Source organism: Cornus florida, unplaced genomic scaffold (genome assembly GCF_030987335.1).
Source record: "Cornus florida cultivar Cherokee Brave unplaced genomic scaffold, ASM3098733v1 CherokeeBrave_3.0.0_Hap2_Chr06, whole genome shotgun sequence".
Taxonomy (NCBI): Eukaryota; Viridiplantae; Streptophyta; class Magnoliopsida; order Cornales; family Cornaceae; genus Cornus; species Cornus florida.
Window position 1 is genome coordinate 48842547 of NW_026775576.1, and position 72089 is coordinate 48914635.

The following is a 72089-nucleotide window of genomic DNA, read 5'->3' on the forward strand; positions in this document are numbered from 1 at the left end:
TCATAAAACCATCAAACTTCTTGTACCACTGCCTCAAGACTTGTTTTAAACCATACAAGCTTTTCTTCAACTTGCACACTAGTTTTTCTTTCCCTTTGACTGAGAAAACCTTCGGTTGTTGTATGTAAATCTCCTCCTCAAGGTCACCATGGAAGAAAGCAGTTTTGACATCTAACTGCTCAAGGTGAAACCCCTCTGCTGCAACAATGCTAAGAACTGAGCGAATGGTACTCAATTTCACAACGGGGAAAAAATGTATGTGTAGTTAATGCCTTGCTTTTGCTGAAAACCTTTGACCACCATTCTCGCCTTGTATCTCTTGGAACCATCGTGTTCCTCTTTCACCCTGTACACCCATTTGTTGTGAAGAGTTTTCTTCCCCATGGGCAACTTGACTAGTTCCCATGTTTTGTTGGAGATAAGGGACTTCATCTCATCTTCCATTGCAAGCTCCCACTTGCTACCATCTTCAACCTGACATGCTTTATCATATCATTCAGGCTCACTATCATCTGTGAGCAACATATAATCCAAATATTTTTGATTCGATATAAGAGGTCGCGTGGACCTTTTGGGTGCAGGCTTAGGAGTTAGAACCCGCGGTGAGCTATGCTCTGTGAATTGGCAAAGAACCCTCATCTGTCTGCTCCGCGTCAATGCTCTCTGGATCATCATCCAACTTAACAAACTCAGGCTTAATCTGTACAGGACTAGTTGACTGTGCTGCATCTCTATCCTTGTACATCACCTTCTCATTGAAAATCACATCTCTACTTCTGATGATTTTCTTGTTTTGATTATCCTAGAGTTGATAACCAAACTCATCTCCGTCATACCCAACGAATATGCATTTTAGTGATTTGGGGTTGAGCTTTCCCCTAATATGGTCACTAATATGCGCATATGCAATACAATAAAAAACTTTCAACCATGAAAGATTTATCTCTTTGTCACTCCATACCTCTTCTAATATTCGATGCTCCAAAGGCACCGATGGTCTACGATTAATTAGGTAGGTTGCCGTATTGACTACTTCTGCCCAAACTATTTGGGTAGACCCGAATGTATGCGCATGCTTTTGGCTCTCTCTGTCAATGTTCGGTTCATCCGTTATGCCACCCCATTCTGCTGTGGGGTTCCTAGCACAATCCTCTCTAATCTGATCCCATTATCAAAATAGAATTTCTTGAACCCAGTGTTTCATACTCACCATCATTGTCTGACCTCAACCTCTTGATCTTCAAACCTGTCTCATTCTCCACCATGACCTTCCACTTCTTGAACACATCAAATACCTCAGATTTGTGCTTCAAAAAATAAACCCATACCTTCCTCGTGTGATCATCAATGAAAGTCATGAAGTAGGATTTTTCGCTAATGGATGAAATAGTGGCTGGCCCCCAAACATCTGTGTGAACTAGCTCAAGTTTCTCATTTCTGAGATCTCTGTCACTCTTCTTGAAACTGACCTTCTTCTGCTTGCCCATCACACAACTCTCACAGGAGTTAATATCAATTGCTCGTATGCCTGGTAGTTTCTCCCTTGAGTGCATAATCTTGAGCTCCCTTTCACTCATGTGACCTAATCTCTGGTGCCAAAGGTTGTGATCTTCTCTATTTTCTGCAACTGCTATAGACCCATAAGCACTAGTAGTTATGTAGAGAGTGCCAAATTTCTTACCACGTCCAATGGTCATAGCGCCTCTGGAAACTTTCCATGAGTCTCTGTTGAAGGTTGTAACAAACCTTCCTCTGACAATTGTTTCACCGAAATTAGATTCTTCCTCAAGTCAGGGATGTGTCTCACATCCTTCAACTGCCAAACTGATCCATTCAACTTGATTTTCACTTTACCCTTGCTAACGACGCTGCAAGGCTGATCATCACCAAGATACACCTTGCCAAAGTTACCCGATTCATAGCTATTAAATAGCTTTTTGCTTGAGGTGCCACGAAACGATGCGCCGGAATCTAAAACCCATGACCCTACCTTGCTCTCCAAAGAGCATATCAATGCATCATCTGATTCTTCTAAGACAACGTTGGCTTTAGTTTTTCTTTCGTTTCCTTTCTTGGGAAGTCTACAATCAATACGGTAATGTCCATTCTTTCCACAATTCCAACACACAACATAACTGAGATATGTGGAATTCCTGAAATTTTAAGACTATGTTCTTCCATTCCTTGACTTGGATCTACCTCTGTTTCTATTATCGTTGCCCTTTCTTTTGTTTAAAACCTTGCCTTTACTTTCAACATTCAATACCAAACCATTGGTGGAAACCCCTGCTGTTTGCTTTCTGATTTCTTCAGTCAGAATCATGCTCACAACTTCATCAAACTTCAACTTGGTCTTCTCTGCAAAGCTACTGATCACTGTAATTGTGGCACTCCAACTCTCGAGTAACTGCCCTAGAATTAGTAGTGCTCGAATCTCGTATTTGAAGTCGATATCAATAGACTCTAATTGCCCAACTATCTCGTTGAATGCATTTAGATGTTCGTTGAACTTACCACCTTCGACCATCTTCATGTTGAATAACTTCTTGATCAAGTGCACCTTGTTCGCTGCAGAAGGCTGTTCATACATACTAGAAAGGGTTGCCATGAGAAACATCGTCGTCTTTTCTTTCTTGATGTTGAAGGCGACTGACTTTGACAATGTCAATCTGACGGTGCCAAGAGCCTTCCTATCAAGTAATTCCCAATCTGCATCCTTTATTTCCTCTGGCTTCTCTCCTAAAGGTTGATACAGATTTTTCTAAAATAAGAGGTCTTTTATTTGCATCTTCCAGAAACCAAAGTTTGTGCCATCGAATTTCTTGATCATGGATGTGGATGTCTTATCTTATGATGCCATTACTCCCACTCGCACAGACATATCTGATTAAAAGACTTTCAGAATTTCGTCAAACACCTTTTGTGCCTTAGGTTTTCAACCAAAGACTTTGATACCAATTATTGGAGTTGCTCTGCACAATCAACCGGATTTGATACTAGTTGTTATGGCGGAAACGCAAATAACAACGTTTTTCAAGGAATAATCACAAACAATCACAAAGAAAAATCGCACACAAGAACACAAGATATACACGGTTCACCCAAATCTTAGGGCTACGCCCATGGAGCACACCGAATAAATTCACTATGAAGAAGATGTAGAATTACAATGGTAACGTTCTTTCTTGTGTTGGCACAAATTAATCATACAACACATATGATTTCTCTCTAATTCTCACACTTTTCTACACACCCTAAAAAACTAATTAGGGTTGATATTTATAGCCCCATACAATGGAACCCAACTTGTCCCACAAGAATTGCCTTTTGTAAAGTTCAATTCCAATAAGGAAAGTAAATCACATAGCTTCCCAGAAGTGTTGAACCGGTTCAGCCTTTCTGGAACCGGTTCAACTTGTTGCCCAAAAACTTCTGCAACATTCTACCACTCTTGAATCAGTATAAAGAATTGGCTACCGGTTCTCACTGGACAGTGACTGATCTCAACGTTTCCTTGATTTGGCTTTCCAGTAACCAAAATATTAAAATTGTTAATTTCCCAAAAAAGTTCACGTTATCAACACGTGATCACTCCAGGTTTTTGGGTCTCTCCTGTTACTGTTCTTCTCCCTTGGTGCATGGTTTCCGTTCTTGAGCTTTTGGCTCTTGTTCTCAACAAATTTGGAGTTTTTTTTCTTTTTTTTTTTTTTTTTTTTTTTTTTTTTTTTTTTTGAAACTCTTCAATGACAATTTTTAACTAACCATTATATTTTTCAGATTTGCAATATTTTGTTACCAAATATGTTTTAATGTTTTTTTCTTTCAAAAATCTTGCAACAAATGAATGTAAAAACAAAATGTGTACCAAACGGATCATAATCACACAACTAATCATCGTGAATAGAAGAAATGAACCTTTAAATAAATTACACTGTTAAAAGAAATAGAAAAAAAGAAATTACAAAAAACAAAAAAATAATTAAAAAAATTCTCAATCCTCTCACCATCTCTTCTTTGGAATGCTCCTCTTAGGATCTTACAGAGAGAGAGATCCGAAAAAAATGTGCAGGATTCATAAAGTATTGATATTTTTCTTACTTATTGAAGCAAAAAAAGTATTGACATTTTCCTGATAATATATATACATAGACAATGCATTTTAATTGATAGAAGGACATGATCCAAACAATCATTTTATTTCAGCTTATTTTTTAAATATTATTTTATTATATTGATATAAGGTCATTTTAGTCTTCTTGAATGGATAGGTATTTAAGCACTTTTACTCCAAAGGGGGTATATACTCACTATTTCCTTTGTACACTTTGCCCTTAAATAAATTTAGGTCCAATGACTCCTTTATAAAAGTAATTCTTAAAAAATAATTAAAAAAACTATAATAAGGATTATGTCAACAAGGACAATAAACTTTATTAATCATAAGATTGAGATTAATTTTGTTTCTATATCCACAAATCTCAGTAGATATCCTTTTCAATAGTCAATAATTAGTTCCAGTACAACAGCCCAAAAGCCATAAAATACGAGGCCCAAATGGTTAAAAGAACCCAGGAGAGAAACAACCCAACAATCAACAAAATAGACACCATTCGAAATTAATGGTTAAAGGATCTTATGAGACGAGCTATAAATTCGGATGTCTTGAGTTTGACTCTCATATGGATTAGGTTTTTTTTTTTTTTTTTTTTTTGTAAACCAATCATGCTGACTCATGCTGTAATGCATTAATGTAATTTAAAGTATATTTATTAAAAAAAGTAATTTAAAAGTGAAACGGAGAGAGTCAAAAACGTTAATGATAAAATATTAAAAAAACAATTCAAAACCTTAGCTCTCCCTTATCACTGTGCCTCCAACGCCATCACTCTCCCTCCTGGTCATTGTTCATTCATGAAGTTGAAATATTTAGTTTTAGGATAAATTGTAATGACATCTCTCATGTTTGTCTAAAAAATGAGTAGATATAACTTAAGCTATTTTTGGACAGTGACACCCCCCAGGTTTGCTAAACCGAATAAAGACATCCTAAACGTGATAAAAGTACATGTTTAACCTTTGACTTCAAAGTTGACTAAATTAACTTTATAATTTCCTATGAATTGACCAAAATAATCCTCAACTCTATGTTTGGATCACTTCACAACTATCACACCCAAACACCACCACCACTACCACCACCACCACCATCGTCCATAACCAGGAGCCCAACCACCCCTAAATTTAGCCTTATCCCCTTTCTTACACCCAAACCCTACCACCCCATCACACCCACAACCAAATTCAACCCACCACTACTATCCACAACCACCCCTATAACCAATTTCAACCCATCAGTCACCACCAACGTCAACAATCACCCCCCAATGAACCAGAGATCCATCTTCGCCCATTATCTGTTCACCGTCGCAAGCCGAGCTCCACCTCTCTCGCCGGATTTGTCTCACTGGTGCACATCCACAATTCACCCACAGCTATTGGCCAAGCTTGCCGTCGCTCTCACCAGTCACAGATCATCCACAACCGAGTTTTCCTTGCCCGCTGGTACCGCACCGCAAGGACACTGTCCTCATCATCGCAGTGGACATTATCAAAGCCAAGAGTCCCTCCTCGCTCACCGCCGCATTTAGCAAGCCCGTCTCCACCGGCTCTATCGAGTCGTTATAGCTAGTGCGTCACTGCCTTGCCCGCAGTTCATCCACAATCGAGCTCTCTGTAATACCCCGATATTTTAAAGGATTTATTATATGAAATTAATTACTTTTATTTTTTTTAAAAAATGATATATTTGGATTGAATTGCTTTTATTGTTATTTTTAAATGATTTGTTTTATTTAATTGAGTGCTAGGTTAATTGTCTCATTTTAATTAAGTTATATTTCATGATTATGTATGTTGATTGATTGTTTGTGTACTTAATTATTGATTGGATTGCTGGTGTGTTGATTTTATTGGTATGTTGTGACTTGGTTGTAATTTCTTATTTTATTTATGTGCTTCATGTAATTAGTTTTTTATTTATTTAAGTATTTATTTAATTATTTGATTTATTTAAATTAATTGGATTTGAATTTAAGAGAAGTTGGACCAAAAGATGTGGTCTTGGGCTTGTATGAAGCCTTATTGGGTTAATTAATAAAGGTCCATGGTTATTTGATTATTTAAATGATCATTTTGTATTAATTATAAATATATAAAATTATATATAAATATAATTAATAAATAATTGTTGGGGAAAGATATATATAGAGATATATATTTATGGATATATATAGGTTTATATGATTTAATTAATGAATGGTTAATTATGGAAGATAAATATATATATGTGTGTAATATAATATATGTTTATATATATATATTATATTATTTAAAGATTATTATCTTATTAGATAGTCCTAGTGGGAATATGATTTAGGTTTTAATGTGTATAAATATACACATAAGGTTTAGGGTTAAAAGGTTGATACGTTAGAAAAATAAGAGAGATAGAGAGAGAAGAAGTAAGGAAAGCTGACAAGGAGTAGGCCGGATCTGAGAAAGAGGATGCCGGAATTTGAAAAGATAATCAAAGATTGAAGCGTCGGTTTCATTTCGAAACCTTCAGGCAAGTTATTTTCTAACTCTCCTCTTAGGACCCATAAGTTTATCACCTTGAGTATCAGAATTTTAAATTAAATTTACTGATTAAATCATAATTAAATCAGAATGATTAAAAATATAAATTATTATATCTATTTGTGGATTTATGGGATTTTAATGGTGTACGTAGGTGTTGTTTATATTTTTAAAAATCAAAGTATAGGTGAATTGGTGACCCAAGAGGATTAATTAGGGTTTTTCATATTTTATGGTATTTTTCTGAAATTTTCTGGTATTTTTTTTATATTTTCCTGGAATTAATTAGATTCATTTTTATATTTAATTGTGTAAAATTTTACATTATATATATATATATATATATATATATATATAATATAGTATATACGGTTTATATATACGTTGGGGAAATCGGTGCTCCAATAAGGGGTGCGCTACAGTGCGGTGCGGCGTACAGTGCTACTGTGCGCTCAAAATCAGGACCTTAGGATGGTCCTGATAATAAAAAAAGGATTCAGTGTGGCGCGGCATATGGTACCAGGGTGAGTGTGTGTGTGTCTAGGCCGTTGGATGGAGTTAATGGGTGTAGGATAATCCAGTGCGGGCATGTTCCCTTGCATGTGGATTTATAACCGTGGGATGCGGCTTAATGAAGGCAAGGGATTCAGTGTGGGTGGCTACGTGGTGGACCACTGAATGCAGCCAATGGTTGCATGCCAGTATGTGCTGAGGGAGGCTGCAGGCACGTGGACGCGCCTGCTAGTAAAGGGAAGCGCGTGGAAGCGCGTGTGGGTATTCTAGGAACATGTGGCAGCGCGTGGAGATGAGTGTGAGGTCTCAGAAAGCTTCTGTGGGGTTCGGTGATGTCCCAGAATTGATTTCACACTTGTTAATGTTGAAATTAATCACTAGATGATCTATTTTAGATATTTGAGTGCTATAGGATGCTACTACAATATTTAGTTGCATTTAGTTGGCGTAGTTTTAATTAATTAATATATTAGTTATGGAAAGAAGTGTACATATATATTTTTTTATGTTATATATTTATATATATGAATTAACTAATATGTGATTGGTTTGGAGGGAAGTATACATACATACATATATATATATATATATATATATATATATATATATATATATATATGTATTGATATATAGGTATATGTTTTAAATAATTAAGAATTATTATGGAATATGTATTGATATATAGGTATATGTTTTAAATAATTAAGAATTATTATGGAATGTAATATATATATATATATATATATATATATACACATATCATTTAAGATGATTAATATTATCATTCTTATTTGGTATGTCTTGATAGGTTAATTATTAAATTAATGATATGCGTACAATATGCATGAGATGGCTATGTATGATTTAGCGTATGGTTAAATTTAAAATTGGTTCATGGTTAAGGTGTAGGTATGGATGAATTGCCAAAGGGTTAAATATTTTACCTAAATATTTGTTTGAATATAATACATACATGGGAAGCATAGATGAGTTACTAATTAAAAGTATAACTAAATATACTTGTGGAGGCATGGTTGAATTGTCAATGTATAAATAAACATACTTAGGAGGCATGGTTGAGTTGCCGATATATAAATAAATATATTTATAATGGCATGGCTGATTTGCCAAAGTGTAATTATATTGTTGTGTGTTAGATGATTAAAATATATCATCTATGGTTACAGTTTGTGTAAGTTGGATTAGGTTTAGATATTCTTAAAGTAGAATAGTCTAGTACTTACAGGTTAGTGTATTATTTTATACATATTAATAAAATAATACTGGTAGTGACATGGATGATTTGTCAAGGTCTAGATATTGACTGTGTGATTTAAATACTTAAAATCATTATTGGTTTTGGGAATTAAATAAAATGTTCTTTTAATTATATTTTATGGTTTAAGTTATTAAATTGCTGTCTAGGATGGAGTTAGGGTTAGAGGAGTTTCTTTAAAAGAAATTGTGGATTGGACTAGATTTGATTATTAATTAATCATTGATAATGGTTTTGGAATTAATGAGCTTGGTAATAGTTGTGATAGTTATATTGTATATAATTATGTACATTAAAGATAAAGACTTTATTAGTTTTGGTTTTGATCAGAGATGATCTATTTATTGGTTTTCAGAGGTCTGGTAGAGAGAATTTGCTCGTAGGGTTTAACCCGCGATTTATTTTTTAGGTTATTAGAAGTTCAAGTTTCAAGGTTGAGGATCCGCAGCTGGAGGACTTATTCATTCTTTCTTCTTATTTCAATGTAGGATATTTTCTTATTGTTAGATAATGGATTTTATTTAGAGACCATTGGATTATTGGATTATGTTATCAGGGATCCTTGATTTACAGGATTTTCGCATTGTAACTTTTAGGAGAATTATTAATGAAATTTTTATTTAATAGATTTTCCTTCAGCGAATTATTTATTCTTTTTATTTCTTTTTATACTCGGTGCTTGTTTAAATACTTTAATTGTTTTGATATCCCTTAATTTTGTGCTCGGATTTGATCAACCCGTGTTCCGAAATTAGAGGGTATTACACTTTCCACCTTGCTCGCAAGCTCGCCGCCAAGTTACCGGACGACCCCGTCCTCACCATTCTGAGCACACTGCCATCTGTGTTCAGAGCCACCGCTGTGCCAGTCCATCCCCACCGACTAGCTCCATTTGCAGCCACAACCCGACTTTGGTGAACCTATTTCATCCACGACCTTAACCGCCACCACCCAACCATTGCATCTTCACCCACGACCTTTGCCGCCACCACCCAACCACCGCATCTTTACTCACAACCTTCGTCCCCACCACTGAGATGAAAAGGTTGAAAGAGAGAGACGAGAATCTGGGTTTGACAAAAATATGATCGGAAAAGAGAAAGATAAAGAGAGGGTAGTTTGGTCATTTTATGAGAGAATTAAAATATATCTTAGGGCATATTAGACATTTCATGTCAATTAAGGCTTTGTTTGGCTCCTCTTTTATAGAATGGGGTGTAATTGTTCAAGTTTGCAAACCTGGGGGTGTCATTGTTCAAAAATAGCTTAAGTTATATCTATCTGTCTTTTAAACAAACCTAGAAGGGTGTCACAGCAATTTACCCAAATTATTAAGTCTCTTAAGGTGCTATGTTTGATCCGTTTTTGAAGGGCGGTGTAAGTACTTATGTTTTTCTTCATTTATGCGATTACCGTGTCTTACTATACCATATGCTCAAAATAACAAAAGAACCAATTAAGCACATAACTAATCATCCTGAATAGAGGAAAATGAACCTTTAAATACAATAGACTGTTAAAAAAATCTCAATCTCTCACCATCTCTTATTTGGAATGGCTTCTCTTATAATCCTATCAGGAATAAAATTGCACGATTTATAAAGTGTTGATATTTTTCTTGTTTATTGAAGCAAAAAAGTATTGACATTTTCTAAGAAGACAGTGAGAGATAGTGCATTCTCATTGATACAACATGTTTCAAACTGTTAATGATATACTTTTTTTTTTTATATATTTTATAAAATGTGTATAAGGGCATTTTAGTCAAATTTTATCTTAAATGCGTAAGTAGAATGTATTTTCACAAATGTTATGCTTTATGAGTGTTTGTTTGCAAATGAGGGGTATGATACGCATTGTAAACATACTGTAGGGGTAATTTTTGCACTTTGCCCTATTAATATAAGGTTATTTGAATATTTTAATTGGATATTTTCTTATTTAAACACCTTTATAACGTATAGGGTGTTTTTTTACCACACAAGGGGTATACACACTGCATATCTCCATTATCGTAAGGGTGTTTTGTGCACTTTTCCTATAAATAAATTGAGGTCAATGGCTCCTTTATAAAAGTAATTCTTTAAAAAGATGGAAAAAAAAAATCAAAATTACTTAAAAATGGGTAAAGTGCAAAAACCCTTGAACTATTACCCTTTTCCAAACAACCCTCCTAAATTAAAAACTGCCTCTGCAATTATGGACAAACCCATCACAAAAGACTATTTTACCCTTTCTCATTAAAATTTTCATTTCTTATTAATTATTTTTATTATCTTTTCTCTTATCTAAATATTAATTATACTATTGACCTTAATTTTATTATTAGTATCAATTTATCATAAAAAAATTTTAACTACTATTTTCTTTAATGATTAACTTATTATTAAAATTTTATTATTTATAATAAAACTTATTATAATCAGTTTAAACTTTTTACCGTAGAAAAATATCTTCTTTTTCATATAATTTATTGATGAAAAATTAATAAATTACTTAAAAAAATAACTTCTTTTCATTTATATATTCATTAAAAAATTTAAAACTAATTAAAAAATTTCTACTAATTTTTTTTATTTAAACAATTATTTTTGGAAATTAAAAGTTAAATTTATGCAATTTTAATGGAGAATATGTCATCAAATTAATATGAATTTTTTCATAATTTATTTAAATAAGAAAATTAGATTTAGTATAATTCAATAAGAAGGGGCATTATGGCCATTTAATAAAATAAAGTATAGGCATTGGGATATTTTACAACAAAATATGACACTTTAGGGGATATTATGCACAAAATATAATTCAAGGGGATTATTTGCAAATTCAAATATAGTTCTGTTATTATTATTATTATTATTATTATTTTTGTACACTTTACCTCTTTAAAAATAATGAAATAACTATAATAAGGATTATGTCAACAAGGACCATGAACTTTATTCCTATTTTTTTTCATTTGAAAGAAAGAAGAAATAAATTCCATTTTCTCTCCTATTTACTACGACGAAGAATCAAATTATCACTATATTTATTCCTTTTTCTACTTCTTTTTCCAAGTGCAAGATAACCCCAAAGGGTTATGGGTTTTTTCCTACCAACTGGGGCCCTCCCTTCACCACCCCCATGGGGATGGTTTATAGGGTTTATAACTACTCATTTTACTACAGGACGCTTACCTAGCCAACGTTTAGATCCAGCTCTACCCAAACTTTTCTGATTCACCCCAATATTTTCCACTTGTCCGACTGTTGTTGAGCAGTTTTTGGATATCAAACGGACCTCCCCAGAAGGTAATTTTAATGTGGCTGATTTTGTGAGATATATTTTATAATTGACTAATTTCGTTGTCAAAACAAGTACGATCAAGTTGTAATTTTTCGGTTCAAAATTTCAAAGATTGAAGATCGGATGTGGATTTAAAGAAGTTCAAGTGTTCATGGTTTACTACACTCAGGGATGATGAGAACAATGCTTTAGGAAAGTATATAAGTAAGTGAGAACACTTTTGGGAGTGTAGAAGGTTGAAGGAAACAGAGATTTCACTTCTGTCTATTGGGAACCGATAGGAGGATTCTTGAACCGGTACCAAACCATGGTTCACAGCAAAATTCTTCACTGCCCTTCTTGAACTGGTAACACAGTTGGGAACCAGTAGCCAAAGTGCATTGAAAAGGCTTCTGACCTTCTTGAACCGATACCAATATCTGGGAACCAGTTCCAGAAGTTCTGCCAGTATTAGAACTTTCAGTTTCTTTTTCTGATTATTTTCTTTTTGATCCCAACTTCATTCCAAGTCCTATGTACGAATTTTTTTATATTTTCATAGGGATTAGGACATTTTAAATTCTATATAAACCTTGTTAGGCTTCTAGGTTTATTCATGTCTTTAAGGAACATCAATTCTGTATTTTAAAAAAGACTTTTAAAGAAAGAAAATTTAAAAAATCAAATCTAATTATTTTGAATGAATTTTTGAGAGCACACATACATTCATAAGTGATTTAGTAGTATTGTTCTCTATCTCATCGGAATTGGAGCTATATTGAAGATTCAGAGATTTCGAAAGAAAAACAGGATTTAATTCTTCTACATCGAGTTCAGATCTTGAAGAATAGAAGTAAAGTCTACCTGCGATCACACTTTGAAAGGGTTGGAGTATTCGAGGAGTGTTGTCTAATCTACCTGCTACACTTCTACAAATATCATGTATAAGCCTGAGGTTAAGTTGTTGTTGGACGGGGAGTCGCAAAGCCAGGGGATTGTCAGCAATTGGTGTTTGGTAGAACGATAGAGTGTGAACCAAAGTCAAAGTTCAGTGTACTTTGTTCCAAATATAGTGGATCGATTTACTTTGAACTGAACAGTCCACGAGATTTTTTCCATGCAAACAGTTGACGTATTTCATCAACTGGGTTTCCTCGCTAAAAATCCTGGTGCAATCTCTCTAACTTTAACTTGATTTACTTTTAAGTATTTATATTTATGATTGTGGATGTTTAAATTGATCATATAATTTAATCAATCATAAATTGAGCAAGTTGACCTAATAATCAGATTTAGGTTATTAAAGGAGTGAATCACAATTAAAATCAACTAATAGCTTCCGCACCCCGCATTAACACTGTTTTCACATATTTCCCCTAATCATAAGATTGAGATTAATTTTGTTTTTATTTTCACAAATCTTGATAGACATCCATCTCAATCGTCAATAATTAGTTCTAGTGCTATGTATAGCCCAAAGGCCATAAAAAACGAGGCCCAATGGTCAAAAGAGCCCAGGAGAAATACAACACACTAATCAACAAAAGAGACCACATTTGAAAATTACTCCCCCTACTTTAAAATAGGTATCATCTTGAAAACTGTCGCACACAATTTAGACTATCATGAGGTGAGTTAGACTATCATGGGGCGAGTTTAGACGCTCTGAGTTTGACTCATAGAATGCAAAAACACCTTGCGCATGATTACATTGCAACCTCATGGACCAAGGTGACCAGGTTGAAAGAGTTTTCCGTTTCTAAAAAAGACATGTAAGGAAGTCTGCTGGAGCCATTACTACTGAATGTGCATATACATGCCACAAATGCCAGGATAAGAAGAAGTGCATCAAGATTAATACCAAGAAGGAAAAATTGCAGTTACAGAAAATTAAGAAATCCTCCACAGTCGATCCGCACATACAAGTAACCCGAAGCAATTCATGCTTATAGGGGTATGGGATCAATGAACACATGTGATCTTTCAATATGATTTCTGGATGAGTGAATCCGTCGTTGCACTTGTAAATGATTTCTAAGAAGCGCGTATAGTTGAGAACTCGCATGAGAAGATGCATCGAGACGGGGTTTGGCTTGATGAGGAATGCCTCGTTGACATCCTTCCATCCATTTTCAATCTTTTTGTTGAACTCGTCAATTACCTCTTCTTTTGAAACTCCATGCTGCTTCATGTAACACTCAATCCCCGTTGCGACGCGTCCCCTCTTTTCTTCTACCTTTAGAGGTTAAAGATTCATCAATATATATATATATATGATTGTATAATATAAGTTGTGTTTCATCAATGTGTGTAATTAGTTATGTAACTTAATTATGATCATATATATACCTCGAGGGTCACTCTGTCGTCTTTGAGCCGCCCGATTGTATCTGCAGCAACAATAATTTTGGCTTTGGCTTTTAGCCAATCAAATGCCTCAATGGCAGCAATTTCTCCCATGCCCATCAAAGCCCATCAAAGATGATGTTAGGAGCAAGTAGGAAGAGCCAGTGATTAATGCATGGCCCATATATTCGTCAAATAATGGCACATATCTTTCATTGAACCACTTGGCCTCAATGTAATAACTCCTTGCTACTTCTTTAAACTGTGAAGGGTTAAAAAATAAAAAATAAAAAATGCAAGAATTACTATTAGAATAATAGAATTTATGAGATATAATGGAATTGTTTGGTTTTTTTTCTTTCTGAGAATTGTTTTTTATTTTCTGAGAACGACAAATTAGAAAAGACTTTTATAGTTCTTTGAAAGCAGTTTTTTGATTTATAATTACTTTTTAGGAAAAAAAAAAAAAAAAAGTAAAAGTGAACCAAACGGGCTGATTTCCTTCTCACGCGGGGAAATTGAAGGGAAAAAAAAGAAAGAAAGAAAAGTATAGAAATGGCAGAAAAAACTTAGGTACATACGGCATCTTTTAAATAATGCACACTATAAGATCTTACTTGCTTTGTCATTTCCTTTTGTAATTCTTCATGAAACCTAATAGTGCACTGTAGAATATCTTCATGTATTCTGGAAGCTGATCCATGGCATTGATATCCCACCTAGAAATTATCAAGTTATTCAACACCAATATATATGTATTGTTCTTTAACTATATATATATGTGTGTGTGTGTGTGTGTGTGTGTGTGTGTATTGTTTATCAACAAAAATAGCAAATCGATCAATATTATTCACTTTTCTTCTTTTTTATTACAATAAGAGGAGACAACATAAGAAGAAGAAAAATGTGAATTCTTGAATATTGTTGCTACTAACTAGATTTTGAAGGGATTTATGAATTAAGAATCTAGTTTAGTTTTCTTGCTAATTATGCAATAATCTTCAATATGAAACTCTAATAAAAAATAAAAAATAAAAATATAGCAAGCTAGAATTGCATAAATTATACCTTTGTATTGCATCCGTAAAAGGTTTGAGTTCTTCAAGTGTACCATATGCATCATATGTATCATCCATATTTGTTTGCATAGCGAGAGCTTTTGTGAATATGATCCGCCCAAGGGAATAACTAGGTTCAAATTGTATTACCATAGCCCAAAAATAGGTCTCAACGATTCTGTTTCTTGTATAAGAAAGTTTTGATTCAAAGTCCAAGTCTTTCCACCACCTATTAACAATACAACGCAATTGAATTAGGCCAAATATTGTGCCTCTTTCTCCCTGTGTGTTTATGTGTTTTTATTGTCAATAAAATAAAATAATATTAGATATTAATTTGAGAAGATCCACAAAACATGAAACACTTGGTAAGAATTTCCTACATGATTTCATTTCCAATATAAATATATCTATTGATGTCTACATTACCTTGAGATTTACCGTTCAGAAAAGAAAAAAAAAAAAAAATACATTACCTTGAGATTTGACATAATTCTTGCTTATACATCATCTGTAATAGATTGAAGTCCAGCTTTGCAAGCTTCAGCAACAATTCATTCTTAGAAACTTCTTCATCGTAAATGGAGATGTAATATCTTGCTTCTACTCTTGGGATGCCCTTGTGGAGTGGTTGGTTTAGGGCATGCATAACTTGTTTTGCAAGAAAAGGGCTTAAATGGGTTACCATGGATTCAAGGTGTGTGGTTGTGAAAGCAAGAGCCTCATCAAGAATATCTTCTCCATGAATCCTTAAATGTGCAGCTTCATACAGGTTTAGCATACCCATTACATCCCTAGTAAGGTTTTCCTTGAATTTACCATTATCCTTGTCTTTAAATTTGTTGAAGATATCTGATTCAGAAACCATCATATCATATCAGCACTCACTATGCACAAGAAGTGATGTGAACGAGTGTTATATGAAACTTCAGCTTTTATCATTTTATGTGACATTTTCTAATTTGTATATGACCACGATTGTGCACGCGATGTGACAGACTCGGGTGAGTAACTTCATGGAATCGGTTATCCAGGTTGTGAATATTTTCAACCTCACACATAAACTTAAAAATGCATTGATATACACTACATTTTAAAACTTAATTCAATAAAAATGAGTTTTTACCAAGTTGAAAAGAAAAAAAAAGAGTTCTTACGGAATTTTTTAACACCATTAATTAAAACAAGTAGTGACCATTTTCAGTACAGAACCAGCCAGTTCTTTGAAGAACTTGAATTGTTAGACTCGGTAATGGAACCTCTAAAATACATTAATTGCAAGTTTGCTATATAGGCTATGGTATGTATATGTATGTATATATGTATATATTTGGTGAGGCACTTACCGCAGGACATGTTATAACCGTGTTGTTGGAATACTCGAAAGCTCATAGCAGCTGTGCACAAATCATTATAATCTTCCAAATCCACATGGGAATAAAAGATTTGCTCCAACAGTTCTTCAATCTCTTTCTCAAAGTGATAGGAGATACCAAGGCTTCGATTGTGTTGATCAAATTTATTTTGTGCCGCCACTAGAATACTTCTCACTTCCTCTTTCAACACTTCAATCTCCTTACCATACATTTCAAATACCTGCATAACCACATATATGCGTGAACGCAACTAATTATTCTGACGCAAATATATTTAAATAACCATATATATATATATAGAGAGAGAGAGAATTGTTCACTTGCACCATGGTGTGCAGGAAAATGTATACACACCTCAAGTATTAACCGTTAGATTCTATATATATATATATATATATGGCTATCATTATAATTTATAACCCAGATTGCATTGTCACATAGAGACACTAAGGACAGAGATGTTACCTGGTTATCTAAAGAGAATGAGAGGAAACTATCACCCCATATACTAGGGGGAAGTTTGCTAGTGGCCGAGATATCTCCGGCGGACAGTTTACAGGATTGCTATCTTCAAAAGAGGCCATTTAAGATGATACTGAGGATAGAACATATAGACTTTCATATTACACAAGCATGTGTATATATAGAGAGCGAGAGAGACGAAGCCTTACACTTTACACGCACGAAGCCAACAAGGGCATAGTGGGAATTTTATTTATTTTTATTTTAGTCCTAAACTTTTTGTTGACCGTAAAGGAGGTAGAAAATGCTTTGAGATGATGCGGCCTTCAACAAGAAGTGATATTTTCATGCTTTATATATCATAATAAATTATAAACGAACTTTACTAATAAGTACTATTTTCATTGAAATGTGTTGAACTTCCATTAGATTAATTTGTTTAAGAAATACTTTCATTTCAATAAGATAACATATTAGAACTTTTCAGTTCAATAATTGTTAAGATAACATATTAAAAGTTTTCATTTCAATAATTGTTAAGATAACATATTAAAAGCAATTCAAGTTGAAGGAATTCTAGCAAGATTCATGTATATTCTTAGCTTTTCTACTTTAGAATGATATATATAATTGTGAACTTATAAATTTGAAATTTGATACGATTAATCATATAAAATCTAAAACTAATTGATTAGAGAATCAATAAACAAGTTTAGACAAAGATTAAACAAACTACAATTCCTAATATACTCCATATACATACTGAAGATGCAAGGGATTCATTTCCATTTTCTCTCTCTAGAATTCTTACACTTCAACAGAATCATCAATTTCTCTATCCATTACTTCTTATATGGCAGTATTTCTCTATCGGCTGGACCCAGCTACTCGGACCGGATGCCATGTTCGCGGGTCATATCCGGCCCATGTCACTTCTGGCCTCCTCAACTGCCCCCATAATTACTCCCTATTTAATAAGGGGGTAATTATCAAAGGTGTCTCATCATGACATTGACGGCTCGAGAAACTCTTATGGGGGAATGGGCGGTCGGATCCGGAATCAATGTTCCGGGATTCGATAAACTTCTCGCCTCCCTGACGCTTCGGCCCTCGGGTCCACTTCGTCTTTATAAGGCTCTAGAATGCCACTTCATGCCTTTTTTCCGTCTCCATCTCTCTCCATCATCAGTCAAATCTCTCGCTCATCTTTTTAGAACAGTGCTAAATTTCATCCGGTGAAATTCTTCAAGAGTCATTCTTCCAGCGATCTTGCAGTGCTCTTTGTTGCTTTCTACCCCAGAGGTTAGTCTTGTTCCTTTTTACTTTTGATAGACTTCTTTTTACTCTTTTAGATCCTTCATTCGCTTTCACTATGGTTATAGATCTAGATGTTCTCCGTATGAGACTTAGACTTCCTGACAACATCCAAGTTAGGGTTTGCCCTAGAGATGTTAATATTATGACCGGTGCCGGCCTTCTTCCCGGCGAGGTTTTATTTACTAACCTTCAACTGAATGTCGTTAGGTTCCCTCTGCATCCCTTCTTTAACTACGTTTTCAACAGACTGGGAATATCCCCTCTGTAGGTAAACCCAAATTTCCTTAGAATCATATCCGTTATGTTACTACTGATTCGTGACAGAGGTCTGGATCTTGACCTCATAGATCTTCTTCTTTGCTATAAGGTCAGTAAGATCCGAACTGAAGAGCCATTCTACCACCTTTACCCGTTCGACAAGATGTCCATATGTACGGATACAATCAAATCTGAAAAGGGTTGGAGGGATAACATTGTGGGTGTTAGTGGGGCCTGGTCTTCGCCGGCTGCAGAGGATTACCCAATCCCGAGCGCCTTTGGCGTCTGTTCTGTCTCCTCGTATAAGAAATTCAAATCCCATAAAAACGATTGTCCCTGCGAAACATGTGTTCCTCACTTTTGTACTTTCTTATGTCGCTCCTTAGGCATACCTTGTGATGACTTGAGCTACAGTGTTTGCAGGGATAGGAGTAATTACTTGAAGAAATACGTTTTGAACGATATTCCTTCTTGCTCAGACCTCTTCACTTCAGACAACCTTCTAGCGCTCTCATCCCTCGGCTATACAATGAGCAGGCTTCAGATTCCTTCCTTTGGTAGGAGGAAAAATCCTCCCCCAGCCACTACTACTGCTGGAGCAACCTCCTCTCCCGCATCAGCCTTTTCTTCAGCCACCATCTTTGACACTATCCCGAGTGTGGTGGCTATTGATCCTGTTGTTAGCACCCCTGCTACCAACCCGAGCACATCTCCACAGATCACTACTACCCCTGCTGCTGCTGGGGGTGTTCGGGACAAAGAGCGAGGCAAAAGACCTCATCCTGACGGTGGAATCAACCTCGAGGAGGAATCTCTTACAAAGAGGACTCGAGTTTCTGGGCCGAGCGCTCTGTTGCATCGCCCAGTCAGAGCTCCTGCCCCCTCCGGGCCTGTTGCAGCTGCTGCCTCTGCTTCTACTCCTGTTTTACCACCATGGGCTCCTCGATACACCCGAACGGATGGGACGTTCGTGAAGCCGAACGAGACCATGTTCAAGGATGGCCAGACCGCCATGGCGTACTATAGGAGCATGTGGACTCCAAAAGACCTTGAGGCAGCGAAGGGTCTGTCACAAAAGGATGTGTTCAGTCGCTTTCCCCAATCTGCCATGGAGGTGACTTTTATTTTTTAACTCATGAATCTTCTCATAATATTTGTTCTTGCCTTCATCTGACCAGGCGATCGGTTTAACCAGTATTCATGCATATCTATGCAGACTTTGTTCGGTATGATGGCTATGCAGAAACAGGTGGAAATAGGGAATGCCAGGGCCCGTAAATTCTCTGATAGCCTGGATGTGGCTAATAAGGAAAACGATATTCTTGCCAACAAAAACACCGAGATATTGGCTCGGCTTGAAAAAGCTGAAAAAGAGAGAGATGCTCTGAAGAAGGAAACCGACTCTCTCCAGGATGAAAAAGATGCCCTTCAGCTTGAGAAGAGTGTCTGGCAGACTGAGCGCGATTCAGTCAGAAATGAAAAGGCAGAGCTCCAGCGCCTTCTGGCTGACGAGCAGTCTGCTCGGATGGCATTTGAGAAAAGAGCTTTGGACGAGCGCAACGCTCTGATTGACACCATTAGCAGAGTGAATGGTGGCATGTTGGCTCTTCATGCTCGGTTTTTAAGAGTTGGAGCTCTTAGATATGCTCAGGGATTCCGAGATGGTTTCTCCGACCGAGTTCCGGCTGAGGGCCAGACTAGTTTAACTCCGGATGAAATTGATAAGGATCTAGGGATTGACCCTCTGGGGGTCTATGTTGACCCAGAATCCACCGAAGCCAAGCACATATTTGATGAGTGTCAGGAGATTGCTTCCTCCAGGATCACTACAGCTCCTTCTACCGTTCAACCTCTAATCGTTCTTCCTTCGTCAACTGTGGTATCTCCCATAGTCACTGCTGACGTTGGGCCCCAACAGAACAACTCTGTTATTCATCTCGATTCCCCACCTCGTGAGGGTGAGATGGCTAACGGGAACGAGGAGGTGGGTCAGCACAACCAGGAGGCTGTCGGTACTGAGGCAGCTAGTTAGGGTTCTTCCAGATACCTCGATTTCATACTCTTTTGTAGTTATGTGATTTGAATGCTTCACTTTTTGTAACCTCGAAGCTTATTATCAATGAGATGATAAAACTCTTTTTTTTTTTTTTTTTTTTTTTTTTTTTTTTTTTTTTTTTGTGCTATGCTCTGTTCAAACCCACTTTCAATATTTTTTTCATATTGACTTTGTCGTGTGCGTGAGTGCCTGGTGTTCGGCTTGAATGCCACTTGCCACTTGGCTTTTCTTTAGCAAGTGTCTAGCGTTCGGCTTATGGTGCCAGCTGCCACTTATCTTGCTTAAGTGTCTGGCGCTCGGCTAGAATGCCACTTGCCACTTGGCTTTTCATTTTTTAGCAAGTGTCTGGCGTTCGGCTTATGGTGCCAGCTGCCACTTATCTTGCTTAAGTACCTGGCGCTCGGCTAGAATACCACTTGCCACTTGGCTTTTCATTTTTTAACAAGTGTCTGGCGTTCGGCTTATGGTACCAGCTGCCACTTATCTTGCTTAAGTGCCTGGCGCTCGGCTAGAATGCCACTTGCCACTTGGCTTTTCATTTTTTTAGCAAGTGTCTGGCGTTCGGCTTATAGTGCCAGTTGCCACTTATCTTGCTTAAGTGCCTGGCGCTCGGCTAGAATGCCACTTGCCACTTGGCTTTTCATTTTTTAGCAAGTGTCTGGCGTTCGGCTTATGGTACCAGCTGCCACTTATCTTGCTTAAGTGCCTGGCGCTCGGCTAGAATGCCACTTGCCACTTGGCTTTTCATTTTTTAGCAAGTGTCTGGCGTTCGGCTTATAGTGCCAGCTGCCACTTATCTTGCTTAAGTGCCTTGCGCTCGGCTAGAATGCCACTTGCCACTTGGCTTTTCATTTTTTCATCCATTATTTTTTTTAACCCCTTGAAAAGGAAAGCTATTTTTATAAATCTCAGGAATTTGCACGTTCATACGTACTTGATTGAAAACAAACAACATCCGATAAAACTGAAACTTAGCTTTTATTGATAGTACCTCTTCAGAGGCGTAGCATTCCAGGGCTTGTTGACCAACCTTCCTGCCATGGTTTCTAATGTATATGCCCCCTTCCCTATGACTTATGCAATTCTGTATAGGCCTTCCCAGGGTGGCATCATTTTTTTGACTATCCCCACCTTTCTTTTTAGAACCAGATCGCCAGGGGCAAAATCTCTGTGTTTCACTCTTTTGTTGTGACTATTCCCCAATACTTGCTGGTATGATGCAAGCCTTATTGCTGCAGCGTCCCTCTTTTCATCTATCATATCGAGGTTCAATCTTAACATTCTGTCGTTCTGACTTTGACTCCATGTTAAGCTTCTGATAGTTGGGACCAAGTGCTCAACCGGTATAACCGCCTCGATACCATACGCCATTGCAAACGGGCTCTCCCCAGTCGGCCGCCTTGGGGTGGTTCTATAAGCCCATAGGACTTTCGGGAGTTCATCCAACCACTTCCCTTTATGGTCCTCCAGCTTCTTCTTAATGCAGGCGAAAATTGTTCTGTTTGTAATTTCTGCTTGTCCATTGGCCTGGGGATTACTTACTGCAGCCAACTTCTGATTAATTCCATACTCCTCCAACAGCTCTCTTACTTGCTTGCTGTCGAGGTTCGTGCCATTATCCATGACTATTAACCTTGGAACGCCGAAACGGCAGATAATATGGCTTCAGATAAATCGTCTCACATGAGTCTGAGTCACGCTTGGATATGGTTCTGCTTCCACCCACTTAGTAAAGTAATCCGTGGCCAGTAGCACATACTTGTTCTGAGCTTTTGCAGTTGGCAGAGGACCGACCACATCCATCCCCCATTACGCGAAAGGCCATGGTGAGCCCATTACGTGCAATTCCTCAGGTGGTTGGTGGATCAATGGTCCATACCGTTGGCATTTATCGCACCTTCGAGAGAACTCCTCCGCATCTCTTGACATGTTCGGCCAGAAATACCCTTGTGTCATTGCTTTGTGCGCTAACGATCTTCCCCCAGAATGATTTCCACATACGCCTTCATGAATAGCTTGCAACAGCTGCTGAGCCTCTGTGGGGGTGACATACTTCAAGTATGGGCCAGAGTAGGACCTTCTGTACAGCTGGTTATACACTATGGCGTACTTTGCAGCATTCTTTTTGATTTTCCTAGCTTCGTCCCTTTGCATAGGCAGAACGTCATCTCGAATAAAAGTGATAATGGGGTCAATCCAACTCGGTTCATACGGTATGACATTGACTTGCCAAGGTTCAGAGTCTAAAGGTTCTTCAAAAATAGATGGCTGGGTCAGTATTCCTATTGGAATCACCCTCGCCAATGTCTCGCCAGAGCTCGAAGCACTACATGCTAACCGATCTGCATCTGCGTTATGTTCTCTCGGTAACTGTATGAATTCAATCTTTGTAAAGTCCTTGGCTTTATGCAGAACGGCAGAACGATATGCCTCCATCGTGTCATCCTTGGTCGCGTACTCACCATTTACCTGCCGAACAATCAACTGTGAGTCACTATAAACAGTCAAACTTCTGACCTGTAGCTCTCTGGCCAACTTTAACCTATTCAGCAACGCCTCGTATTCCGCTTCATTATTGGTGGCTCGGAACTCAAGTCTGAGTGCTTGACTCAATGAAGTACCCTCTGGGGTTTGCAGTTTAACCCCAATTCCTGCCCCCATCTGATTAGAGGAGCCATCCACATAAAGTTTCCAAGAGCCGCATCTAAGGTCTTCTTCCGTATCTTCAGAGTCACATTCTAGCAGGAAATCGGCTACTGCTTGTCCTTTGACAGCCGTTCTCGGCTCGTACGTTATGTCAAATGAGCTTAACTCTATGGCCCATTTTGTCATTCTGCCCGAGAATTTTGGCTTGTGCATAAGCACTCTGATTGGAAAAGTTGTTAGGACAGCTATAGGGTGGGATTCGAAATAATGCCTCAACTTTCTTTTTGCGTTTACGAGTGAAAGTATCACCCGTTCGGCCTTCGAGTACCTTCGTTCTGCCTCGGTCATTGTCTTACTGACATAAAACACCGGGTGTTGCACCCCTTCTTTGCAACGAATCAGAACGGCACTTGTCGCAACACTAGATACTCCAAGATATAGATATAATTTCTCTTCTGGATCAGGGGCTGACAGGACTGGTGGATTCTGCATATATTCCTTCAAATGGGTCAATGCTTGTCGTTGTTTATCCCCCCAGACCTGTCTTCCATGACTCCGGATCGTGTCAAAGAACGGCTTGCAGCGGTCTGACAACTTAGAAATGAATCGACTTAATGCAGCTATTCGTCCTGTGAGGGCTTGCACTTCTTTAATCGTCTTTGGCTCGGCATTCTTAATCAAAGCCTCTGCTTGAGCAGGGCTAGCTTCGATGCCTCTGCGATTGACCACGTGTCCCAAAAATTGACCGGAACTCACACCGAACGAGCATTTGGTTGGATTGAGCCTCATCCCATATCGCCTCAGCACATCAAATACATCTTGCAGATGTTTCAGATGATCATCCTTCTTCCTACTCTTTACCACCATATCATCAATATAGGCTTCCACAATCTTTCCTATTTGATCCTTGAAAATTTTGCTAACAAGCCTTTGATAAGTTGCTCCCGCGTTTTTCAGTCCAAAAGGTATAACTTTGTAACAGTATGTCCCTCGCTCGGTAACAAAAGAAGTTTTTTCTTCATCTGCCGAGTCCATAGGGATCTGATTATAACCTGAATAAGCGTCCAGAAAGGTTAAACACTCATACCCGGTGGTGGCATCCACCATTTGATCAATCTTAGGCAGCGGGAAGCTATCATTCGGACAGGCTTTGTTCAAATTGGTGAAATCAATGCATACTCGCCATTTCCCATTCTTCTTCTGCACGACAACGACGTTGGACAACCAATCAGGATAGTGCACTTCTCTGATGAATCCCGCATCGAGCAGCCTATCAACCTCCTTGGCTATGATCTGGTTACGTTCTGGAGCAAACTTTCGTTGTTTCTGCTTTACTGGTTTGAAATTGGGATTGACATTCAAGGAATGACAGGATACGGAGGGGTTAATTCCAAGCATGTCTAGGTGACTCCATGCAAATACATCGGCATTGTGAGACAAGAAGTCAATTAGCTCCTGCTGCTCTTCCCTGGTCAGTCTTACTCCTACTCTGGTAGTTTGCTCTGGCTTGGACTGATCGATCTGCACATCCAGAAGGGGGTCTTCGGTCAAGTCAACTGGCTCCTCCACCCTATCCTGCTTGGGTGGAGGTTCCTGTAATTGCTATCTTGGGCTCGCCGAATGGATGGGCGCCTTCCCTTTCCCAGCATATTTTAGTGTGACGGAATAACACTCTTTGGCTGCAACCTGATCCCCATGAATGTCTATCACCTGATTTCCATCGGGTCTGAGGCACCTCATAACCTGATGCAGAGTTGAGGGCACACCTTGGACTCTGTGAATCCATCCTCTTCCCATCAGGAGATTGTACGAGGGGTGAATCTCCACAACCACAAAAGTTTCCATAAGAGCTCGTTCTGCAGCTTGAACTTCTACTTCCACCATACCGATGGACTCCACCCTCTTACCATCAAATCCTAACAGGGGATTTCCAGTGGGCTTGAGCCTCTCTGGCTTAATCTCGAGCCGATCAAATGTGTCCCTCGGCATGACATTCGCACTACTTCCGGGATCGATCAGAACTCTGCGCACCAGGCAGTCCGCCACTGTCAAGCTGACCACCAACGAATCTTCATGGGGGATTTGAACACGCAGCCGGTCTATCCTGTCGAACTTTATCTGTATCGATGTGATCTGTTGGTGCAGAGTATTCACACTGCCGACCCTTTTTTTCATCTGCGCCTGCCGTAGGCGCGTTCGGAGTAGCTCATCTGAGTCTTCGCTAGGCTCGGGTCGACCGTGAATAGCATTGATTATACGAACTGGTTGCGAATTGTGGGAGCTTTACTTCTGACTCCTTTTTACTTGCTCCATCGGTCGATTCTGCTCTATCGCCGAGCCTTGAACAAAACTCACGAACTCCCCTTTAGCTATCAACATCTCCACTTGCCTTCTCAAATTCCTGTATTCGTTAGTCTGATGACCGAAATCGGAATGGAAAGCACAATGTTTAGTCTGATCCCTCTGTTCGAGGGGTTGCCTAATTGGCAGTGGTGGATGAAACTTATCTTTGTTCTCCTGATATAGCCTCGCCAGAGTGACCTTCAACGGAGTGATTAGCTCTTCCTCCCTGGACCTCTTTTCTGCCTTTCAGGAGGTCTGACGTTGCGGCTGAGCCTGCTTCTGCCTGATCTTTGCCTTGGACTTTCCTCGGTCGACACGACCGACGCTGTCCGAGCATTGGCTGCCTCCTCTTCTTCTAGGCGCACAAAGCCATCGGCTCTTTCATTGAGTTCATCCATAGTCGTCGGCGTGTTCACTACCAGACTGGTATGGAATGGAGTGCCACGTGTCATGGCCAACTTGAAGGCTTGAACCGCTGTAGAAGGGTGGCATTCAATCACCATACTCTTAGTGAGGTTAAACCTGGTGAGAAAAGCCTGGAGACGTTCATCTTTGTGCTGTTTCATTGTGAATAGGCTCGAAATGTCCTTCGGCGGACGCTTGTTCCCATAGTACTGGCTTATGAACCGATCGCACAGGTTCCGGAAGCTATCAATGGAGCCCTTAGGCAAGTTCTTGAACCAGCTAAGCGCCGGTCCGGCTAGACTTGTAGGGAAACATTTGCACATTAAAGAGTCGTTCTCCGTATTCAGAGCCATCTTCAACTGGATATGGTACACATGATCGATCGGATCGGTTGTTCCGTCAAACAGAATAAAGACTGGCATGGCAAACTTCCTTGGATGCGGAGCATTCAGGATCTCATCAGTGAATGGTGAATCAACCATCCGAGCCGCAGATCGGAGTGCTTCATTCTCTCTCTGGAGCCCAGCGGTAGCTCTATGAGCTACAGATCTGCTCTCCAAACCGCGATGAGTGAGTGTAGCCATGGAGGGCCGGTAAGACGGATCGAAAGACCGTTCCTCAATGAGCTCTCTTTGCCAAGGCGATACAACTCGGCGGTGATCAACCTCTATCACTTCCTCTCGATTGAACCTTTCCTGATGCGGATCGAAGGTCATGGCTTAGTTCTGTCTGATCTGCTCATGTCGCGGATCAACGTGAGTCGATCCTTCGTGATCCTCAACTCGACGAACATTTGGCGGCAAGTCGTCGATCCTCCTTTCATCACGGTGGAGAGCTGACTGATTATTCTCATCCTCCTCGCCTTGATATGCGATATTAGATTGAATACCTCCTTCACCGGCCGGAAGTGGACGCGGAACCGCGGGCATTTGCTGATGCTGCATTCCAGCTTTCAATTCTGCATTCTCTTTTTTGAGAGCTTCGATCAAGTTCATCAACTCCTTAAGCTTCGTTTGCTGGATAGCCTCCATCGGATTGGAGCTTTCACCTATCATTATTCCTGAACGGAGTAAAGGCATTAAACTCAAGTTCTTGAGTAGATCTGAGCTTCGTGAGCGCGAATTTTTCAGATCTGGACTCGAATTCTCCGAATTATGCTTACGGTTGACGAGATCTGAATTCTCCGAATTCTAAATCCGTCAGATCCGGTCACAATCGAACAACTCGTTGTTGCGTAGATCTGAAGCCACTTCCGTCAAAGCAACAGGAACTAAAATTCCTCCAGAATAGGTCACAATCGTTCAAATCTGGATCCAATTCCCAAAGATCGAGTTTCGTCTTCACGAATTGGTCTGAATCCACGCGATATTGATCAATGATCAATCAATCTTCAACGATTCCCACAGACGGCGCCAATTGAAGATGCAAAGGATTCATTTCCATTTTCTCTCTCTAGAATTCTTACACTTCAACAGAATCATCCCTTTCTCTATCCATTACTTCTCATATTTATAGATACTTACAAACACTAATGGACTGCTAGATCTGGGCCCGTTCCTCTGTGGGTTTTGGTCATCTTTGATGGGCTATTCGCGTTCGGCCCATATGGCAGTATTTCTCTATCGGCTGGACCCAGCTACTCGGACCGGATGCCATGTTCGCGGGTCATATCCGGCCCATGTCACTTTTGGCCTCCTCACATACATACATACATACATACATACATATATATATATAGGGGCGGAGCTAGGATTTCATTTTAGAGGGGGCGTAGTGTATTTGACGGGAAAAAAAAAAAACCATAGCAAAATCACAAAATTCTCTTTTGATTCTGTTGCAGACGATGGAGTTTAGAAGAATCATAACCAAATTCGTGAGCAGCAATGCCTTTTTCAGGGTGTAATGTAAAGACAGTAAAGTGGAATTGCTTTCCCAGTTTCCCCCAAACAAAAAGAACGAGATGGTCGATGCCGATCTCTTATGCTTCAAAATGATATTGAATGAGTGGAATGACTGAATCACCCCTCAATGTATGTGTGAATTTTTTTTTTTTTGAGGGGGGGGGGGGGGGGGCAAATTTGAATTGTTTTTTAAAATAAATATATACAATAATATTTAATTTTTTTTTTTTCACAATTTCAGGGGACGCCCCCTGGCACTAGGCCTCTTCGCCCCTGTATGTTGAGAGTTTGTGCGCAGCGGAATGGTTGTGGAATATAATAAGGATAGATAATTTAGAGGATGGTAAATATATTTAACTTGCTCTTTTATCTAATTTTTTCTTATTTTAATTTTACCGAAATAAAACTAAAATCAAACCACAAAGCAAAAATTAAGTGCAAGTAAAGTAAATAGAGTTTGAGAGATGACACTAGGATTTTATTGAGGAAACCCCAATTGATATAATAGACCAATTGTAATAGGAAAAACCTCGTTGGACTCCGCAGTCCTGAGATAAATGATCTACTATGTTTGAAGCAAAGTATACCGAATTTTGATTCAGTCTCACACCCTATCGTTCTACCAAAAACCAATTGCTGACAATCCCTGACTTTGTGACTCCCCCGTCCAACAGCTCTCGACCTCAGGCTTACTCTCGATCTCTGTAAAAGAGTTGCAGGTAGATCAGACAACACTCCACGAATGCACTGACTCCTTTAAAGTGTGATCACTTCACCCCTTTTCTTCTAGATCTGAATTTGATGAAGAATGAATGAATTCTGCTTTTCCCGGAATTTCTGAATCTTCAATTATGCTTCAATTCCGATGAGATAGAGAACAACACTCCTAAATCACTCTTGTGTTTATGTGTGTGCTCTTAAAAATAAAATCAGAAAAATAAAATTGATTTTCTGAATAAAAATATCTCCCAAAGACGGCTCTCTAATAGATCTGAATTTTGTATGCAAAAGCCATGAATAAACCTAGATGACTATCAAGGTTTATATAGAGTTTAGAAAGTCCTCATCCTTCAGAAAATATGATAAAATTCGTACATAAGACTTGGAACAATTCTAGACCAACTAGGAGAGAAATTTGAAACAGGAAACTAAACTTTCCATAGGCTATCAGGACTGTAATGACCCACTCCACCACATGGTATGATATTGTCCGCTTTGGGCCTGAGCCCGCACGGTTTTGCTCTTAGGCTTCACCCCAAAAGGCCTCATACCAATTGGAGGTGACACAGTTACATATAAGTACTTCACCTTTCCTCTACCCAGGCGATGTGGGACTGTGCACCCGTAGCTCACTAGTGTGGTAGCTTGTCAGTGTCTCTCGCACCCGCCCACGGCACACCCGCCCACAAGGTCATCACAATCCACCCCCCTTGGAGGCCCGACGTCCCCGTCGGCACACTTCCGGCTGGGGCAGGCTCTGATACCATTTGTAACGACCCACTCCACCACATGGTATGATATTGTCCGCTTTGGGCCTGAGCCCGCACGGTTTTGCTCTTAGGCTTCACCCCAAAAGGCCTCATACCAATTGGAGGTGACACACTTACATATAAGTACTTCACCTTTCCTCTACCCAGGCGATGTGGGACTGTGCACCCGTAGCTCACCAGTGTGGTAGCCTGTCAGTGTCTCTCGCACCCGCCCACGGCACACCCGCCCACAAGGTCATCACAAGGACTCTTGAACCTATTCAAAGAATTGGGGACCGGTTCAAGGATGGCAAAATGTGTTTCGAGGCCAATGTTGAAGACTTGAACCTGTTCAAAGAATTGGGAACAGGTTCAAGGATGACTGAATAATTTCTAGGCCAAATTCAAATGGCTTGAACTTATTCCAAGAATCATGAACAGGTTCAAGTCTGTTAGACTTGATTCCTAAGGTTCTAGGCACTGTTTTTGGCATATTCTAAAACTTACCAAATATGGAGTGTGTCATAACCTTTTTGGATTTCTTCCTTACATGTTGTTTTTCCTTTCTGTGATGATATCAGTTATAGCATCTTTGAACAACCTTCCAATTCCACAGTCGCTGTTGATCCCGATATAGTAACGTGAAATTACAACTCAATTAGGACTTGTTTTGACATCGAAAGTTGCCAATTACAATATATATATTTTTTACATTCTTCCCAAAATATATATATCTCACAATCTCCCCCTTTGGCAATTTCGTGACAAAACCCTTGCAATTTCGTGACAAAACCCTAAAAACAACATATCAGCTACCCAAGCAGAAAAAGCAAATTACAATGATTGTCAAAGAAATAAAACGGAACTCTTCTTGAACATCATGAAGCTTCAACACATGTAGCAACCTGTAATCTGAATATTAGCTCAACAAAACTACCCGAGAAGTTTAATCAAGAAAGATAAACAATCAACATATATTAATATGTGAAAATCACTATATATATATATATCTCCCCCTCAATTCTAGAAACTCTTCCCCTCAAATATCACACTTCTCCCCCTTTTTGTTACAAATTGACAAATAAAGCTCAATCAAAGAAGGAAAAGAAATAATGTGAGAGAATTAAAAGAAAAGAGATCAAAACACAAAAAACATGATGATATATAGTAGCAATGGAACCAAAGACAACTATCCAAGATAACACATGTTTCATCCACTAGATAAATAGAACCAATCAAGTTCAAAATCACACACTTGATATCTCCATCCAATTAAAAACAAAAATTCCTAATAAAAACTAAAAGGAAAATCTTTTTGGATTTTTTTTTTTTCATTTTTCAATATTTTTCAATTTTCTGATTTTTTAACAAAAAATATGAGATAGCAATTTTCATAAATTTCAAGCATATATGAGATTCAAAAATTTCTAAAGAATTCAAGAGAATTTTAAAACACAATTTTTAGACCCCACAGATTATTCAATCAGATCAATTCTCAAGCATGCAATCACAACATGAAATTCAACTTGCAATTTTTATAAACATTTAGAAATTTGCCTAGCAAGTTCACATGTGTGTGTGTGCAATCCAATCTTATCAATTTCAATCAAATCACATTGATCAACTGTCCAAACCATATTGATCGAAAAGCATCAAGATAAGATTGTTTTGAGCAAACTTTTCTAAGTAAGGCGGCTTTCACTCTAAAGAGTAGACAGCAATTCCCTATTTTGACTTGTCTTCTCCTTTCTTTTTACTCAAACAGCTCCTCTTCAATCCTTTGTAGTTTATTTTAGAGACTGCACAAATAACTAGGGTATAACATTTACATACAATTATAATGAATGAGTATCATATACATGATTTTTAGCATAATTTGAACTTCAAAGATACAATGAAAGATCAGGTCCACAGTTTATAAGATATTGAAAAAAATAATAGAATAATTTTTAAAGCTAAAATAAAGAAGACAGAAATAAAAGATAACTCACATTTGATAATTTAAGTTGTTCTTGTTGCTGAGTCAATTATAGTGTGTTGGATATTACGCTAGAGTGGATACTTTTTTTCCGCATGTAGGTCTTATTGATGACAATACTGACTCGGCCAAGACACAATTCAACTTGTTTATTGTCCGCTTGTCCATCGAAAAACAAAATTGTCCTCTTGTCCATGCAGGGTGGCCTAAAATCACGTGGACATGTCATTGCTCGTAAAGGTATATAAATATAATATAAATTATAAAATTGAATTAGGTTTTTATTAGAATATTCTCAACAAAAAATATCTAGAAAGTACAACTACAAACACATAATACGGATATGATACGATACGAACATAGCGATACGATAAATTTTAAAAAAATAGGACACAAATATAGCATAAATACGTCAAAATTTAATAATATAATATTTTATTATATATAAAAAAACAATCATTTTTTTTCATTTTATCTACATAATCATGAATGGGAGCACTAATTTGAATCAAAAAATAATTTTTTTTAAATTTTAGGACACTTCTAACCTTATCTGATACGTATTCGAGCCGTATCCGCATGTCCATCCGAGTATCTAACACTGCCACGACACCCCTAGGTGAGTGTCGGTGCTTCTCAGGATAACACTCTTATGTTGTGTCCGGTGTGTAGGAATAGAATGGAATAGAATGCCCATTCCAACCATTTATTTGTTTGGTATGCAATTTAAAGTGGGAATGGTCATTCCATTAAAATGAAAATCCATTCTTGGGAATAAAATTCGTTCCACAACTAAACCAATGCAATGGCCATTCCATTCCTAAGTAATTTTTTTATAAAAAAATTCAACTTCCCAAAAAACACTCATGTTCTAAGTCCAAAAACCACCACTATTTTCCACCACAACCACTTCTTCCTTCCACCACTACCACCATTGACTTCCACCACTACCACCACCTTCTACCACCACCACCGCCTTTCACCACAACCACCGCCATCGCCTTTCACCACAGCCACACCACCTTCACCACTTCTACCACTGTCACCACCACCACCGTCACTACTGCTACCGCATTCCACCGCTACCACCTTCTATCACTACCACCGCCACCGCCTTCCACTACCACCACCACTATTACCTCCTTCCACCACCACTTTCCACTACCACTACCTCCACTGCCTTCCACCACCACCGTCATCGCCTTCCACCACCTCTATTATCTTCTACCACCACCATAGTCACATTCATTGGCTTCCACCACCGTCACTTACACCACTATCTCCTTCCACCACCACCACCACACTACTGCCACCGCTTTCCACCAACTTCACTGCCGCCTTCCACCACCGCCACCGCCGCCGCCTTCCAACACCACCACTTACACCACTATTGCTTTCCACCTCCACCACCATCCACCACCACCATTCCCACCATTTATTTGTTTAAAAATTATAGAAGAATGTCATTTTGTTAATTTAATTTATTTATTACTAAGATGGATATTTTGAAGAACTCAATTTGAAATTTATTCCATTCTAAATTTTAAACCGGTCCAACCAAACACTAGAATGGTTATTATCATTCCATTCCTACACATTTCATATTTACAATCAAATAATAGAATGAGAATGGCCATTGCATTCCATTCACATTCTCATTCCATTATCACTTGCATTCCATTCCATTTCCGCACATCAAATGCAGCATTAGTGTAGCTTTAATGTTAGCCATGGCATTATCATAATAGACCTCCCTCAGGGGCGAAGTCAGGATTTGAATTCGGGGGGCATAATGAGAAATTTTAAAAAATAATAATAATAATAAGAAGAAGAAGAAGAAGAAGAAGAAGAAGAAAAAGGAAAAGAAAAATGAATTTTGAAGGAAACAAATTAAAGCATGATTAAATAAGAAAAATTTGACCTTTTTAAAAAGGTAATTAAAGAAATTTAAAGAGTAAAAGGGAAATTTTTTTTCAAAAAAAGTATAAAAAAAAAAAATTAAAAACTAATAATTTTAAGGTGGCATGTATATATAAAAATTGGTTTATATATATATAAACCAAATATACATATATAGGGTGGGCCAGGCCAGTGAGCTAAGCATTATCAGTCAATTTTAACTCACTCGACAACACCAAGTGAAATGACTTTTGAAAGGGACCTGCTAAATAATTGGAATAAGTCTATGGCATTGGTTACAGATTAACCAACAAGGAAGCTTACTATTTCGTGAAATGTGTCTTTTTTATAAGGGTTAATTTCATTCAGACCCCCTGAGGTTAGGTCATATTTCACCTAGATAAAGATTTGGTTTTTAGTTTGCACTCATATTTGAATTAGTGACTTAACATTTCACTTACACGTCAATTTTTTATGGGGTCATAGTATTTTGAGTTGTTAAATGACTATGTTGCCCTTTGACCTCATATTGACTATTTTTGTGACTAAACTACCCTCAACACACCTTTCCTCTTTTTCCTCCTTTCAGAGAACCATCCCAATTTAACCCATACCAAGCTGTCCCCGAGTTCTTTGACTCGTAAGGACTCCATCTTCGACGGCGACCGAAGAACGGCATCGTCGTGGAGGGATTTTGAGAGAGAGGGTTGGGAGGTGAATCGAAGAGATCGGGTGTTGGGTCTTGAGGTCGTCGTCGGTTGGGAGGCAAATCGGAGAGGGTAGGGAGGTTGGCGGTTGAGAGGTTTCTGAGATCAGACGGCTGATGAATTAGGGCCGATGAGGAAACATAGTGATGAATTGGGGCCAATGAACTGTCGCCGCTCCATCACTGAGAAGAAGCACAGTGCCGGAAAGACCCATCCAGAATCTTCGCCGAAGAATTCATCGTTGCCACAACAAAGCAATTTCAGGTCAGAATTTTAGAATTGCCTTGTCTTCACCGCTGATGTTGCGTCGCCGCGGAGTCCATCGCCATCATGACTCGGCGGCCAGCAAAGAAGCAGAGAAACCGTATGGATCACAATTTGCAGAGAGTTGTGCGAGTCTCTGTCACTGATCCTGACGCCACGGACTCCTCTTGAGATCGACGTCGTCTTAGTTGGTGGTTGAGAGGGTTGGAAGATCGGGTGTTGGTGTCGCCACCGCTTACACCTCTTGAGATCAACGTCGGCTGAGTTGGTGTCGCTGCCTCATCATCGATCCGGCCAACCTTGTTGGCTACCCAGCTTTGTTTTGTATGTGTGTATATATCTATATACATATTTGTGTGTAATTTTCTGTGTATATCTATACATATATAAACTATTTCTTGTGTTGTTGATTGTGTGTATATCTATACATATATAAACTGATACAAGTTGTCTGCAAATAGATTGTTAGTAAATGATTTTTAATTTTTTTTCTCAAAACAACTGTATTAACATTGTTACACTTGTTAGAACAGTAGAGAAAATGAGAGAATAGAAAAATAGAGTAACTAAATAATAAGCACAGAACAAAGCTCAAGTGAAACAGTGATCAAAACAGCTTGGAATGGCAGTGAGGTAAAGAACTGTGTGCCTTATTGGGTATAATTGCAGAGGTTGAAGAGAATGAAGGCTTGCATGAGTGGGATGAGGCAATGGTGGGTGTTTGTGCGTATGATGTCATTTGCTGGGTGTGAGATGTAGAGGGGTAGTTTTGTTTTTTAGAATTATATATATTTTTGTATTAAATTATATTTAAAAAATTAAGGGTAAAAGAGTCAATTCACATATGTCAGAGTCCAAAAAGCAAATTGGGGTGTAAGTGAAAGTTAAAAACCAAATCTTCATCTAGGTGAAATATGACCTAACCTCAGGGGGTCTGAGTGAAATTAACCCCTTTTATAATGCATCACTTACCGGATCAAAGCGAATCACTGTTTAACTAAAAAGGATCCGGGTCCGGTATCCGGTATATCTTTAGCACCGCATCTAATATGAAGTAATGATTCTCTAACTATAAATAAAATTACGAGTATTTATAGACGAAAAATGATAGACTCTCACGAAGTAATTTTTACGATTTTATCACTAATGAGAAGTGACGTAATTAATTTTCTTATTTAGTGTCAGAGAGAAACCCTCACTCAATTTCCTTTTGAGAGTTAATTTTCTTTTTTCTTGAATCATTCTTAATTTTCTTTCTGCAAATTGCCAGTAGCAACCACATAGCTTAGTTCTAGATTTTTACTTGAACACTGTGTGTGTGTGTGTGTATATATATATATATATATATATTTGTATATTGAAGCTATGTATAATTAGCCATAAAGAGAAAGATATGTAATATATATTTGTATATTGAAGCTATGTGTAATATATATTTGTATATTGAAGAATTCTTATGTATTGGTCTGAAACTATAATCTCAAAATTTAGGATTATGTTTATATCTCTTCTACATACTCAAAAATATTTAAGACGCCTATAAACGAAATAAGTCACAAACAATTAATGTCGACGTTTGTGATGATTATGGTGGAGGAAGAATATGGATCTTTATACTTTTGGAAAGAGAATGAAAGAGAGTAACTAGCCAAAAAAAGGGAAGAGTAACTTTGATGGAGAAATACGATATCATATTTACCATTTATATTTAAACACGCCCCCCTCACATGTGAGGGTGAGGTTTGAATTTGAGACATTTGGCTCTAATACCATGTTAACTACCCATCTACTAAAAAGCTTAAACTATTAGAAAAGGTACAACTTTTATATTTATATCTTTAAATTGGGGAATATGGCCTAATGTTATATTTGGAAGCACTAATTCATCGGTGCTTTGGATTTAGAATTCGAAGAAGTTTAGTTCAAAATTTATACTAAATTTTTTCCAATCCTAAATCTAAGGTGCCGATTCGATACTGCCAAACATAGCATAAGAGTTTATATTAATTAATCTGGTGATGCAAAATGCTTTTTATTATAGTGGTTTGGGGTGAATCAGAATACTTAATGTCACGACCCGTCCAAATGTGCAAAGCGAACAATATTTATATGGTGCAAAAGTGGATCTAGGTAAATAATATCATAATCAATCCTCAATAAAAAAATAATGGAGAGCGTGTGCAAGCCCATAAAGATCAAATACCAGTGAGAACGCTTGATCCCAACTGAAGCGATTGTTGTGATGTCTCACATCCCCCAAAAGAAAAACTGTTGAAACGTATGTGTGTAAACTCCTCTTAGACGCATTTTAAAAATAAAATTATAAGTATGAAGATGAGAACATATAAAGCGGACAAAAACCTCTGAAACATGTAGGCAATTATGTAGGCAAGCGGATGGCATCTTGAAAAATACAGAAGTAGTGATTTCATTTGGATACACATTATATCTGCTGATTCGTAGCTATCCAAATGAAATAATTCGTTTGGATGAGTGCTTTATGTAAACACTTAATTCAATGGATCACCAAACAACTTGTGTTGCTTTTGGCTTGTGCTTTATGTAGACAAAAGTAGTGATTTCACTTGGATGATATTATATCTGTGCAAAATCACAATCAGTAGCCATCCAAAAGAAATGACTCGTTTTATCTCCTACAAATCAGCATATATAAATTTTATACAGATTATAATAGGTGGACACTTGCCTTTTATTTCTAATTGTAGTACCATTTCTTAAGAGAATAATAGCAATTAAAAAACTTTAAACAACATTCTCCTGAGCTTCCAGAAAGATTGATAAAAAAATGTTCAACCAACATATATAATTTTATCAAATGGGCAATAACTCAGCAGATATAAACCCCACTTTGGAGAGGTAGGGGCTTTAAACCTAAGTGAAGGTAAGTGTGTGAGATTTCTTAACCTTCCAAAAAAAAAAAAAACATATATATATTTTCTTCTTTATAAAATAACATATAGTAAACAATTTATTAGTGAAACAAGTCTGATACCATACTATATACTTTTTTTTGGGATGAAACACTTTGGACTTGTCCCTTTTACCACTAGAAACACCGCCACACTTCAAATCTGATCCTATATATACATAATACACAACAATCTGATTATTTACTATCAAACACACATTCTTAGCAATCTTTAACTTTTATTTTATCATATGGTGGGAAATAAAAATAAAAAAATAAAATTCTAGTGATTCTAAATCATTTTCCTATATACATATATATATATATTTAAGATGTTGAGGCGCAATTGTCATGTCAAAGCTACCGCTCTAATCTCTCCTCAACCACTATTTTCATACGTCTCCTGAGCATTCTTTTCCATTAAGAATAATAATTAGACACCAAGCTATACATGTAGAAGGTTGCTAAAGTTCAGCTTTTAATTTCTTTTTCTACATTACCAGTCTATATTCCATCAACCAGTGTGAAGTGTTAATCATGTGAGTTTATTCAACGGAAGATAATTGTGGAAAGTTTAAGTTTTTAAAATGGAAAAAATAAAATTTGTCTTTCTATTTTAATTAGCTTTACTTAAATTAGTAATTAATTAATTAATCGCATGCAAGATAAAAGTAAAGTCACACCACAATTTTTAGCGAGGAAACTCCAATTGGTATAATACACCAATTGTTGTAGAAAAAACCTCGTGAACTCCACTATGTTTGAAACAAAGTACAATGGACTTTGACTCAAGCTCACACCATATCGTTCTACCAAAAACCACTTACTGACAATCTTCTAACTTTGCGACATCCCGTCCAATAGCTCTTGATTCCAGGCTTACTCTTGATCTCTGTAGAAGGATTGCTGGTGATCAAATAACACTCCTCGAATGCTTTGACCCTTCTAAAGTGTCAAACAACACTCATCGCTTCACCCCTTTTCTTCAAGATTTGAATTTGATGTAGAAGAAATAGATCTGTTTTCTATGATCGTTGTAGATGCAATTTCAATAAACTTTGAACATGATCAGAAATTGAAAAACACCGTAAAATCACTCGTGTTTATGTGTGTGTTCAAGAAATTAAAACAGAAAAATCAGATTTGATTTCTGCAAAATATCTCTCAAATAGGCTTTTAAAGAATCAAAAGTTGTAATGCAAAAACTGTATTAACCTAGATGTAAAATAAGGTTTATATAGACTTTCAAAGACCTAGATATGCATAGGAAAGAAGTAAATTTTGTGCATAGGTCTTTTGAAAAGAAATCTATACCAAATAGGAAATTTAGACAAAAAAGGAAACTAATACCTAATCTGAATAAGCCTTTTGAACCGGTAGCCACTTCTGGAACCAATTCAGAGTGTCTAGAGTAAAAAGGATTCGAAACTATAGTTCTTGAACCGGTAGGACAAGTTGGTACCGGTTCCCAAATGACAATTTTAAATGGGATGGACAAAACATTTGGAAAAATCCTATTTTGGAAAATCTGAAAAACATACCATGTATGTCAAGTGTCATAACCTTTAACTCAATTACGTAAAGTGTTGTTCATATCTTTTTCGTAGCCCAGCTAATATAAACCCACCTCTTCAAAGGGGAGGTACACCTCTGCAAAAGGGAGGTAGGGGTTCAAGCGAGGCATGAATGTGCAAATTTGCTTAACCTTCCAAAATATATATATATATAATTTATTCTCTATATAATATATAGTAAACAATTTATTTGTGAAACAAGTCTGATACTATACACATAATACAAAACATGGAAGCTATTTGAACATATTTACACGCACGCAGCATATCTGCTCTACTCCTTGGCAATGGCTGCTAATGTCTTCCATTCGGTGCAAATATTTCACTCTCAAAGCAGCTTCCCTGACATTATTAGCAGTAGCAATGAAGCTGCGAGTGGACCATGAAATTGTGGGGGACAAAAATGTTTTTTTTTTTTTTTTTTTTTGAGTTGTAGTCATGCTCTGAATTTAAGCATAGGAATAGTTGTTCCTGTATTTTAATTTAGGGGCTTCACAATATGAACTTTGCACTATTTTAAACAATCTGATTTTGTACTAAGTCACAATCAAACACACATTCTTAGCAATCTTAATTTATTTTATCAAATGGTGCGAAATAAATAAAAAATAAAAAATTCTAGTGATTCTAAATCATTTTTCCTATACATATAAAAGATGTTGAGACGCAATGGTCATGTTTCATACACTTCAATGGATCGCCAAACAACTTGTATTGCTTTTGGCTTAGTCTGAGTGCTTTATGTAGACAAAAGTAGTTATTTCACTTGGTTTTATATGTGCAAAATGACAAACAGTAGCCATCCAAATGAAATGACTCGTTTGGATGAGTGCTTTACGTTGACAGAAGTAGTGATTTCACTTGTCTTCTATTTTAAAAACTTAAATTATTGAATAGGGTTATATACACCTTCATATATATACTAGATGAATAGACGTGCGCACATAATGTAATATAAATTATCTATAATTACTTTTATTTTTCTAAAATTAATTTTATGTAAAGTGTATACTTTAACTTTAGAAATATTATTACATAACTTTTTTTATTTCCAAATCGTCCTTTTTAGACTATGCCCTCGTAAAAGGCCTTGTCAACAATCTCGGCACCATCATCCGAGAAGTCTAAGGCTTACCAAATTTGGATCCTCGAGCTCAGCCTCACGTAATAGATCCCTATTCTATTCTATTTTAGGCATAGGTATGTAGGGTCGCCCTAAGATTGAAAAAATCTTTAGAGGCCCTAGGCAAATTTTAAATGTGAGGCCCTCTATACATAAGTTTCACACGCGCAAAAAATAAAAAAATAAAAAAAATTTAAAAGTACGAATTTTTCATTAAAGTAAATGTGATAGTATTACATTTTGAGCTACAAAATTATCAATTAAAGTGCTTAAATCAACTTTCTCCAACACATTTTTTTCAATAGATAAGATAGCCAATCCATTCAATCTCTCGTGTCATTGTCGACCGCAGGTAAGATTTGATTAACTTTAACTTTGAAAAGCTTCTCTTAGTAGATGTAATTGTAAATAGGATAGTCAATAATTTAGGGAAAAAAAACTGGAATAGTCAATAATACTCTATATGCAATCCAAGCATTTGAAAAACAATAACCTATCCTTTTTATAAAATCCAATACTTCAATTGCCTTTTTTGTTTCTTTTGGTAAAGCTTCTCTTATAACTTGTAGCTCTAAAGATAATTCAGTCACATCAATATCAGAAACCATGTCATGTTTTAGAATATTTTCAAGGTTATGACAAGAACACTTCAAACTATCATTATTTACAGACTTTAACCTCTCCAAATTAAACAAAAATCCAAAAGAGTCATCATATTGTTAAAATTGTTTAAATCTACTCTTTAGTGAAGAAAAAGCTTGATCAACTATGTATATAAAGTAATTAACTTTAAATGATTCTTCAGCCGATTGTGTCAGATCTTCATTGGCACTTTCGTCAAATTGGTTTTTTCTACGAATGACACATCTTTCATGGAATAATGGTTCAACTTCCATTTCAGTTGTGATTTCTTTTGCATCAATCATATAGCAGATTTAAATCCATTTTCTCTATAAGTTTTTAAAAAAGAAATGAGTCCTTTTAAGAGATCTATAGCAATATCAATTTGCATGTCCTCTGTTTATATGATTTTGCTTACTTTGTTAATAGCATTCAATATATCAAACCAAATAACCATGCCAAGTAAGAACTCAAAATTCTCAATTTCATATATAGCTAAGCACTCAGCATCACTCTTTGTCTTGGGATCTTCACTAGTACTTGCTAAGTGAATTAAAGCATTTCTTATATCTGGAGCTCGAAATCTTATTGCTTTAACACTTTCTAGTTGACCTTCTCAATGTGTTTGTGATGGTGGCTTAAGTGTAAAACATTTAACATTGTCTATGAGAACTTTCCATCTCCTTGTGGAAGATGAAAACAATGAATACATGCGTTGCACAACTCCAAAAAAAGATGATGCTTTAGAACAAGAGTTTGCCATATCACAGAGTGTAAGATTAAGACTATGACAACCACATAGTGTGTAGAATGCTTTAGGATTTATATCTAGTAATCTTTTTTGTACACCTTTGTGTTTCCCTTTCATATTAGAACCGTTATTATACCCTTGTCCTCTTACATCGCTAATATCAAGTTCAACACCTTTCAAAGCATCTACAAGTTCATCAAAAAGCCTTTACCCTGATGCATCATCACCTTCAGAAATCCTAAATCCTAAAAAGAACTCTTCTACATTTATTGGACTTGCTGAAACATTCACACATCTTAATATAAGTGACATTTGCTCTTCATGACTTGTATCCGGAGTACAATCGAGAATAACTTAAAAGTATTTTGCTTCTTTAACCCTTTTAATGATTACACATTTGATTTCATTCGATATCTGAAGAATAAATTCATTTTGAATTTTGTGACTAAGATAATGATGGTAATAAATTTGTCTATCTTGAATTCAATGAATGTGCTCTGTCATTATTGGGTCAAATTCAACAATTATTTCAATTATGCTAAAAAAGTTTCCATTATTTTCTTCATAAAGCTTCTCATTATCCCCACAGAATGCCAAACTATTTTTAGCAAGAGTTTTCAAAACATAAATTATTCTCAATAATACTTGCCTCCAATGTTCTCTATCTTTGTTGATTTTTTCTTCCACACTTTTATCGATTATTGCATTTTTTTGTAATCTGATTTCTAATTCAATCCAATTCCCTATGTTAACAATGTGTTCACCACTAGTCTTGTGACTTTTAAGTTTGTTACAAAGATTTTTCCAATCACTAACTCCTTCTTTTGCCAAACGAGTTTTTTGTTCATCACATTTAAATAACTTACAACAAAAGCAATAAACTCTGTCCAAAGAACTCGAATAGATTAACCATCTCCTATCATATTTTTCACCATTTGACAAGTGTCAAATGTAATATGTAGAAGAGAAATGTCTATTTTTTGAATTTTTGGAAAAAATTTCAAGTTTAGCATCTCTTAGAGGACCTTTTTTAACTAATAAATCTCTCATTTTTTTTTTTATCAATATCATTCCAATTTCCTGGATCATTAATGTTCAAAGAAAGATTATCATTCTCATTCATATATTCTTTGATGAGCCCTGAAAAGTGCGCATTTAAACCCCTTAAACTTGGGTATTCTAGTACCTTATCCTATCTTATTTTCCCGTTTTAGTCTAATTTCATGTTATTTCCCTTCTTAGGCACTTATCCCCAAAATAAGTTAATCCAGCTAAATTAGAGTATAAAAGATGCAATTTCAAGCTTAGTGGAAGAAAGGAGCAAAGTGGAAGCAAAGTGGTGAAAAACGGGAATTTTCAATCGATCAGACCAAGCTCAAATCGATCTCACAGTGATCGTTCCAACCATACCAAGATAGATCAAGCCTCTTGTCCTTATTCTTAGGAAATTCCCATCTTCGATTGATCCAACATTACTTCGATCAATCGGACTTCTTTGATCTTATCCCCACCTACCACTTTTGTCCTTTTTTCCAAAATATCCCAAAAATATCTCAGATTTGTCTTTATTCCAAAAAGGCACTGCAATGGTTCGATCAATCTGACCATCCTTGTGATCGATCGAACCTCCTTAAGTGCGAGAAAAATAGAGTTCCAGCCAATTAAAAGGTGTACTCGTGGTGCAATCATTTGGAGTTCCTAGTGCACGAGGTCTGACCATTGGGTGTGACACTTAAGCTACTTATATAAGGATTTTGAGCCATTTTACACATATACATTCTGAGAGAAAAGAACAAAATACACCAGAGAGGTTGGAGGAGTCTAGAGATTAGAGAGACACATACCATTTGGAGAGTTCTTCCACTCATCTATGGTTTCATCAAGGAGAAGAAGATCATTCCTACCATGGAGATGGTGCTTGAGGGTTGGATGACTACATCAATGAGTGGCTAAACCATTCTCTTGGGACTAGAGATAGCCCTAAGCATGCCTTCTAGACTTTGATGTTTTATATTTTGAGAGGATTTGTATTGTAATTCTTGTCTTGACATTTGATTTATATATGAATCTTGCTTTTACAATGATCTGTGTGGTTTAATACTTCCAATTGATCATTTCATTCTATTCATATGTCTATGTATGCTAGAATAGATGTTCATGTGTTTATCTCTAGGTTTTGTTATATTGATGAATGTCTATGTGTGTTGATGCTATGAATTTAGTGATGGTCAAGGCATGGTGCTTTAATGGAATAATCTTATGGTTTGTTTGATGGTTCATACTCATTTCTTGATGGATTGTGCGTCTTCCTTCGTTTAATTAGTTTAATTTTCATGTCCCTAGCTTAGTTGTAGTGTAGTTACCTTACTTTCTTAGATAGGAGGACAATCTATGCTTGTTGTTTGATGTTCCATGCTTATGAATGCAAGTAGTATATTTCTCAAATTTAATAATGTGTATTGATTGTGGACTGTGATACCCCCGGATTTCCGTATGCGGGTTGGCCAGGCCCACGCCCGATTACCCGAGGATATCAATCAAATTAGCATTTAACAAACACAGAATACAATATAGAAAACAGGAATGAATAAAATTTTACTGAAAAGAAACTAAATGGAAATCCTTTATTAAAACTTCAGAATAAATCTTACAAATAAGAACTAGTCTGTTACATCCAACTTCTCCAATTATAATACAACTCGGGAATCCATCTGGTGGACCCCTAATCAAAAGCAAATACTGGAAAGCGAACAACTAAAAAGAAGTCCATTGCTAAACCATGAAGAACCCCCCCTACATCATCGGTAGAAAGAGTAGTTGTCTCTGCTCAGCACGAACAAGCTCTAAGACTTGGAAACGTCTGTTACCTGAAAAATAATAGTGGGTCAGGCCCACGAACAAGTTCTATCCTAACTACAATCCAAACAGAGACCCGATATGCAGATACATCCTAGACGTCTCAAACATATCTATATAGTCCGTAATAGATAAATATATATCCACACTACAGGACTCTCACTAACTATGCTGAGGGTCTCAACCTGAATAGAAGGTAACATGCAATACGCACCTGAGTGGGCATGACTACCTAATCCTAACAGGGTATACCTCAACCAACATAGCTAGCTACGCATCCTACTGCATATACGCACCCTAACCGTCGAATATGAGACTCAAGCTCAAATCGCGGTACCATAATTTATATATATAAATTCCCATCCAAACCAATGTAGTGCCGCTCAACTGATTCATTGCCATGACACGACATATAATTAGGATTTAAATGTTTTAATTAAATCCCTACTCCAATTATATATATAAGTTCCTTCCAAATACAATGTTGTGCCGGTCAATAGTTCATTAGTCAAGACACCACATATAATCAGGATTTAAACGTTTTAGTTAAAACCCTATCCATCCTAACGGAGAAATATAAACAACCATCCAGTATGTCGTTCAACTATTTTAGTTGACAGGACATGAAACCATGTAGGATTTAACTGTTTTAGTTAATCCATTCCGTATATATGAATGGGTAGGAATTAGCGTTGTGACCTAATCCATCCCTCCGTATGCCACCGTCCCAGACTGGTGCATATATGCAAATGATCCGTAAATGATGCAACATTATAAGTAGTACATCAAATAAAGTTCACAGTATCCATATAGTTGATAAACACAGAATTTAAACAAGCCGTCAACTAAAAATCCAAAATCCATCCATGTCATTAATCGAGACAAAGTTTACTAATTTGTTAAGTTAAAATCCAGAAGCCGTCCATGTAATTAATGAGATAAAGTTTAATGTTTCATCAAGTTAAAATCCAGAATCCATCCATGTCATTGATACTTTAATTTATCTAACTTAAAGTTCAACTAACCCCAAATACAGTCCAGCAGTTAACAACATTATCAATAGTAAAGTGTCAATTTATAAATTCGAGAATAATATAATTTAAACTAGAAGACCAACCACGCATATTACATTCAATTATATTTGCGTACAATCATACCAATCCTTTAACTTGCTAGACTCACAACACGCAGTTAAATATTCCCTATCCGGTTACAGTATGCGATTAAATAACTAACAATCCAGGGACTGATATATTACAAATCTGAAACCTAACAGAGCATATTATACTAAATTACATTTAGAGTATAATCATACCAACCCGTAATACTTGCTAGAACAGCAACCTACAGTTAAATCCTTCACTTCCATGGACAACATACAATTAAGCGATTTAAATTTCATGATGCCAATTTAGATTAATTGAATAAACTAACCATCCTGGGACTTAAACATGTTATTTAAAATTATATGGAAGCCCAATTACAATTCCAGATTTGCCCCATAGCCCCAAAAATTCAAAAAAACCTCAGAACTGCACCTATAGGTGCATTTTTTGCATAGAGCCGGCTCCCCACAAGAGGGAGCCGGCTCTCCCTAGCCTAGAGCCAGCTCTCCCACAAGGGGAGCCGGCTCTCCTTGCCCTAGAGCCGGCTCTCTCCTTTGGAGAGCCGGCTCTCACTCATTTGAGAGCCGTCTGCACTTCTGCAACTTCTACGGCCTTTTGCCTCGTCTCCGGTCGCTTCCACCTCTTATGTTCTTCTTCTATACTGAACTTAGGAATCTTATCTAATCCCATTATCATCCCCATGGTTTTTTTTACAGTGATTAGAAGCAATTACAATAACCAATAACAATAGCAATTTAGCATGCTTAAAGAAACGAACTGAACTAAACATGCACTAACTATAATAAAATTTAATTCAACACTTACAGATCATCAATATAGCATATTGTAAACATATAAATCCCAGTTACTGATTAATTAAACCCTAGAGATAGTCTAAGGATGCACAGATTACAGGCAATGGGAGAGAGAAAGGAAAGAACTTGCCTGTGATTTCAGTTATGAAATTCCGGCATCGTGTCCACTGTTCTGGCAATATTGACTTACTGTCTAGTCTCCCCTTACTTCTGCTCTTCCCTTCTCCTAGGTCAGGCCTTGAAGCCCCAGCCGAAAAACCTCACAACTTGTTCTGTTTCTCTCAAAAACCTCTCTCTGTTTCCTCCTAATATCCCAGAACATGAATAGGGTCTGTGTTTTGTTTTTCAACCCTAACCAGCCGTAACACAATATATTTATAGGTGTATTGGAAAACCTAATTTTAATTCTAGGAGGAAACTAAAAACAAAAGAAAATAAAACAAAATATAAAATAAATAATATATAAGTCGGCTACAGATTTCATGGTTATATACAACCTTAAAATCCTATTAATTTGATTTACCCTATATACACATATACCAAAAAAAATATATGTATAATCATCCATGGATATTAACAGTACCCGTTACTCTCCTATTCGAGTAGTCCATGAGACCCAACCGGTTGGTACATCGCTACTGTCCAAGCCCATCATTTTAAACCAGAAAATAAAATACACATTTAATCTAATTAAAAATACCAAATAAAAAAAATTAAATAAAAATTAAGCATATAATTAAATTAAATCCACAAATCAATTCAAACAACACGTCATTCAAATTCCACACATAGCCACATAAGTACTTAAAATAATAAAATAAATACTGAAAACAATAAAATAAATAATAAAATTCCGATTATATCCCTTTCAAAACTAGGGGTATTACATTCTTCCCCCCTAACAAACGGAATTCCGTCCTCGGAATTCACGAAACTCTGAATTATTTCTTTTTAAAAATTCATTTCCGTTCTCGTGTGGAGTCCGCTCTATCAGTACGAATAGATTAAGTCATACCTTGGCAACTAACCCATGCCTCCTTAAGTATAATTATTTATACTTTGGCAAATAAACCATGCCCCCTTTATCGTATATTGTGTTAAACCGTTGCAAATCAACCATATTTGTGGCAAATCACCCATGCCGCCTTAAGTATATTTATTATACTTGACAAATCAACCATGTCGACAATTTAACCATGCCTTTGGCAAATAAACCATGCCACCTTAAGTCTATTTAGTTAAACTTTAGCAAATCAACCATGCCTTAATTTAATCATATACCAATTTGAAACTGAACAAAGAACTAAATTACCCGTAGTCCGAGCCTACATATCAAACGTATAACATTAATCTAAAACCATCCTATCCAGATAGACAAATTTTTATATATCTAACATTATCCAGTTCACTTAACCAGACATTTGATATCCTGATGTACCTTATAATCATCCGAGTGCATTGAAAAGAAGTGCCAATTTTAAATCGCAACCCATCTTGACAGCACTAGCACAAACCATTTAACCCCCGTCAGCACCTTAAGCTCGAGTGGAGTAAAGTAACACCTCCATGAAGTTCAACCCCAACATTTGCAGTTGACTTCCTTATTTCTGTGATAAAAGCCAGTGTCAATATTATACAGGCTAAACTTCAACTGCGAACTCAACAAAGAATTGCAATCTCCTAGCGGTTATTGAAAACGTCCACTTCCCATTTCCCTTCAACCGGACAAAACTTAATGCAAAATGTGAATCATCACATTGAGGCATCTAAGTCGTCTTGTAATCCCCTCTATTCATACGAACTGATGACCCACCAGTTCGCAATAAACCAGAATTTAGCTAACTTAATAAAGAAACGAACCAACATCCTAACCAAATCCGAATCCAAATTCGTGAAAAGGGTCTATCAGTTGAACATAGAAAATGTCTACAAGGGTCTCGTAATCTCGAATGGTCCATCACGATCATATAAGAAATGGTATCCAAATCACCACGTCCCTCTGCTTGCCAATCCGCCAAACAACTGCTTCATACCATGAAGCATTTTATGATGCACCGGGATGAATAAAGAACTAAGAGATAATCTCAATTTTTTTTTATCCTCCTTCCCGTTTGTCTATAGAAAGTACCAACTGGTCTGGTACCACCAGCTTCCGTATGCACCCATTGCTTACACCGAAGCATTGTCAAAAGCTAACCCAAAAACTGTATCTATGCATCACCAGTTAGTGATAAACTTACCGATAATAAAATTAACCGGTAATTCCATTTATCGAAGGTCAACTCATTATGACTTTTTCACACACACCGTGCACCGCTTCCTTATATAGGTGTTCAGTCTCACCTTCCTATCCTTAACACACCCTACTTCTCTATTATGGGAAAGTGTCAAGTTAACTCCTTATCTCGTTTCAATTGAATTTGAAACCTTTCGCATTCTCCATTTAGTCATCAATGTCGGAGCAACAACTAATTGTTGCGAAAGATAACCCTAAAAAAAAATTTCCACTTTTTTTTATACAGTGTAGAAACTTTGGTTCCTCCTCTAAGTGTAACACCAGCAACTCCTCCAAATGACACCCTCGTAAAATAATGTCTTGATTACGAATAGACTGCTAAAGATTTTATCAGCCCACTATCCTCTCTCAGCGTCATTCTAATAAGTACCTACCAGTACAAAATCCTCCGTCTGAACCACAGTGGCATTACAGTGATCTTTACCTACCACGACCTCACAAATCCCCAAGACACTAACAACCGCTATTATTATAGCGTTGTAAAAACGAATCCCCACCTAGCATTGAGCATATCAAACTGATCCTTTTTGATTATTTGACTCTTATGGGTAGTTAAACTATCCCCTCCCAAGTAGCATAACGTAATGATGCATATCCAGATCCATTAGATTGGCTAGAAGTTTGTATTTCTACCCAATCCTATGACCATACTGTCACAAATCCTAGCGTACATAGCGCTATTATCCATGTCATCAACATAATAGTTGGTTGATCACATACTTGTGTTCCCAACCAATCCATACTCCCATTCCGGACTAATTAATAAAATGAAACACGTAATAACAAAACTGAAACACATAACAAAAGATGAAACACATAGTACATACAATACACAAAACAACCAAAATATAATTCCACTTAAGACATATTCCATTCCAGAGAAGAAAACCTCCTTTGAACTCAAGTTCGCAAAAGTTCATTCCATAGTTTCGTTGGTAATTATCCAACCTTGAAACTTATCCATTAACCGTAGCTTAACTGCATAATCGTTTGCTTAAACAAATATCCAAAGGCTTAACCCTCATCCTCCTAATATGCGGAATACAAACCGTCTATCGCGGCTTTACAAAGCAACTTATAATGTCACAGCCTAATCCCCATACACTCCGGAATGTGAAATAAAATCACGTCTTTGTTCTGATAAGAACTCCATCCGATTCCCAAACTCCTAAAGGTACTTTTTAATTGACTCTCTGAGAGACGACACCAAAATTCATCCATATATAGATTGGTTCACACCAGCTCTACTAGTATCATGCACTGTATTGCTGGTGAACGAGAGCACCCTCGTGCGATCCTTCATCATCAAGCTTCAATATCCCCTTTCTTGGAGACGCTGATATCTCCTCCCTTAGGATCCTCTTCAGAATCCTACTCTTCGCTTACCTCATTTTTTAGAACAACTGAAGTTGTGTTGGTCCCGACACGTGGTGACCTAACACCTACATCTTAATCCATTCTTGGCGTATACTTTCCAAGTAATGCCAACCTTAGGACTAAATCTTCGATCCCAAGTTCTGTTTCTGGCAAAGAACTCGACAACGTACTCCTTTACGCCTTTGGGTCTGTATCACTTTCGCCGTGGACCCTATCCTCATCCTAGTGTCAACCACTCTGTATCTACAGAATTCAATTGACATCAACTCCTCCTAATGAAACGTAAATAGAGTACAACGAATCCTAATATGGCTCTAAGTTTTTTAAGAGACGCAACGCAGAAGTCTTATAACGAAAACACTCCTAAGGACACTAGAACCTGGAGTGCTCTGATACCAACTGTGATACCCCCAGATTTCCGGATGCGGGTTGGCCAGGACCACGCCCGATTACCCAAGGATATCAATCAAATTAGCATTTAACGAACACAGAATACAATATAGAAAACAGGAATGAATAAAATTTTACTGGAAAGAAACTAAATGGAAATCCTTTATTAAAACTTCAGAATAAATCTTATAAATAAGAACTAGTCTGTTACATCCAACTTCTCCAATTATAATACAACTCGGGCATCCATTTGGTGGACCCCTAATCAAAAGCCAATACTGGAAAGCGAACAACTAAAAAGAAGTCCACTGCTAAACCATGAAGAACCCCCCCTACATCGTCGGTAGAATGAGTAGTCGTCTCTGCTCAGCACGAACAAACTCTAAGACCTGGAACAGTCCGTTACCTGAAAAATAATAGTGGGTCAGGCCCACGAACAAGTTCTATCCTAACTACAATCCAAACAGAGACCCGATACGCAGATACATCCTAGACGTCTCAAACATATCTATATAGTCCGTAATAGATAAATATATATCCACACTACAGGACTCTCACTAACTATGCTGAGGGTCTCAACCTGAATAGAAGGTAACATGCAATACGCACCTGAGTGGGCATGACTACCTAAGCCTAACAGGGTATACCTCAACCAACATAGCTAGCTACGCATCCTACTGCATATACGCACCCTAACCGTCGAGTATGAGACTCAAGCTCAAATCGCGGTACCATAATTTATATATATAAATTCCTATCCAAACCAATGTAGTGCCGCTCAACTGATTCATTGCCATGACACGACATCTAATTATGATTTAAATGTTTTAATTAAATCCCTACTCCAATTATATATATAAGTTCCTTCCAAATATAATGTTGTGCCGGTCAATAGTTCATTGGTCAAGACACCACATATAATCAGGATTTAAACGTTTTAATTAAAACCATATCCATCCTAACGCAGAAATATAAACAACCATCCAGTATGTCGTTTAACTGTTTTAGTTGACAGGACATGAAACCATGTAGGATTTAACTGTTTTAGTTAATCCATTCCGTATATATGAATGGGTAGGAATTAGCGTTGTGACCTAATCCATCCCTCCGTATGCCACCGTCCCATACCGGTGCATATATGCAAATGATCCGTAAATGATGCAACATTATAAGTAGTACATCAAATAAAGTTCACAGTATCCATATAGTTGATAAACACAGAATTTAAACAAGTCATCAACTAAAAATCCAAAATCCATCCATGTCATTAATCGAGACAAAGTTTACTAATTTGTCAAGTTAAAATCCAGAAGCCGTCCATGTAATTAATGAGATAAAGTTTAATGTTTCATCAAGTTAAAATCCAAAATCCATCCATGTCATTGATACTTTAATTTATCTAACTTAAAGTTCAACTAACCCCTAATACAGTCCCGCAGTTGACAACATTATCAATAGTAAAGTGTCAATTTATAAATTCGAGAATAATATAATTTAAACTAGAAAGACCAACCACGCATATTACATTCAGTTATATTTGCGTACAATCATACCAATCCTTTAACTTGCTAGACTCACAACAAGTAGTTAAATATTCCCTATCCGGTTACAGTATGCGATTAAATAACTAACAATCCAGGAACTGATATATTACAAATCCGATACCTAACAGAGCATATTATACTAAATTACATTTAGAGTATAATCATACAAACCCGTAATACTTGCTAGAACAGCAACCTACAGTTAAATCCTTCACTTCCATGGACAACATACAATTAAGCGATTTAAATTTCATGATGTTAATTTAGCTTAATTGAATAAACTAACCATCCTGGGACTTAAACATGTTATTTAAAATTATATGGAAGCCCAATTACAATTCCAGATTTGCCCCACAGCCCCAAAAATTCAAAAAAACCTCAGAACTGCATCTATAGGTGCATTTTTTGCATGGAGCCGGCTCCCCACAAGAGGGAGCCGGCTCTCCCTAGCCTAGAGCCGGCTCTCCCACAAGGGGAGCCGGCTCTCCTTGCCCTAGAGGCGGCTCTCTCCTTTGGAGAGCCGGCTCTCACTCATTTGAGAGCCGTCTGCACTTCTGCAACTTCTACGGCCTTTTGCCTCGTCTCCGGTTGCTTCCACCTCTTATGTTCTTCTTCTATACTGAACTTAGGAGTCTTATCTAATCCCATTATCATCCCCATGGTTTTTTTTACAGTGATTAGAAGCAATTACAATAACCAATAACAATACCAATTTAGCATGCTTAAAGAAACGAACTGAACTAAACATGCACTAACTGTAATAAAATTTAATTCAACACTTACAGATCATGAATATAGCATATTGTAAACATATAAATCCCAGTTACTGATTAATTAAACCCTAGAGATAGTCTAAGGATGCACAGAACACAGGCAACGGGAGAAAGAAAGGAAAGAACTTGCCTGTGATTTTAGTTATGAAATTTCGGCATCGTGTCCACTGTTCTAGCAATACTGAGTTACTGTCTAGTCTCCCCTTACTTCTGCTCTTCCCTTCTCCTAGGTCGGGCCTTGAAGCCCCAGCCGAAAAACCTCACAACTTGTTCTGTTTCTCTCAAAAACCTCTCTGTTTCCTCCTAATATCCCAAAACGTTAATAGGGTCTGTGTTTTGTTTTTCAACCCTAACCAGCCGTAACACAATATATTTATAGGTGTATTGGAAAACCTAATTTTAATTCTAGGAGGAAACTAAAAACAAAAGAAAATAAAACAAAATATAAAATAAATAATATATAAGTCGGCTACAGATTTCATGGTTATATACAACCCTAAAATCCTATTAATTTGATTTACCCTATATACACATATACCAAAAAAAAATATATGTATAATCATCCATGGATATTAACAGTACCCGTTACTCTCCTATTCGAGTAGTCCATGAGACCCAACCGGTTGGTACATCGCTACTGTCCAAGCCCATCATTTTAAACCAGAAAATAAAATACACATTTAATCTAATTAAAAATACCAAATAAAAAAAATTAAATAAAAATTAAGCATATAATTAAATTAAATCCACAAATCAATTCAAACAACACGTCATTCAAATTCCACACATAGCCACATAAGCACTTAAAATAATAAAATAAATACTGAAAACAATAAAATAAATAATAAAATTCCGATTATATCCCTTTCAAAACTAGGGGTATTACACTTAAAGGAATGAATAATGGCTTAATTTGATATGTTGTGTTATTCCCTAGTTTGTTTAGACAATGTATACTTAATTAGTCATCCATGCTTGTTGATTCAATCAATGATACACACTATTATTACAACATATAATCCCCCTCATTCATTACACATTGAGTGTCTAGGAAGGTGATGTTTAGTGGTAACCTCTAAGTCCCAAGATCCCTCTCTTATATTCTCTAGATTTTACTCTACTTCAATTGATTTACCTTGCATCCATTTAGTTGACATTATAGTTTAATTAACCAATCAAAACATCTTTGATCACTCGACCTACTAATCCGACCTTGATTTTCAAGCATAATATACTCAATTTCCCTTGGGACGATCCCTACTCACCTTAGCTATATTTATAGTTAGAAGTGGTAGTGGCAATCTCTAAATTTAAACTTGGCCACACCATACTCCATTTTGCGCTTCGTGCTCAGACACGCACCAAGTTTTGGTGCCATTGCCAGGGATCTTGGCACTGTCGTATTTTGAAAATCAATTAGGAATTAGTACTCTTTTAATCATGTTTTTATTTTTATTTTACTTTGGTTACTTATTGTGTTTGTTCTTGATTGGATAGGTGAATTGAGCCAAAAGAAATGAAGCAAAGGGGAATTTCTAAAGCAAGGAAAAAGCCAAGCCAAGCTAAGCATAAAAAGCACAAATCTAAAAAAAATTGCAAAGCAAAGCAAAGCAAAAATTGAAATTAATTTGAAATTTCTTAAGGACCCTTTGTAAGCTTTTCTAAACTCTTTCTTTAGTTAAATCGTGAGCCCGTGTGGAGGCAATTTAATTTTTCTTGCATATTGTTCAAAGCATAGGAGTATGGGATCATCGTAAGTAGAGGATTGTTGATTGTTGATTTCTTGCAAAGGCGAAGTGTTTGCTAATTGCTTGTTTCTAGTTGTTGTGTTTATGTATGCATGGTCGTAGATCGTTAAATTCTACTCTTGTCCCACTTAATTTGAATCTAGAATCCATTGTTCATAATTCTAAAGGCATAAGTAATTCTAGTCATTCTATTTCATCAATAGAAGACATCAATGAGGATCGTGTGGAGGACCTTGGTCACATAGACCAACAAGGTATCCTCCACCCTAATGTGTGATAAGCGCCGAATATTGTATATTCAAGCGCCCTAAATTGCATTAGTAAAGTCCATTGTATGTTAATTTATGTAGATTATCTTCATTTCTATGTTTTTATGCATTTTCAGGTTCATTAGCCAAAATGGAACAAGAATAAGGCCTTGTGGAATCTTGAGCAACAAAAGGTGCCAATGCTGAATTCTGACAGCAGTAGAACCTGGACTTTGCTCGCCATTTTGACCTTCCAAACTCAAGAACTGGACTTCCCTCATAACATAAAAGATTTAGAGCTCTGAATTAGCTTTCTAAATCTTCAAACGGTTTGTCATTCAGAGCTCGGAGCAGAGAGTTATGGCCTTGTTACCCGAGGCGCGCAGAACTGCCTGGCAGCAATGAAATTCTGCCTTGATCTTCATTTTCGACCAACCATCCTTGAGAATTGGATCTCCACCAAAACATGAAATATTTAGATCTCTGAATTAGCTTTCTAAATCTTCAAACGGTTCATCATTCGGAGTTCGGAGCGCAAAGTTATGGCTGTTTAACCAAAGTAGGTCTGGGCGGAGCAAGTGAAGCATGGGCATTTTTACACTAAATTGGAGTGCTCGAGGCCTTGCTTAGAGTGCTCGAATTTTGGGCAGAATGCCCTTCGGAAATGGCTCATTTTAGCCCACTTGCACCTTGGTTTCTTCATTTTGCTTTCCTCTTTAATGAAGTGGTTGGAGATGTTGGTTGGTGGCCTTTTGGTGGTAGATAAGAGGGATATGAGCCACACAATATGAGGGAGCTTCATTTCTACAAGATTAGAGGGGAGAGAAGAGAGCAAAGGAAGGAGAGTTCTTGGAGCAAGAAAGGGGAGCTCGAAAATGGAGATAAGGATCAAGCTTCTTCTTCAATCTAGGGCCACCATGGGTAACTAAACCCTCTTCTAGGGAGGTGATGAAGCCTCCCCTTTTGCTTATGTTCTAGATTAGGATCTATTTTGGGGATTAAGATGTATCATTTTTGGTCTTTTCATAATCTAGAGCATATTACTTCTTGTAATGAATTCTAATGTTTATAAATGATTGTTGTAAGTGATTTATCTTGTCTTAGATGGTTTCTTGTAGTAATCATAATGCTTGCTTCTTCATGGTGACAATGGAGATAGGATTATGAATAATTTTCAAGGCATGTTGATAGAGAAAATGGATAGTCCATTGCTTAGGAACTTCCTTTGATGGGTTATGCTAGTTTCTTACCTCATGTGCTTTATCATTTGATTACAAACTTGATAGTTCTTGCTTGAGTGAGTATGTTGAAGGCTACACTTTAGTTTAGGTAGCTCAAATGTATTAATTTTTGAGGGATTATTCTTGTTTAATGATTTAATGAACTTCTCTAAGGGTATATGGTAATCTAGTGTTGCTATATATTCCGTGACCATTTTATACATTGTACTTCCCCAATTTAGCCTTAATCTAGCATGTACTTAGGGTGTAGTGTGGATTCATCTCCCTAGTCTTTTCTACTTGTATCTCACTCCTTTAATTTCCTTGCAATTTATTGTTTTATGCACTTCAATTACTAGCTTAGTGACAAACACACAAACCCTTTATAAACCCCTCATCACTCTATAAGGATTCTAGACGCTTAGGTTGCCTTAAACTAGCGCAGTCCCAGTGGTTCGACTTACCCGACCAATAGCCCTATTTTACAATGATTCATGCTATTGCGAAGGTTGATGTATAGTTGATCAACCGACCAATTTTTGGCGCCGTTGCCGGGGACTGCAAACGGTTTAGCGACCAAAGTTCTTGGGTTAATTTTAGTTTGATTGTGAATATTGTGTCTTGTGAATATTCCTTGTGTGTTTTGACCATCTCAATGTTTTAAGTGTTGTAAGATTCTAGGGACTCGAAGCTCGCCGTGGGATTGCTAGCAAATTGTAAGTCTAGAGGACCCCAGGTAAGTCTCGTGACTTCTAGTTTCGAATTGTGAATATCGTGCATGAGTTAAGCTTAGAAGTAAATAAATTGCAAGCCCTTGTCGAGGCTATTTCAATTGTGTATTTTCAATTCCAAGCATTGGTCCTTGTCGTGGCCATTTATTTTTCTGTCTTGATATTTGAGGAGAAAGGGAACATCGTATGTGGAGTATTGATGATGAATTGTGTTGTTGAATATATGTTTTGTTGTTGATGTTTGGCCGTAGGTCACTCTCTCTACCCACACTTGACTCGCCTATTGATATAAATTCACTTGAAAGAACCCTTAGACGGAACCTTAGGGAACCCACTCTTACAAGAGATCTTGAAACTGAATTCAATACAATGGGGGATAACGTAGGAAATCCGGGGAATGAAAGGGCTGAAATTCCTAATGTAGAACTAATGACTCTTAGAGATCATTTCATTCCTACCACCTATGCTTCTCCTTCTTGCATAGTAATGCCAAACATAGATGCAGCTCAATATGAGATCAAATCAAGCACCATCCAAATGCTTCCATCATTTCATGGCTTTGATAATGAAGATCCATATAAGCATCTTGATGAGTTTCTTGAAATCTGTTCGACCATCCGGTTGAGAGGTTTTCCGGACAATGCACTTCATCTCCATCTTTTCCCATTCTCCCTAAAGGATAGGGCAAAATATTGGTTGAACTCCCTTGCTCCCAATTCCATTACTTCTTGGGCTCAATTGCAACAAGAATTCCTTAAGAAGTATTATCCGGTGAGTAAAACCAACTAAATGAGGCGTTCCATTCTAAGCTTTTCTCAAATTGATGGAGAACAACTCCATGAGACTTGGGAAAGGCTACAAGATCTTCTTCGGAAATGTCCTCATCATTTGATCCCAAAATGGCAATTAGTGCAAGCTTTTTATGCCGGCTTGACCGAAACCCATAGATTCATGGTTGATTCTTCTTGTGGTGGGATGTTCATGTCCAAGAATGCGAATGAGGCTTGGACCCTACTTGAGAATTTAAGCGAAAATTCACTTCAACATAATTCTCGTAGGGCTCCGGCCTCAACCAATGCAAAGAACACCAACCTTTCTCAACCAAAATCTATAAGGGAGGAATCATATCAAGTGGATGCCATAGCTCATAAATTCTACCAATTGATGGCACCACATCTTCCTCCTTCATTGTCTCAAAATTCGGCAAGTTCGGTTTGTGCCTCATGTAATAGTCCATTTCATCTCTCGGAAGATTGCCCCACACCGGAGCAATTTCCCAATCCCAACCAAGAGCAAGCTAATGCCATATTCTCACGGCCCGGGAACAATCCATATTCCAACACCTACAATCCGGGTTGGCGAGACCATCCGAATTTTTCGTGGAGGCAACAAGCCCCACAAAATTCCCAACTTCAAAATCAAGGGCCTCAAAATCAGCCCTCTTCTCAATATCAATGTAGGCCTTTCCAAGCCTCTTCAAGCTACCAACCTCCATACAATCCAAATGTCTCCACTCAACCTCCTGTGAATCCAATTGATGAGATAGTGGCTGCAAACAAGCAAATGATGGAATCATTAAATGTGCAAATGATGGAATCATTAAACAAGCAAATCATAGATTCCAACAAGCATCTCTTGACATCCTTGCAACCTACTCTCCAAATGGTTCACTCCCATACTCAATCCATAGCTAGGCTCGAAAATCAAATGGGACAAATAGCTAACCAAGTGAACCAACTTCTTCAAAAAGACAAGGGTAAGCTTCCCGCTCAACCATTTGAAAATCCTAGAGGAATGCATGTGATTGATGAAACCCCTCCTCCGAGTGGGCCGACTCATGAACAAGTTCAAGCTATCACCACCCTTCGGAGTGGTAGAGTGGTTGACAACAAGGTTGATGGAGACACAAGTGAGAAAAACCCTCCGTTGAAAAATCCAAATTCAAGCTCTTCAAGTCCAAATCTAAGTTCTTCTTGTCCAAATACCATTCACGGAAGTCCCACGCATGTCACCCCAAATGTGGAAACTACTTATGAGCCAAAAGCTCCGTTCCCTCAACGTCTTCAAGAGTCGACACATTTTGGGAATAAGAATTGCAAAATTCAAGACATGTGGGAGGTCTTTAAGCAAGTAAAGATCAATCTTCCTCTCTTGGATGCTATCAAGCAAATTCCTCCCTATGCAAAATTCCTTAAGGATTTGTGCACTCAAAAGCGCACTTCCAGAAGTCATTTACCAAAGAAAGTGAGGTTAACCGAAAATGTTAGTGCGATCATTCAGCACAGCACTCCTCCGAAGTATAAGGATCCGGGTGCCCCCACAATCTCTTGTGTCATTGGTGACAACAAAATCGAGAGGGCCCTCCTTGACTTAGGAGCTAGTGTGAATTTGATTCCATATTCGGTTTACCTACAACTTGGTTTGGGAGATCTAAAGCCAACTCCGATAGTGTTGCAATTTGCTGATCGATCTATTAAGCAACCACGGGGAATTATTGAAGATGTGATCATAAAAGTGGACAAATTCTACTTCCCGGTAGACTTCGTGGTTCTTGATACAGAACCAGTCCATGATCCAAGAAAACACATTCCCATAATTCTCGGACGTCCTTTTCTAGCTACAGCTAATGCTTCCATTAACTGTAGATCCAGATTGATGGATATCTCTTTTGGGAATATGAATGTTAAGCTCAATATCTTCAATCTTGTGCAACTTCCTTCAGATGACAATGAGTGTTTTGAAATCACTATTGCTGATGAACACATTCAAAATCCAATCCCACCTCCTTCAACGGAGGATCCCCTACATGCTTGCTTGGTCCCTTTTGATTTTGAGGATTTTGGTGTGAACAAATCCATTCGGGAAGTCAACTCCTTGCTTGATATTCCATCACCATTTTCCTCTCCTTTATGGGAAGCACCAAATCCATCTCTATCGTGGGATTGTCCATCTCCTTCCATTTCTTCACCGGAGTTACCTCAACATTTTGAGGGTGAACCACCGGACAAAGGTAAGGAGAATGTTGACAAGTTGCTGAAAATTCTTCCAATCATTCCAGCCCAATCTAGAATCATTGTCCATGATACTCAACCTGTGAACAAACCATTTGAGTACAATGAGGTATATGACTTGGAGATTGCAAATATGAAAGGTCATGATCCTACCATTGTTAGTCAAAACAATGACATTCAACGAGCCTCCATAATCTCGAACAAGCAACACCTTTGCTTAAATCTGAAAATAAAAGAAGTGAGATTAAAAGCGATGCTCAAATCCTCTAAGGCCAAACTTGTTTCTCTTCGGAAGGATCAATATCCCTAACCATTCATTGATCCAAGTTTGAGACCATATGAAGGAGGCAAGTTGCATACGGAGCGTTAAGGGTCCATCTCTCCAATGGATCCTGATCCTGGTTCGTCTAGCTATCAACATTAAATTTAGCAAAGCAAGGGAAGAAATTCTTTCGATGTTCCAAGCTTCCCTACCTTCTCAAGTTGCTCGTGCCTTGAAATTTTCTGGGAAATTGTTTAGAAAAGCCAAAAATTTCATCAATAGAAGACATCAATGAGGATCGTGTGGAGGACCTTGGTCACATAGACCAACAAGGTATCCTCCACCCTAATGTGTGATAAGCGCCGAATATTGTATATTCAAGCGCCCTAAATTGCATTAGTAAAGTCTGTTGTATGTTAATTTATGTAGATTATCTTCATTTCTATGTTTTTATGCATTTTCAGGTTCATTGGCCAAAATGGAACAAGAATAAGGCCTTGTGGAATCTTGAGCAACAAAAGGTGCCAATGCTGAATTCTGGCAGCAGTAGAACCTGGACTTTGCTCGCCATTTTGACCTTCCAAACTCAAGAACTGGACTTCCCTCATAACATAAAATATTTAGAGCTCTGAATTAGCTTTCTAAATCTTCAAACGGTTTGTCATTCAGAGCTCGGAGCAGAGAGTTATGGCCTTGTTACCAGAGGCGCGCAGAACTGCCTGGCAGCAATGAAATTCTGCCTTGATCTTCATTTTCGACCAACCATCCTTGAGAATTGGATCTCTACCAAAACATGAAATATTTAGAGCTCTGAATTAGCTTTCTAAATCTTCAAACGGTTCATCATTCGGAGTTCGGAGCGCAAAGTTATGGCTGTTTAACCAAAGTAGGTCTAGGCGGAGCAAGTGAAGCATGGGCATTTTTACACTAAATTCGAGTGCTCGAGGCCTTGCTTAGAGTGCTCGAATTTTGGGCAGAATGCCCTTCGGAAATGGCTCATTTCAGTCCACTTGCACCTTGGTTTCTTCATTTTGCTTTCCTCTTTAATGAAGTGGTTGGAGATGTTGGTTGGTGGCCTTTTGGTGGTAGATAAGAGGGATATGAGCCACACAATATGAGGGAGCTTCATTTCTACAAGATTAGAGGGGAGAGAAGAGAGCAAAGGAAGGAGAGTTCTTGGAGCAAGAAAGGGGAGCTCGAAAATGGAGATGAGGATCAAGCTTCTTCTTCAATCTAGGGCCACCATGGGTAACTAAACCCTCTTCTAGGGAGGTGATGAAGCCTCCCCTTTTGCTTATGTTCTAGATTAGGATCTATTTTGGGGATTAAGATGTATCATTTTTGGTCTTTTCATAATCTAGAGCATATTACTTCTTGTAATGAATTCTAATGTTTATAAATGATTGTTGTAAGTGATTTATCTTGTCTTAGATGGTTTCTTGTAGTAATCATAATGCTTGCTTCTTCATGTGACAATGGAGATAGGATTATGAATAATTTTCAAGGCATGTTGATAGAGAAAATGGATAGTCCATTGCTTAGGAACTTCCTTTGATGGGTTATGCTAGTTTCTTACCTCATGTGCTTTATCATTTGATTACAAACTTGATAGTTCTTGCTTGAGTGAGTATGTTGAAGGCTACACTTTAGTTTAGGTAGCTCAAATGTATTAATTTTTGAGGGATTATTCTTGTTTAATGATTTAATGAACTTCTCTAAGGGTATATGGTAATCTAGTGTTGCTATATATTCCGTGACCATTTTATACATTGTACTTCCCCAATTTAGCCTTAATCTAGCATGTACTTAGGGTGTAGTGTGGATTCATCTCCCTAGTCTTTTCTACTTGTATCTCACTCCTTTAATTTCCTTGCAATTTATTGTTTTATGCACTTCAATTACTAGCTTAGTGACAAACACACAAACCCTTTATAAACCCCTCATCACTCTATAAGGATTCTAGACGCTTAGGTTGCCTTAAACTAGCGCAGTCCCAGTGGTTCGACTTACCCGACCAATAGCCCTATTTTACAATGATTCATGCTATTGCGAAGGTTGATGTATAGTTGATCAACCGATCAATGTGCATCATGACAATATTCAAGTACCATTAGGCATGCCAAGACCTTTCATTCCACCACAACAAGAAGGCTAAGTTCCATTGGGAATGCATCAACCAATTTTTGCTTCACAACCTCCTGCTGCTCAAGTTAATCAATGTGCTTATGTAGCACCACCGGTTGTGAATCTTCCTATTGCTTTGCGTGACCATTATGTGCCAAATGAATATAATGCACCTACATGCAGTCAATTGACCCCATTTAGAGCACATCACTATGAAATTAAACCGCAAACTATTCAATACTTCCCAACTATCATGAACTTCCAAGTGAAGAACCTTACAAGCATTTGGATGAGTTTCTTGAAGTGTGTTCCACCGTGAAATACACAGACATACCGAAAGAGGTTTTTAGACTAAAACTCTTCCCTTTCACCCTTAAAGATAAGGAAAAATATTGGTTCAACAATCTTAGGCCTTTTTTGATAACTTCTTGGGCTGAAATACAACAAGAGTTCTTAAAAAAGTACTATCTGGTTTCAAAGACCAATGCAATGAGAACCTCAATTAGAGAATTTCTCAAGGGGATAGGGAATTATTTCACGAGGCATAGGAGCGCCTCAATGACTTGCTCAGGAAGTGTCCCCATCATGACACTCTTAAATGGCAATTAGTGCAATTTTTCTTTAAAAGTTTGTCGGATAATTTTAAAGGAATGGTAGATGTTTCCATGGGTGGTTCATATCTTGATAGGCATGAGGATGATGTATGGCGTCGTTATGAGAGCATGAGTGAGAATTCAATGCATCGATCCTTGTCTTCCAAAAATGGTAGAAATCTAGGTGGAAGGAAGAATGTCGGCTTATATCAAGTTAACAATTCCAATGATATAGCCGCCGAAGTCAAGTCTTTATCTCAAAGGCTTGATCAATTTTTGATCAACCAAAACTCAATGAATCAAATGTCTTCATCCCCTAATCATCATCATTACAATTCCAATGAATCTTGCATGACTTATTCTAGTGTCTTACATTCTACTTCCAATTGTCCCCATGGACATGTGCAAAATGAGAACCATGAACAAGTGAATGCCACATTTGTCAACCAAGGGAATAATCCCTATAGCACACATTACAATCCCGGGTGGAGGAACCATCCAAACTTCTCTTGGAAAAGCTAAGGGGAAGGTTTAAACCCTCCCCAATGTGGTTTTCAAGGCAAATATGTTCCGCCCCAATGCAAAGCTAAGGTTCCCAAGGTTATAGATCATCTTTTCAATCATCACATGGAAACCAATTTTCTAACTCTCATTTTCCTAATCAACTATCTTATTCTCAAGGAAATTCTAGGAGTCCCGCTTTTAAGGAAAAAGTGTTGACTGCTTTGGGTACGTTGGAGGCAAACACTCAATTACTTTATTCCCACTCTTAATCCATTGCGAAGCTAGAAACCCAAGTTGGGCAAATAGCTAGTACTCTAAATGCTAGGGAAAAGGGGAAGATGCCTTTGAATCCACCTCCCAAGCAACAATTTATTATGGAGGCCAATTCCTCATCGGAAGGTCACACGATTGAGCATGTCAATGCGGTGACGACCTTGAGAAGTGGAAAAATTGTTGATAATCAAGTTGGTATTCAAAATGAAGAGAATGAACTGGTGCAAGGTTGCACCCATCCCGTCTCACATTCTATTCCTCCTTCATTGCATATACATGATCCTTTGCAGCAGCAGCAGAGCAGGCGGCAGACGATGTACCAGTCGATCCGGCTGCCATGCATATAGACATTGATTTAGAGCAGCCCGCAAAGGACCTAGAGTATCACTCTCCGGTTGGGTCGCCCGTTCATGATGAGGAACAAGCTCAGGATCATCATTCTCCCGCTCCAGCAGCACCTGAGGCTCCAGTTCAGATACCCAGCTTCGGAGAGTGTCTTTAGACTCTGGAGGATGGCATGGTTTCCATCCGGGCTGATATTGCTTCACTCCGTATGGATGTCATAGCCGCATTGCGAGATCTATCCAGAGACATCCACGGAGCATGCCCTACCCGTCCTACCTCCTCTTCATGATTTTTATATCTCTTTCTCATTTTATATCTGTGATTTAACTGTTATATTTTTGATACTGTTATATTTTTTAGGCCAGTCTGTCGGCCCTATTCATGTGATGTACTATATATACTGTTTCCATTTTCTATATTATGCATGATATTTTTGGATGTCTAGATTTTATCTTGATATATCTGTTTGTGACTGACTCCATCAGGTGCTTTCCAGTGATTTCAGTGAGAGAGTGCTACAAAATTTTCAGGACCATCCTTATTTCTCTCTCATTACTTCAATTTCCTATCCTATTTACACTTGCATATCCACTGTGCACTGTTATTATCCCTTTTGTTATCTGATAAATTTTATCCTAGTGCCATATTTACAGGACCACAGTTAATCCCAAGTTTGGGGGGCTATGCCACCTACTTTGGATACTTGTGTCCTGGCCATTCTTTGCTTAGCTGCACTAGTATACTCTTTCATTTGTTCTCTTTGCACATTGAGGACATTGTGCCATTTAAGTTTAGGGGGGTAATGGTGTTAATTGCAGTATTTACTTTTAATTCAAAATTTTGAGCATGACTTGTGTATTTGAGGAATTTTCTATGATTGGTCCATAACTAGCTATGATTTTGATCTTTTGAGGACTATATTGCTTAAAATTTAAAAAATTGTTTGACTTGAGAGTCCAATACTCCTTGTATGCCTTGTGGATGCCATTTAGGAGTAAATTTTTTCGAAAAATTGATATCATGCTTGCACTTGTAGTCCACATCATCCTGATTTTGTGATTGTTTTGAGATTCACTCTAGTTTTCTACACTAGCACAGGCGCATACTAGCATTCATTTGTGGGGTACATGCTTTGTTGATTATTGAATTGCTTATATCCCAATTGGGCTAGTAGTGCATTGAAAGTTTTCATCTTGATAAAAGTGGATAACAAACCCTTTTCATTGAGTAGCTGGGATTCTAGCCTAATCAAGCACTGAATTTCTCGCGCCGAAAGGTGGAGGGCCCAAACTCTAGGTTAATAATTGAACTTGTTACCAAAAAAAAAAAAAAAAATGTGTGTTGCAAAAGCAATAAAAAAGTGAGGACTTCTCCTAAAAGGTGAGAAGTGGGAAATAATTAGATGGAGGTTGTCTTCATTTGTAACCTAGTTGATTTGAGCTTATAAGTCCTTATGGGTGTTTGAACACCTAGTGCCCTAAAACCGTCCGGTTTGGGAGTCATTGACCTAACGCTCGACCTCATGGATCGCTAGAAAGCTTAATAGATCAACACGTTGCACTATGCTTCCATCTTTGATCCTTAGGGACAAAAAAAAAAAAAAAAACAAAAAATTCGAGTGAAAAGAATAAGCGCACCTAGATGAATAAAGTTTTAATAAAAGGTCCACTTTTTGTCTTGATGATTGGTACTAGATTTGTGTGCTAGTTTGAGGGTAGGGATGTGATCATTTCTTTAGTTGGTTAAGATAGCAACATATTTTATGCCGGTCCACTCAAAAAGGATTCTAGAGTTGTTTTGATTTGCATGATCATTTTCTTAATGTATGGAGGACCATACTTACTTGCTTGATGTTGAAATTTTAGGAGATTGCATGGAAAAGGTTGAAAAATTGCATACTTGAGGTAGTTTTCTCCCAATGCTTGTTTCCAATATTGGTGCCTCTTTAGAAAGAATGAGCTTAATGTTTGTGGGTATCATTTCCGGAAACCCTCACAAGACTTCACTCGTCCACTAGGGATAATCTAGGGGTTTAAAAGGCTTGTTGCATATGCTAAATGTAATCGTGTTCCCTACGAAAGTGGCATTATCCATTTATTACTTTCTAGTTCATACTTGTATAGTTGTTCATTTCATTTCCTTACTTTGTAGTTCATTGTTAGGGACTAGCAATATTTAAGTTTGGGGGTGTGATGAGTGCTGAAAAGTACGCATTTAAACCCCTTAAGCTTAGGTATTCTATGACCTTTATCTATCTTCTTTTCCCGCTTTAGATTAATTTTATATTATTTCCATTTTCAGGTACTTATCCCCAAAATAAGCTAACTCAGCTAAATAAGAGCATAATCGAAGCAATCTTGAGATGAATCAAAGAAATGAGCAAAGTGGGAGCAAAGTGAAGCAAGTGGTGAAAATTCAACAAGTTCGATCGATCTCAGGAAATATTCGATTGATCGAAAGTTCATTGATCTAGACACTTCAAGATGGATCCAAGCTCTTTTGTCCTTATCCAAAGATCCCACAAAGTTTGATCGATCCAACAATTCTCAGATCGATCGAAAAGATTCCATCTTATCAAGTTGTACCATCACACCTACCACTTTTATCTCTTTCCCAAAAATACCAAAATATCTCAAATTTGTCTTTATAGGCGCTGCCATAGAGGATCGATCAGCTTAAGTTCGATAGATCTCAGCCATGTTCGATCGATCTCACCACAAGTTCGATCGATCTAACTTCCCCAAGTGCAAGAAAATTCAATTTTCAGCTCATTAAAAGTTGTCTCATATCCAATCATTGGGAGAAATATTGGTGTACGTGCCTAGGTCATTGGGGGTGACATTTAACCTACCTATATAAGGAATATGAGCCATTCTTGAGACATACATAGACATATACTAGAGAAACTTTTGACACAATTGTTATATCATATTCTTAGTGAGGAAGAAAAGAAGAGAGGAGGCTAGAGACACAAGCTTGGAGTTCTTCCATCAACCAAGAAGATGAGCAATTTCTACCATGGAGTTAGCCCTTAAGGGTTGGAGGACACCATCCATGAGTGGCTAGACATCCTCTTGGGGCTAGAGTTAGCCCTAAGCATACTTTCGACATCTTGATTTATGTATTTTTGAGGGGATTTGTATTGTAATATGTGTTTTGACATTTTTATATACATAGATCTTATTTATTCAATGATTTGTGTAGTTTAATGTCTCCAATTGATCATTTCATTCTATCCATATGTCTATGTATGCTAGAATAGATGTTCATGTGTTTGTCTCTAGATTTTGTGTTATTGATACATGTCTATGTGTATTGATGCTATAGATCTAGAGATTGTCGAGACATAGTGCTTAATAGAATGCTCTTGTGGTTTATTTGATGGTTCATACTCATTTCTTAATGGATTGTGCATCTCCCTTAGTTTAATTGGTTTAATTTCATGCCATTAGCTTAATTGTAGTATAGTTGTAGTTTAGATGTTAAATGGGAGGACAATCCATACTTGTTGTTTGATATTCCATACTTATAAAAACAAATAGCATATGTCTCTAACCTTGTGATGTGTTTGGATTGTGAGCTTAAAGAAAGGATTAATGGCTTAGTTTAATATATTGTGATATCCACTATGTTGCTTAGATAATATATACCTAATTAGTTATCCATGCTTGTTAAAACAACCACGCATACACACTATTGTTGTAATACATGTTTTCCCCCTCATTAATCATTCATTAAGGGTGTAGAGAAGCTATGCTTAGTGGTGATCTCTAAACCCTAAGATCTCTTTCTCTCTTATTTTCTCTCTATTGCATTTAATTGTTTACTTTAGTTTAAATTGCATCTTAGTATAATTCAATCACCAACCAATCTTTTTGATCACTCGACCTACTAACCCTAATCTCGATTCGACAACCTAATACGACCCACCAATCCCTTGGGACGATCCCTACTCGCCCTAACTATATTTTTAGTGAAAGGTAGTAGTGGCAAATTATAAATATAAAACTTGGCCACACTCATCTTAGTCCAACATCTTTTGCACAAATTTGGGTGCACACGCGACGGTCACACCAGTTACAATGTAGCTAAATATACCTATTGTAAGCTAATATTTAGCTGTTGTTTACGCTGCATTGTTGAGCCTTAGATGATTTATCTTGTCCCAGCTTCAAACCAAGTGTGATTCATCATTTTAAAGCTGTGAGAACCTTTGGCTGCTGAGAATATGAACAATACTAATGTTGTGTGTAGCATTTGCTGAGAATCAACTTTATAACCTTAATATTGTTGATGTTCACTTAAACTGAGCTATACATTGCTATGTTGAATGACTTCATTGTGTGAGCAAGTGTATATGACATATTGAAGACTGGGGGAGTAAGGTTTGGGGTGTCCTTAAGGCTGATTTACAGAATTGTCCTTGAAACCAGGCTGCTGCTATCTTCAATTTAAAAAAGCCTACTGTGTGCTGTCAACTACTGAAATTTGCATTGAACTTTTATAACCTGCTTGGTTCTTGAATCTAATTTGTTGAGCAAGTGTAAAGTGAAGCTTGGGAGTAGAGATTGCTGAGGTTTGATCTGAACGAAGGGGCTACATTGTTGAGTATCTGTGCTGCTGCCTATTGAAGCTTATTTGCTGAACACAAACTGTTTTGGGGAGGACATTGTGTTATCTTGTTGTGATTAATGTATCTTTCATTTGTGCAAGTGTGTTTTAAGATTATAAAGCTGTGAAGACAGAAAAAGGGGTCCTTGAAGAAGATATTCTGTAAGTTGATTGATTTACCCTTTGAAGAGGGTTTGAAGACTAATTGAGCTGAATTATTGAAGGAACTTGCTATTCATTGTCTAATACTTAATTGAGCAAGTTTGCTGAGCTGAATCAAATCTGTGGGATCCTAGCCTGAGTATCAGTTGAAGCTGTATTGTGTCATTGAAGAAGTATCCATTGATTGCAGAAGAAAGTTAGCTAGGGTTTCACATTGTTCCACTTAAAGCTATGTTTTACATTCCTACATTGTGTTGCAGCTTAAGTGTATTGTATTTTGTGTATTGACACTTCATTGTATATGGTAGTGAGGCTTTACATCCTCATCCCATTGTTGATTAAGCTATTAAGAGCTTTGTGTGTCCAAGCATAGGGGCTGTGGACTAGGGGAGTGCCAGTGTGCACATTGTTTAATCTTTTGTGTGTGTAGGTGGAGTAAAAGTCAGTGTTCTAGTGAGTACAAAGTGGTTGGAAAGTGGGGCAGCTAAGTGAGTAACTACTTACATTCAGCAAGTGAAGATGGTGAACTAGTGAGTGTGAATTGGTTGTGAAAGTTAGTGTCTATTCTGGTGCCTGGGTGTGTGCAAAGAGTGAGACAGCTGAGTGTGTAACAAGATTCATACTACTAGTGGAGGCATTTATTGGCTGAGGCCAAGAACCAAGATTTTTCCCTATTGATAGGATTTCCTTGTATATCTTGTGTCCATGTGATTTGTTTGATTGTTTTGGTTTGTATCTTCTATGTTAAGTGTAATACCCCGTAATTTTAAAGAGTTTATTTATTATTCACCTTTTAATTATATATGTTAAATTATTTAATTAATTTTATTTATTTGTGCATGTAATATTGATTTTATATTCTATATAGTATAATGATTAGTTTAGAAATTTTTATTGGTTATGTTTTAGATTAATTAATATTATTTAATTAAAGTATTTAATTTGTATTGAATATTAATAATTATATTAATAATAATAGTATTAAATCAATGTAATGATGAAGAAATTAAATCTTAGGATAGGATTTCATTCTCATAGTTGAACCTTAGGACATTTTGCTTGACTTGGCTTGCTTGCCTTAAAGCCATATAGGTGGGAATGTTGAAAGTTAATGTAAATTTAGATATTTGTATTATATATATTATATAAGTTAGTATATATATATTAGTTAGCCAACTTACCCTTAAGGCAACTCATGTAAGTTAGGAAGCTTAAAAATTTCAGAGAGCTATTTTATAAGAGTGAAAGGAAAAGAGAGAGGGAAAGAAGCTTGGACCGGTGTAGGAGAAATTTACCCGACTACGCGCAATCGGCAGATTTATTTTAAATCCAAAAAGGCAAGTTATTATCTATTTTTCCCTTTTGAATCCATAAATTATTCAATTAATTTATTCAGCTATTTTAGAGGTTAGAAGCATGCTAGGAATTTTAAATAAATAAATTTTTAGTTTATTAAAGAAATGAAATTTTAATTGTTAAAGGTGTTAGATATTTATTTATTAGCCTATGTAATTAAAATATAGCTAAAATAATTATTTAAGGATTTGGGAAGTTTTCTAGAATTTTCTGGAATTTTTCGGGATTTTTTTGTAATTTCCGGCGAATTTTCCGGCGAGATTCCGGTCACCTACAGTGGGGAAGACAACCGGAGTAATCCGGTGTGAGGCAGCGCACAAGGGTTCCCATGCACTTACATCAGCAGCCGTTGGATTAACTTTTGACCACTAAATTGATTCTATGTAGCATAGTATACAATAATAGGATACGCGCAATTCAAGGACCATTAGATTAAAGGATGATCATTGAGATCAATCCAGTGTAGCGTGCCCACATAGAAACGGTACAACTGACCAACCAGCACACGCCGCGTCAGCAGGACGCATTATTGCCCGCGTGACAGAGCGTGCGCGCGCGTGGCTGATGCCAGACGCGCGTGGAGGCGCGTGTAAGCGCGTGCGCGTGTGAAGAAAGTGGCGGCGCATGTAGGAAGCTCTGGGAGGCGCGTGAGGGCGCGTGTGGGATCTCTGCAGCTGCTGGAAAAGTCCAGAATACCTCTAAGGACTGATTTGTAATTTCCAGGGTCTTCGACTTGCATTTTTGGGCCTCGGGTTGGTATTTTCGGGATTAGCGGGACATTAAATTATTATTGCACTACCCGTTAATTATTATTATGTACGATTACTATTTCTAAATATTAATTGTATCATTTTCAGTACGGGTCGCTATTAAACAGATGTAATTAATTTAATGACATTGTTAAATATTAATTGTGTTATTATTTTATTAAATGGTATTAATGGTTAATGTTCAATTAAATGATTACATGGTTTTATAAATTATCCATTATACATTACGGGATTATTTATGTTGTTAATGATATACAAATCATTATTACTATGCTGTGTGCATTTCAAGAGGTAAATGGACTGCTAAATAAATTATGTCGCATTTATATTATATGGATGTGTTGCCATATAGAACCATGTGAGCTGACTAATAAGTTGAGACTCATTTATACCTTATGCATTCGTTGCCATAGACAGATGTGTGGCTGTCGGGGCATGTGGTTTAATATTATTGGCATGTGTTACCTAAGTAATATGCTCAGTATATTCATTAATACCTTGAGAGGTGTTACCACCGTGTATAACAAATAGTCTGTGTTGTCAGTACCGTGCACCATGTATAATAGCTGATTTCCCGGGTAGGGAAAGGCGACACTTAACCACCTAGTGTGAGTCTAAGTGATCACCGTCTATTCTGGTTGAGGTCATGTTATACATTGGATAGTTCCCTTAGGATGTATACAGATATAGTACTCATCCGATTCATAATGATTAATTTATTTGATTCTCTGATTTGGGTCATAGTAGAGAGGACTTGCTCGTGGGGTTGACCCACCATTGTTGTTATTTCAGGATACGGTCAGTACCCATTCCAAGGTTGAGGTTAGCAGCGTGGGACCACCATCCGAAATCATCTACTCTTACGATCCAGTTCAGGGTAGAAGTTTTACGTATTACTTCCGTTTCAGTTTTTATTTACTTTTGACGTTGAACTCTCAGGTTTATATTTAGGGATCCTTGACATAGGATTTCCAAGTTGTAATGGAGTACTGTATTTAAATAAAGGATGGATGGATGTTGTATTATTTAGTGTTCCTTTCCTGTCTAAATTCTTTTATTATCATCATTTTGTATTCCATGCTTGTATATTGCCAATTGTTTTTGATATCCCTCGTTTTTCGTGTATAAGCCTGATCAACTTATGCGTGAAAAATGTTGGGGGTGTCACAGTTGGTATCAGAGCATTCCAGGTTCAAGTGTCTTAGGGATCTGTGATTACTATACTTCCGCGTTGTGTATTCTGATAATTAGAGCCTAAGTATTAGGGTTCTTTGTATTCTTTTAGTCGGTCCATTATAATGTACTGACGTTAGATTTTTCTGAATTTAAAGAAGGATGTCTCGGCGTGGGACAAGGAATGCGAACCGTCATCGCAGTAGTTCCCCAACTCAAAATGAGAATCAGGAGTTTTCCCCTCAAGTTGCTGATATTATTGCACGAGCTGTAGCAGCAGGAGTAACATCTGCTCTACGAAACCAGCAGCCTCCTCCGATAGTACCTGTTCCTGAACCAGTGGCACAGCCAATGTCATGGGACAAAACTCGTCACTCGTTTATCAGAGGGAATCCACCAGCATTTGCGGGGTCCACAGATGTCTTGTTAGCATATCAGTGGAAATAGGAGAGCGAGCGTCATCTTCGGATGGTAATCTGTACCGAAGTGCAGAAACAGATGCTAGCTACGTTTATGTTGATAGGCAATGCATTGCAGTGGTGGGAGTCTATTACTACTGTCGAAGAGAGAACCAGATTGACTTATGCTGAATTTCAGGCTCGCTTTGATGACAAGTATTTTCCTAT

The 72089-nt window shown here is 37.4% G+C and overlaps 1 pseudogene; it reads right to left on the minus strand.

Moving 5' to 3' along the window:
- Positions 1-2167: 2167 nt before the first annotated feature.
- On the minus strand, positions 2168-17056 carry LOC132314061 (valerianol synthase TPS1B-like; annotated as a pseudogene).
- Positions 17057-72089: the final 55033 nt, after the last annotated feature.